Below are 72,089 nucleotides of genomic sequence, written 5' to 3'. Positions count from 1 at the left end.
GAATGCTTGTTGTCGAATGGCCATTAACATATACCCCAACAAAAAGCACTTACTGCAGACAAAACCAGTCAATGCTTTTGTTAGGGTTGCTGTTGTGGCATGTAGGTACATGTAGAGTCTCATTAAAAAGTGGTTGCTGTAAATCAATGCAGAATTAGACTCTAAATTAGCAGCACTTCCTGTGCCTAATAAAATAAAGGTGCTCAAGTTGAAGTAGAATTCAGCATGTTCAAGAGGAGAGCCCAGTGGCAAAACACAGTTCTGGCTAACCCAAAGAAAAGCACTTATTCTTCCAGTAAAAAATGTATGCTTCCATTTAAGGTAACTTTAATGTGGAGCTAGGAGAAAAATCATGTTCAGAAAAGCACCACAGAATGCTTGTTGTCAAATGGCCATTAACAGATACCTCAACAAAGAGCACTTACTGCAGACAAAACCAGTCAATGCTTTTGTTAGGGTAGCTATTGTGACATGCAGGTACACATAAAAAATTAGTAGCTGTAATTCAATAGAGAATCTATTCATGCTGTAGGAAAAAGTAGTGTGTGATTAGGTAGAAATAAAGCAGGTAACACAAGAAAGCAGTTCATGTAGTCTTTCTTGGTACGCAAGAGCAGAGCCTAGTGGCAAAACACAGTTATGGCTACCCCAAAGAGAAGCACTTATTCTTCCAGTAAAAAATGTATGCTTCCATTTAAGGGAACTTTAATGTGAAGCTAGGAGAAAAATCATGTTCAGAAAAGCACCACAGAATGCTTGTTGTCGAATGGCCATTAACAGATACCTCAACAAAGAGCACTTACTGCAGACAAAACCAGTCAATGCTTTTGTTAGGGTAGCTATTTTGACATGTAGGTACACATAAAAAATTAGTAGCTGTAATTCAATAGAGAATCTATTCATGCTGTAGGAAAAAGTAGTGTGTGATTAGGTAGAAATAAAGCAGGTAACACAAGAAAGCAGTTCATGTAGTCTTTCTTGGTACGCAAGAGCAGAGCCTAGTGGCAAAACACAGTTATGGCTACCCCAAAGAGAAGCACTTATTCTTCCAGCAAAAAATGTATGCTTCCATTTAAGGTAACTTTAATGTGAAGCTAGGAGAAAAATCATGTTCAGAAAAGCGCCACAGAATGCTTGTTGTCGAATGGCCATTAACAGATACCCCAACAAAAAGCACTTACTGCAGACAAAACCAGTCAATGCTTTTGTTTGGGTTGCTGTTGTGACGTGTAGGTACATGTAGACTCATTATAAAGTAGGTTCTGTAATTCAATGCAGAATCATGCTCCAACTTAATAGCACTTTCTGTAGTGTGATAAAAGAATGGTGCTCAAGTTGAAGTAGAATCCAGCATGTTCAAGAGCAGAGCCCAGTTGCAAAACACAGTTCTGGCTAACCCAAAGAGAAGCACTTATTCTTCCAGCAATAAATGTATGCTTCCATTTAAGGTAACTTTAATGTGGAGCTAGGAGAAAAACAATGTTCAGAAAAGCGCCACAGAATGCTTGTTGTCGAATGGCCATTAACAGATACCTCAACAAAAAGCACTTACTGCAAAAAGAAACCAGTCAATGCTTTTGTTAGGGTTGCTGTTGTGGCTTGTAGGTACATGTAGAGTCTCATTAAAAAGTGGTTGCTGTAAATCAATGCAGAAATAGACTCTAAATTAACAGCACTTCCTGTGCCTAATAAAATAAAGGTGCTCAAGTTGAAGTAGAATTCAGCATTTTCAAGAGCAGAGCCTAGTGGCAAAACACAGTTATGGCTACCCCAAAGAAAAGCACTTATTAGCTATGGATTTAAATAACATTTTAGTTTTAAGTTGTGGCATGTAGGTAGATGTACAGTCTGACTAAAAAGTAGCTGCTGTAAATCAATGCAGAATTAGACCCTAAATTAACAGCACTTCCTGTACCTGATAAAATAAAGGTGCTCAAGTTGAAGTAGAATTCAGCATGTTCAAGAGGAGAGCCCAGTGGCAAAACACAGTTCTGGCTAACCCAAAGAAAAGCACTTATTCTTCCAGTAAAAAATGTATGCTTCCATTTAAGGTAACTTTAATGTGGAGCTAGGAGAAAAATCATGTTCAGAAAAGCACCACAGAATGCTTGTTGTCAAATGGCCATTAACAGATACCTCAACAAAGAGCACTTACTGCAGACAAAACCAGTCAATGCTTTTGTTAGGGTAGCTATTGTGACATGCAGGTACACATAAAAAATTAGTAGCTGTAATTCAATAGAGAATCTATTCATGCTGTAGGAAAAAGTAGTGTGTGATTAGGTAGAAATAAAGCAGGTAACACAAGAAAGCAGTTCATGTAGTCTTTCTTGGTACGCAAGAGCAGAGCCTAGTGGCAAAACACAGTTATGGCTACCCCAAAGAAAAGCACTTATTAGCTATGGATTTAAATAACACTTTAGTTTTAAGTTGTGGCATGTAGGTAGATGTACAGTCTGACTAAAAAGTAGCTGCTGTAAATCAATGCAGATTTAGACCCTAAATTAACAGCACTTCCTGTACCTGATAAAATAAAGGTGCTCAAGTTGAAGTAGAATTCAGGATGTTCAAGAGCAGAGCCTAGTGGCAAAACACAGTTCTGGCTACCCCAAAGAAAAGCACTTATTAGCTATAGATTTAAATAACGCTTTAGTTGTAAGTAATCTTTCAATTGCCAAAAAAAAGGATAATACTGACAATCAGGTGATTTTAAGCCGCTAAAGTCACGTCAAACTACCCCAACAAGTAGCACTTACTGCATTATATATACAAGTCAATGCTAGTGTTCGGGTACTAATTGTGACAGGTTTGGTAGGGAAAAGACCACAGTTGGAGTTCTCTGGTAAAGACTACTTACTGGTTTGGTCGAGAACGGGCCACAGTCGTAGAACTCTGGTAAATACGACTTATTGCTTTCTCCACAATGCCCATCTTTACTGGAGCCCATTCATTTAGTTGGTAGTCCTCCAAGGGGAGAAAAAAAATAATTGTCGCCGGGTGGCCATTAACAGCTACCACAACAAAAGCACTTACTGCAAACAAAATGGATCAATTATTTTGTTAGGGTTGCTATTGTGACATGCAGCTACACATAAAAAGTATTTGCTGTAATTCAATAGAGAATCTATTCATGCTGTATGAAAAAGCAGTGTGTGATTAGGTAGAAATAAAGCACCTAACTCATGAAAGCAGTTTATGTAGTCTTTCTTGTTATTCAAGAGCAGAGCCAAGTTGCAAAACACAGTTAAGGTACCCCAAAGAGAAGCACTTATTCTTCCAGCAAAAAATGAATGCTTCCATTTAAGTTAACTTTAATGTGAAGCTAGGAGAAAAACCATGTTCAGAAAAGCGCCACAGAAATGCTTGTTGTCGAATGGCCATTAACAGATACCCCAACAAAAAGCACTTACTGCAAAAAGAAACCAGTCAATGCTTTTGTTAGGGTTGCTGTTGTGGCATGTAGGTACACATAAAAAATTAGTAGCTGTAATTCAATAGAGAATCTATTCATGCTGTATGAAAAAGTAGTGTGTGATTAGGTAGAAATAAAGCAGGTAACACAAGAAACCAGTTCATGTAGTCTTTCTTGGTACGCAAGAGCAGAGCCTAGTGGCAAAACACAGTTCTGGCTACCCCAAAGAGAAGCACTTATTAGCTATAGATTTAAATAACGCTTTAGTTGTAAGTAATCTTTCAATTGCCAAAAAAAAGGATAATACTGACAATCAGGTGATTTTAAGCCGCTAAAGTCACGTCAAACTACCCCAACAAGTAGCACTTACTGCATTATATATACAAGTCAATGCTAGTGTTCAGGTACTAATTGTGACAGGTTTGGTAGGGAAAAGACCACAGTTGGAGTTCTCTGGTAAAGACTACTTACTGGTTTGGTCGAGAAAAGGCCACAGTCGTAGAGCTCTGGTAAATATGACTTATTGCTTTCTCCACAATGCCCATCTTTACTGGAGCCCATTCATTTAGTTGGTAGTCCTCCAAGGAGAAAAAAAATAGTTGTCGTCGGGTGGCCATTAACAGCTACCACAACAAAAGCACTTACTGCAAACAAAATTGATCAATTATTTTGTTAGGGTTGCTATTGTGACATGCAGGTACACATAAAAAGTATTTGCTGTAATTCAATAGAGAATCTATTCATGCTGTATGAAAAAGCAGTGTGTGATTAGGTAGAAATAAAGCACCTAACTCGTGAAAGCAGTTTATGTAGTCTTTCTTGTTATTCAAGAGCAGAGCCAAGTTGCAAAACACAGTTATGGCTACCCCAAAGAGAAGCACTTATTCTTCCAGCAAAAAATGTATGCTTCCATTTAAGGTAACTTTAATGTGAAGCTAGGAGAAAAATCATGTTCAGAAAAGCGCCACAGAATGCTTGTTGTCGAATGGCCATTAACAGATACCCCAACAAAAAGCACTTACTGCAGACAAAACCAGTCAATGCTTTTGTTCGGGTTGCTGTTGTGACGTGTAGGTACATGTAGACTCATTATAAAGTAGGTTCTGTAATTCAATGCAGAATCATACTCCAACTTAATAGCACTTTCTGTAGTGTGATAAAAGAAAGGTGCTCAAGTTGAAGTAGAATTCAGCATGTTCAAGAGCAGAGCCCAGTGGCAAAACACAGTTCTGGCTAACCCAAAGAGAAGCACTTATTCTTCCAGTAAAAAATGTATGCTTCCATTTAAGGGAACTTTAATGTGAAGCTAGGAGAAAAATCATGTTCAGAAAAGCACCACAGAATGCTTGTTGTCGAATGGCCATTAACAGATACCTCAACAAAGAGCACTTACTGCAGACAAAACCAGTCAATGCTTTTGTTAGGGTAGCTATTTTGACATGTAGGTACACATAAAAAATTAGTAGCTGTAATTCAATAGAGAATCTATTCATGCTGTAGGAAAAAGTAGTGTGTGATTAGGTAGAAATAAAGCAGGTAACACAAGAAAGCAGTTCATGTAGTCTTTCTTGGTACGCAAGAGCAGAGCCTAGTGGCAAAACACAGTTATGGCTACCCCAAAGAGAAGCACTTATTCTTCCAGCAAAAAAATGTATGCTTCCATTTAAGGTAACTTTAATGTGAAGCTAGGAGAAAAATCATGTTCAGAAAAGCGCCACAGAATGCTTGTTGTCGAATGGCCATTAACAGATACCCCAACAAAAAGCACTTACTGCAGACAAAACCAGTCAATGCTTTTGTTTGGGTTGCTGTTGTGACGTGTAGGTACATGTAGACTCATTATAAAGTAGGTTCTGTAACTCAATGCAGAATCATACTCCAACTTAATAGCACTTTCTGTAGTGTGATAAAAGAATGGTGCTCAAGTTGAAGTAGAATTCAGCATGTTCAAGAGCAGAGCCCAGTTGCAAAACACAGTTCTGGCTAACCCAAAGAGAAGCACTTATTCTTCCAGCAATAAATGTATGCTTCCATTTAAGGTAACTTTAATGTGGAGCTAGGAGAAAAACAATGTTCAGAAAAGCACCACAGAATGCTTGTTGTCGAATGGCCATTAACATATACCCCAACAAAAAGCACTTACTGCAGACAAAACCAGTCAATGCTTTTGTTAGGGTTGCTGTTGTGGCATGTAGGTACATGTAGAGTCTCATTAAAAAGTGGTTGCTGTAAATCAATGCAGAATTAGACTCTAAATTAGCAGCACTTCCTGTGCCTAATAAAATAAAGGTGCTCAAGTTGAAGTAGAATTCAGCATGTTCAAGAGGAGAGCCCAGTGGCAAAACACAGTTCTGGCTAACCCAAAGAAAAGCACTTATTCTTCCAGTAAAAAATGTATGCTTCCATTTAAGGTAACTTTAATGTGGAGCTAGGAGAAAAATCATGTTCAGAAAAGCACCACAGAATGCTTGTTGTCAAATGGCCATTAACAGATACCTCAACAAAGAGCACTTACTGCAGACAAAACCAGTCAATGCTTTTGTTAGGGTAGCTATTGTGACATGCAGGTACACATAAAAAATTAGTAGCTGTAATTCAATAGAGAATCTATTCATGCTGTAGGAAAAAGTAGTGTGTGATTAGGTAGAAATAAAGCAGGTAACACAAGAAAGCAGTTCATGTAGTCTTTCTTGGTACGCAAGAGCAGAGCCTAGTGGCAAAACACAGTTATGGCTACCCCAAAGAGAAGCACTTATTCTTCCAGTAAAAAATGTATGCTTCCATTTAAGGGAACTTTAATGTGAAGCTAGGAGAAAAATCATGTTCAGAAAAGCACCACAGAATGCTTGTTGTCGAATGGCCATTAACAGATACCTCAACAAAGAGCACTTACTGCAGACAAAACCAGTCAATGCTTTTGTTAGGGTAGCTATTTTGACATGTAGGTACACATAAAAAATTAGTAGCTGTAATTCAATAGAGAATCTATTCATGCTGTAGGAAAAAGTAGTGTGTGATTAGGTAGAAATAAAGCAGGTAACACAAGAAAGCAGTTCATGTAGTCTTTCTTGGTACGCAAGAGCAGAGCCTAGTGGCAAAACACAGTTATGGCTACCCCAAAGAGAAGCACTTATTCTTCCAGCAAAAAATGTATGCTTCCATTTAAGGTAACTTTAATGTGAAGCTAGGAGAAAAATCATGTTCAGAAAAGCGCCACAGAATGCTTGTTGTCGAATGGCCATTAACAGATACCCCAACAAAAAGCACTTACTGCAGACAAAACCAGTCAATGCTTTTGTTTGGGTTGCTGTTGTGACGTGTAGGTACATGTAGACTCATTATAAAGTAGGTTCTGTAATTCAATGCAGAATCATGCTCCAACTTAATAGCACTTTCTGTAGTGTGATAAAAGAATGGTGCTCAAGTTGAAGTAGAATCCAGCATGTTCAAGAGGAGAGCCCAGTGGCAAAACACAGTTCTGGCTAACCCAAAGAAAAGCACTTATTCTTCCAGTAAAAAATGTATGCTTCCATTTAAGGTAACTTTAATGTGGAGCTAGGAGAAAAATCATGTTCAGAAAAGCACCACAGAATGCTTGTTGTCAAATGGCCATTAACAGATACCTCAACAAAGAGCACTTACTGCAGACAAAACCAGTCAATGCTTTTGTTAGGGTAGCTATTGTGACATGCAGGTACACATAAAAAATTAGTAGCTGTAATTCAATAGAGAATCTATTCATGCTGTAGGAAAAAGTAGTGTGTGATTAGGTAGAAATAAAGCAGGTAACACAAGAAAGCAGTTCATGTAGTCTTTCTTGGTACGCAAGAGCAGAGCCTAGTGGCAAAACACAGTTATGGCTACCCCAAAGAAAAGCACTTATTAGCTATGGATTTAAATAACACTTTAGTTTTAAGTTGTGGCATGTAGGTAGATGTACAGTCTGACTAAAAAGTAGCTGCTGTAAATCAATGCAGATTTAGACCCTAAATTAACAGCACTTCCTGTACCTGATAAAATAAAGGTGCTCAAGTTGAAGTAGAATTCAGGATGTTCAAGAGCAGAGCCTAGTGGCAAAACACAGTTCTGGCTACCCCAAAGAAAAGCACTTATTAGCTATAGATTTAAATAACGCTTTAGTTGTAAGTAATCTTTCAATTGCCAAAAAAAAGGATAATACTGACAATCAGGTGATTTTAAGCCGCTAAAGTCACGTCAAACTACCCCAACAAGTAGCACTTACTGCATTATATATACAAGTCAATGCTAGTGTTCGGGTACTAATTGTGACAGGTTTGGTAGGGAAAAGACCACAGTTGGAGTTCTCTGGTAAAGACTACTTACTGGTTTGGTCGAGAACGGGCCACAGTCGTAGAACTCTGGTAAATACGACTTATTGCTTTCTCCACAATGCCCATCTTTACTGGAGCCCATTCATTTAGTTGGTAGTCCTCCAAGGGGAGAAAAAAAATAATTGTCGCCGGGTGGCCATTAACAGCTACCACAACAAAAGCACTTACTGCAAACAAAATGGATCAATTATTTTGTTAGGGTTGCTATTGTGACATGCAGCTACACATAAAAAGTATTTGCTGTAATTCAATAGAGAATCTATTCATGCTGTATGAAAAAGCAGTGTGTGATTAGGTAGAAATAAAGCACCTAACTCATGAAAGCAGTTTATGTAGTCTTTCTTGTTATTCAAGAGCAGAGCCAAGTTGCAAAACACAGTTAAGGTACCCCAAAGAGAAGCACTTATTCTTCCAGCAAAAAATGAATGCTTCCATTTAAGTTAACTTTAATGTGAAGCTAGGAGAAAAACCATGTTCAGAAAAGCGCCACAGAAATGCTTGTTGTCGAATGGCCATTAACAGATACCCCAACAAAAAGCACTTACTGCAAAAAGAAACCAGTCAATGCTTTTGTTAGGGTTGCTGTTGTGGCATGTAGGTACACATAAAAAATTAGTAGCTGTAATTCAATAGAGAATCTATTCATGCTGTATGAAAAAGTAGTGTGTGATTAGGTAGAAATAAAGCAGGTAACACAAGAAACCAGTTCATGTAGTCTTTCTTGGTACGCAAGAGCAGAGCCTAGTGGCAAAACACAGTTCTGGCTACCCCAAAGAGAAGCACTTATTAGCTATAGATTTAAATAACGCTTTAGTTGTAAGTAATCTTTCAATTGCCAAAAAAAAGGATAATACTGACAATCAGGTGATTTTAAGCCGCTAAAGTCACGTCAAACTACCCCAACAAGTAGCACTTACTGCATTATATATACAAGTCAATGCTAGTGTTCAGGTACTAATTGTGACAGGTTTGGTAGGGAAAAGACCACAGTTGGAGTTCTCTGGTAAAGACTACTTACTGGTTTGGTCGAGAAAAGGCCACAGTCGTAGAGCTCTGGTAAATATGACTTATTGCTTTCTCCACAATGCCCATCTTTACTGGAGCCCATTCATTTAGTTGGTAGTCCTCCAAGGAGAAAAAAAATAGTTGTCGTCGGGTGGCCATTAACAGCTACCACAACAAAAGCACTTACTGCAAACAAAATTGATCAATTATTTTGTTAGGGTTGCTATTGTGACATGCAGGTACACATAAAAAGTATTTGCTGTAATTCAATAGAGAATCTATTCATGCTGTATGAAAAAGCAGTGTGTGATTAGGTAGAAATAAAGCACCTAACTCGTGAAAGCAGTTTATGTAGTCTTTCTTGTTATTCAAGAGCAGAGCCAAGTTGCAAAACACAGTTATGGCTACCCCAAAGAGAAGCACTTATTCTTCCAGCAAAAAATGTATGCTTCCATTTAAGGTAACTTTAATGTGAAGCTAGGAGAAAAATCATGTTCAGAAAAGCGCCACAGAATGCTTGATGTCGAATGGCCATTAACAGATACCCCAACAAAAAGCACTTACTGCAGACAAAACCAGTCAATGCTTTTGTTCGGGTTGCTGTTGTGACGTGTAGGTACATGTAGACTCATTATAAAGTAGGTTCTGTAATTCAATGCAGAATCATACTCCAACTTAATAGCACTTTCTGTAGTGTGATAAAAGAAAGGTGCTCAAGTTGAAGTAGAATTCAGCATGTTCAAGAGCAGAGCCCAGTGGCAAAACACAGTTCTGGCTAACCCAAAGAGAAGCACTTATTCTTCCAGTAAAAAATGTATGCTTCCATTTAAGGGAACTTTAATGTGAAGCTAGGAGAAAAATCATGTTCAGAAAAGCACCACAGAATGCTTGTTGTCGAATGGCCATTAACAGATACCTCAACAAAGAGCACTTACTGCAGACAAAACCAGTCAATGCTTTTGTTAGGGTAGCTATTTTGACATGTAGGTACACATAAAAAATTAGTAGCTGTAATTCAATAGAGAATCTATTCATGCTGTAGGAAAAAGTAGTGTGTGATTAGGTAGAAATAAAGCAGGTAACACAAGAAAGCAGTTCATGTAGTCTTTCTTGGTACGCAAGAGCAGAGCCTAGTGGCAAAACACAGTTATGGCTACCCCAAAGAGAAGCACTTATTCTTCCAGCAAAAAAATGTATGCTTCCATTTAAGGTAACTTTAATGTGAAGCTAGGAGAAAAATCATGTTCAGAAAAGCGCCACAGAATGCTTGTTGTCGAATGGCCATTAACAGATACCCCAACAAAAAGCACTTACTGCAGACAAAACCAGTCAATGCTTTTGTTTGGGTTGCTGTTGTGACGTGTAGGTACATGTAGACTCATTATAAAGTAGGTTCTGTAACTCAATGCAGAATCATACTCCAACTTAATAGCACTTTCTGTAGTGTGATAAAAGAATGGTGCTCAAGTTGAAGTAGAATTCAGCATGTTCAAGAGCAGAGCCCAGTTGCAAAACACAGTTCTGGCTAACCCAAAGAGAAGCACTTATTCTTCCAGCAATAAATGTATGCTTCCATTTAAGGTAACTTTAATGTGGAGCTAGGAGAAAAACAATGTTCAGAAAAGCACCACAGAATGCTTGTTGTCGAATGGCCATTAACATATACCCCAACAAAAAGCACTTACTGCAGACAAAACCAGTCAATGCTTTTGTTAGGGTTGCTGTTGTGGCATGTAGGTACATGTAGAGTCTCATTAAAAAGTGGTTGCTGTAAATCAATGCAGAATTAGACTCTAAATTAGCAGCACTTCCTGTGCCTAATAAAATAAAGGTGCTCAAGTTGAAGTAGAATTCAGCATGTTCAAGAGGAGAGCCCAGTGGCAAAACACAGTTCTGGCTAACCCAAAGAAAAGCACTTATTCTTCCAGTAAAAAATGTATGCTTCCATTTAAGGTAACTTTAATGTGGAGCTAGGAGAAAAATCATGTTCAGAAAAGCACCACAGAATGCTTGTTGTCAAATGGCCATTAACAGATACCTCAACAAAGAGCACTTACTGCAGACAAAACCAGTCAATGCTTTTGTTAGGGTAGCTATTGTGACATGCAGGTACACATAAAAAATTAGTAGCTGTAATTCAATAGAGAATCTATTCATGCTGTAGGAAAAAGTAGTGTGTGATTAGGTAGAAATAAAGCAGGTAACACAAGAAAGCAGTTCATGTAGTCTTTCTTGGTACGCAAGAGCAGAGCCTAGTGGCAAAACACAGTTATGGCTACCCCAAAGAGAAGCACTTATTCTTCCAGTAAAAAATGTATGCTTCCATTTAAGGGAACTTTAATGTGAAGCTAGGAGAAAAATCATGTTCAGAAAAGCACCACAGAATGCTTGTTGTCGAATGGCCATTAACAGATACCTCAACAAAGAGCACTTACTGCAGACAAAACCAGTCAATGCTTTTGTTAGGGTAGCTATTTTGACATGTAGGTACACATAAAAAATTAGTAGCTGTAATTCAATAGAGAATCTATTCATGCTGTAGGAAAAAGTAGTGTGTGATTAGGTAGAAATAAAGCAGGTAACACAAGAAAGCAGTTCATGTAGTCTTTCTTGGTACGCAAGAGCAGAGCCTAGTGGCAAAACACAGTTATGGCTACCCCAAAGAGAAGCACTTATTCTTCCAGCAAAAAATGTATGCTTCCATTTAAGGTAACTTTAATGTGAAGCTAGGAGAAAAATCATGTTCAGAAAAGCGCCACAGAATGCTTGTTGTCGAATGGCCATTAACAGATACCCCAACAAAAAGCACTTACTGCAGACAAAACCAGTCAATGCTTTTGTTTGGGTTGCTGTTGTGACGTGTAGGTACATGTAGACTCATTATAAAGTAGGTTCTGTAATTCAATGCAGAATCATGCTCCAACTTAATAGCACTTTCTGTAGTGTGATAAAAGAATGGTGCTCAAGTTGAAGTAGAATCCAGCATGTTCAAGAGCAGAGCCCAGTTGCAAAACACAGTTCTGGCTAACCCAAAGAGAAGCACTTATTCTTCCAGCAATAAATGTATGCTTCCATTTAAGGTAACTTTAATGTGGAGCTAGGAGAAAAACAATGTTCAGAAAAGCGCCACAGAATGCTTGTTGTCGAATGGCCATTAACAGATACCTCAACAAAAAGCACTTACTGCAAAAAGAAACCAGTCAATGCTTTTGTTAGGGTTGCTGTTGTGGCTTGTAGGTACATGTAGAGTCTCATTAAAAAGTGGTTGCTGTAAATCAATGCAGAAATAGACTCTAAATTAACAGCACTTCCTGTGCCTAATAAAATAAAGGTGCTCAAGTTGAAGTAGAATTCAGCATTTTCAAGAGCAGAGCCTAGTGGCAAAACACAGTTATGGCTACCCCAAAGAAAAGCACTTATTAGCTATGGATTTAAATAACATTTTAGTTTTAAGTTGTGGCATGTAGGTAGATGTACAGTCTGACTAAAAAGTAGCTGCTGTAAATCAATGCAGAATTAGACCCTAAATTAACAGCACTTCCTGTACCTGATAAAATAAAGGTGCTCAAGTTGAAGTAGAATTCAGCATGTTCAAGAGGAGAGCCCAGTGGCAAAACACAGTTCTGGCTAACCCAAAGAAAAGCACTTATTCTTCCAGTAAAAAATGTATGCTTCCATTTAAGGTAACTTTAATGTGGAGCTAGGAGAAAAATCATGTTCAGAAAAGCACCACAGAATGCTTGTTGTCAAATGGCCATTAACAGATACCTCAACAAAGAGCACTTACTGCAGACAAAACCAGTCAATGCTTTTGTTAGGGTAGCTATTGTGACATGCAGGTACACATAAAAAATTAGTAGCTGTAATTCAATAGAGAATCTATTCATGCTGTAGGAAAAAGTAGTGTGTGATTAGGTAGAAATAAAGCAGGTAACACAAGAAAGCAGTTCATGTAGTCTTTCTTGGTACGCAAGAGCAGAGCCTAGTGGCAAAACACAGTTATGGCTACCCCAAAGAAAAGCACTTATTAGCTATGGATTTAAATAACACTTTAGTTTTAAGTTGTGGCATGTAGGTAGATGTACAGTCTGACTAAAAAGTAGCTGCTGTAAATCAATGCAGATTTAGACCCTAAATTAACAGCACTTCCTGTACCTGATAAAATAAAGGTGCTCAAGTTGAAGTAGAATTCAGGATGTTCAAGAGCAGAGCCTAGTGGCAAAACACAGTTCTGGCTACCCCAAAGAAAAGCACTTATTAGCTATAGATTTAAATAACGCTTTAGTTGTAAGTAATCTTTCAATTGCCAAAAAAAAGGATAATACTGACAATCAGGTGATTTTAAGCCGCTAAAGTCACGTCAAACTACCCCAACAAGTAGCACTTACTGCATTATATATACAAGTCAATGCTAGTGTTCGGGTACTAATTGTGACAGGTTTGGTAGGGAAAAGACCACAGTTGGAGTTCTCTGGTAAAGACTACTTACTGGTTTGGTCGAGAACGGGCCACAGTCGTAGAACTCTGGTAAATACGACTTATTGCTTTCTCCACAATGCCCATCTTTACTGGAGCCCATTCATTTAGTTGGTAGTCCTCCAAGGGGAGAAAAAAAATAATTGTCGCCGGGTGGCCATTAACAGCTACCACAACAAAAGCACTTACTGCAAACAAAATGGATCAATTATTTTGTTAGGGTTGCTATTGTGACATGCAGCTACACATAAAAAGTATTTGCTGTAATTCAATAGAGAATCTATTCATGCTGTATGAAAAAGCAGTGTGTGATTAGGTAGAAATAAAGCACCTAACTCATGAAAGCAGTTTATGTAGTCTTTCTTGTTATTCAAGAGCAGAGCCAAGTTGCAAAACACAGTTAAGGTACCCCAAAGAGAAGCACTTATTCTTCCAGCAAAAAATGAATGCTTCCATTTAAGTTAACTTTAATGTGAAGCTAGGAGAAAAACCATGTTCAGAAAAGCGCCACAGAAATGCTTGTTGTCGAATGGCCATTAACAGATACCCCAACAAAAAGCACTTACTGCAAAAAGAAACCAGTCAATGCTTTTGTTAGGGTTGCTGTTGTGGCATGTAGGTACACATAAAAAATTAGTAGCTGTAATTCAATAGAGAATCTATTCATGCTGTATGAAAAAGTAGTGTGTGATTAGGTAGAAATAAAGCAGGTAACACAAGAAACCAGTTCATGTAGTCTTTCTTGGTACGCAAGAGCAGAGCCTAGTGGCAAAACACAGTTCTGGCTACCCCAAAGAGAAGCACTTATTAGCTATAGATTTAAATAACGCTTTAGTTGTAAGTAATCTTTCAATTGCCAAAAAAAAGGATAATACTGACAATCAGGTGATTTTAAGCCGCTAAAGTCACGTCAAACTACCCCAACAAGTAGCACTTACTGCATTATATATACAAGTCAATGCTAGTGTTCAGGTACTAATTGTGACAGGTTTGGTAGGGAAAAGACCACAGTTGGAGTTCTCTGGTAAAGACTACTTACTGGTTTGGTCGAGAAAAGGCCACAGTCGTAGAGCTCTGGTAAATATGACTTATTGCTTTCTCCACAATGCCCATCTTTACTGGAGCCCATTCATTTAGTTGGTAGTCCTCCAAGGAGAAAAAAAATAGTTGTCGTCGGGTGGCCATTAACAGCTACCACAACAAAAGCACTTACTGCAAACAAAATTGATCAATTATTTTGTTAGGGTTGCTATTGTGACATGCAGGTACACATAAAAAGTATTTGCTGTAATTCAATAGAGAATCTATTCATGCTGTATGAAAAAGCAGTGTGTGATTAGGTAGAAATAAAGCACCTAACTCGTGAAAGCAGTTTATGTAGTCTTTCTTGTTATTCAAGAGCAGAGCCAAGTTGCAAAACACAGTTATGGCTACCCCAAAGAGAAGCACTTATTCTTCCAGCAAAAAATGTATGCTTCCATTTAAGGTAACTTTAATGTGAAGCTAGGAGAAAAATCATGTTCAGAAAAGCGCCACAGAATGCTTGTTGTCGAATGGCCATTAACAGATACCCCAACAAAAAGCACTTACTGCAGACAAAACCAGTCAATGCTTTTGTTCGGGTTGCTGTTGTGACGTGTAGGTACATGTAGACTCATTATAAAGTAGGTTCTGTAATTCAATGCAGAATCATACTCCAACTTAATAGCACTTTCTGTAGTGTGATTAAAGAAAGGTGCTCAAGTTGAAGTAGAATTCAGCATGTTCAAGAGCAGAGCCCAGTGGCAAAACACAGTTCTGGCTAACCCAAAGAGAAGCACTTATTCTTCCAGTAAAAAATGTATGCTTCCATTTAAGGGAACTTTAATGTGAAGCTAGGAGAAAAATCATGTTCAGAAAAGCACCACAGAATGCTTGTTGTCGAATGGCCATTAACAGATACCTCAACAAAGAGCACTTACTGCAGACAAAACCAGTCAATGCTTTTGTTAGGGTAGCTATTTTGACATGTAGGTACACATAAAAAATTAGTAGCTGTAATTCAATAGAGAATCTATTCATGCTGTAGGAAAAAGTAGTGTGTGATTAGGTAGAAATAAAGCAGGTAACACAAGAAAGCAGTTCATGTAGTCTTTCTTGGTACGCAAGAGCAGAGCCTAGTGGCAAAACACAGTTATGGCTACCCCAAAGAGAAGCACTTATTCTTCCAGCAAAAAATGTATGCTTCCATTTAAGGTAACTTTAATGTGAAGCTAGGAGAAAAATCATGTTCAGAAAAGCGCCACAGAATGCTTGTTGTCGAATGGCCATTAACAGATACCCCAACAAAAAGCACTTACTGCAGACAAAACCAGTCAATGCTTTTGTTTGGGTTGCTGTTGTGACGTGTAGGTACATGTAGACTCATTATAAAGTAGGTTCTGTAACTCAATGCAGAATCATACTCCAACTTAATAGCACTTTCTGTAGTGTGATAAAAGAATGGTGCTCAAGTTGAAGTAGAATTCAGCATGTTCAAGAGCAGAGCCCAGTTGCAAAACACAGTTCTGGCTAACCCAAAGAGAAGCACTTATTCTTCCAGCAATAAATGTATGCTTCCATTTAAGGTAACTTTAATGTGGAGCTAGGAGAAAAACAATGTTCAGAAAAGCACCACAGAATGCTTGTTGTCGAATGGCCATTAACATATACCCCAACAAAAAGCACTTACTGCAGACAAAACCAGTCAATGCTTTTGTTAGGGTTGCTGTTGTGGCATGTAGGTACATGTAGAGTCTCATTAAAAAGTGGTTGCTGTAAATCAATGCAGAATTAGACTCTAAATTAACAGCACTTCCTGTGCCTAATAAAATAAAGGTGCTCAAGTTGAAGTAGAATTCAGCATGTTCAAGAGGAGAGCCCAGTGGCAAAACACAGTTCTGGCTAACCCAAAGAAAAGCACTTATTCTTCCAGTAAAAAATGTATGCTTCCATTTAAGGTAACTTTAATGTGGAGCTAGGAGAAAAATCATGTTCAGAAAAGCACCACAGAATGCTTGTTGTCAAATGGCCATTAACAGATACCTCAACAAAGAGCACTTACTGCAGACAAAACCAGTCAATGCTTTTGTTAGGGTAGCTATTGTGACATGCAGGTACACATAAAAAATTAGTAGCTGTAATTCAATAGAGAATCTATTCATGCTGTAGGAAAAAGTAGTGTGTGATTAGGTAGAAATAAAGCAGGTAACACAAGAAAGCAGTTCATGTAGTCTTTCTTGGTACGCAAGAGCAGAGCCTAGTGGCAAAACACAGTTATGGCTACCCCAAAGAAAAGCACTTATTAGCTATGGATTTAAATAACACTTTAGTTTTAAGTTTTGGCATGTAGGTAGATGTACAGTCTGACTAAAAAGTAGCTGCTGTAAATCAATGCAGAATTAGACCCTAAATTAACAGCACTTCCTGTACCTGATAAAATAAAGGTGCTCAAGTTGAAGTAGAATTCAGCATGTTCAAGAGCAGAGCCCAGTGGCAAAACACAGTTCTGGCTAACCCAAAGAAAAGCACTTATTAGCTATAGATTTAAATAACGCTTTAGTTGTAAGTAATCTTTCAATTGCCAAAAAAAGGATAATACTGACAATCAGGTGATTTTAAGCCGCTAAAGTCACGTCAAACTACCCCAACAAGTAGCACTTACTGCATTATATATACAAGTCAATGCTAGTGTTCGGGTACTAATTGTGACAGGTTTGGTAGGGAAAAGACCACAGTTGGAGTTCTCTGGTAAAGACTACTTACTGGTTTGGTCGAGAACGGGCCACAGTCGTAGAACTCTGGTAAATACGACTTATTGCTTTCTCCACAATGCCCATCTTTACTGGAGCCCATTCATTTAGTTGGTAGTCCTCCAAGGGGAGAAAAAAAATAATTGTCGCCGGGTGGCCATTAACAGCTACCACAACAAAAGCACTTACTGCAAACAAAATGGATCAATTATTTTGTTAGGGTTGCTATTGTGACATGCAGGTACACATAAAAAGTATTTGCTGTAATTCAAAAGAGAATCTATTCATGCTGTATGAAAAAGCAGTGTGTGATTAGGTAGAAATAAAGCACCTAACTCATGAAAGCAGTTTATGTAGTCTTTCTTGTTATTCAAGAGCAGAGCCAAGTTGCAAAACACAGTTAAGCTACCCCAAAGAGAAGCACTTATTCTTCCAGCAAAAAATGAATGCTTCCATTTAAGTTAACTTTAATGTGAAGCTAGGAGAAAAACCATGTTCAGAAAAGCGCCACAGAAATGCTTGTTGTCGAATGGCCATTAACAGATACCCCAACAAAAAGCACTTACTGCAAAAAGAAACCAGTCAATGCTTTTGTTAGGGTTGCTGTTGTGGCATGTAGGTACACATAAAAAATTAGTAGCTGTAATTCAATAGAGAATCTATTCATGCTGTATGAAAAAGTAGTGTGTGATTAGGTAGAAATAAAGCAGGTAACACAAGAAACCAGTTCATGTAGTCTTTCTTGGTACGCAAGAGCAGAGCCTAGTGGCAAAACACAGTTATGGCTACCCCAAAGAGAAGCACTTATTCTTCCAGCAAAAAATGAATGCTTCCATTTAAGTTAACTTTAATGTGGAGCTAGGAGAAAAATCATGTTCAGAAAAGCGCCACAGAATACTTGTTGTCGAATGGCCATTAACAGATACCTCAACAAAAAGCACTTACTGCAAAAAGAAACCAGTCAATGCTTTTGTTAGGGTTGCTGTTGTGGCATGTAGGTAGATGTACAGTCTGACTAAAAAGTAGCTGCTGTAAATCAATGCAGAATTAGACCCTAAATTAACAGCACTTCCTGTACCTGATAAAATAAAGGTGCTCAAGTTGAAGTAGAATTCAGCATGTTCAAGAGCAGAGCCCAGTGGCAAAACACAGTTCTGGCTAACCCAAAGAAAAGCACTTATTAGCTATAGATTTAAATAACGCTTTAGTTGTAAGTAATCTTTCAATTGCCAAAAAAAGGATAATACTGACAATCAGGTGATTTTAAGCCGCTAAAGTCACGTCAAACTACCCCAACAAGTAGCACTTACTGCATTATATATACAAGTCAATGCTAGTGTTCGGGTACTAATTGTGACAGGTTTGGTAGGGAAAAGACCACAGTTGGAGTTCTCTGGTAAAGACTACTTACTGGTTTGGTCGAGAAAGGGCCACAGTCGTAGAGCTCTGGTAAATACGACTTATTGCTTTCTCCACAATGCCCATCTTTACTGGAGCCCATTCATTTAGTTGGTAGTCCTCCAAGGAGAAAAAAAATAGTTGTCGTCGGGTGGCCATTAACAGCTACCACAACAAAAGCACTTACTGCAAACAAAATTGATCAATTATTTTGTTAGGGTTGCTATTGTGACATGCAGGTACACATAAAAAGTATTTGCTGTAATTCAATAGAGAATCTATTCATGCTGTATGAAAATGCAGTGTGTGATTAGGTAGAAATAAAGCAGGTAACACAAGAAAGCAGTTCATGTAGTCTTTCTTGTTATTCAAGAGCAGAGCCAAGTCGCAAAACACAGTTAAGCTACCCCAAAGAGAAGCACTTATTCTTCCAGCAAAAAATGTATGCTTCCATTTAAGGTAACTTTAATGTGGAGCTAGGAGAAAAACCATGTTCAGAAAAGCGCCACAGAATGCTTGTTGTCGAATGGCCATTAACAGATACCTCAACAAAAAGCACTTACTGCAAAAAGAAACCAGTCAATGCTTTTGTTAGGGTTGCTGTTGTGGCTTGTAGGTACATGTAGAGTCTCATTAAAAAGTGGTTGCTGTAAATCAATGCAGAAATAGACTCTAAATTAACAGCACTTCCTGTGCCTAATAAAATAAAGGTGCTCAAGTTGAAGTAGAATTCAGCATGTTCAAGAGCAGAGCCTAGTGGCAAAACACAGTTCTGGCTACCCCAAAGAAAAGCACTTATTAGCTATAGATTTAAATAACGCTTTAGTTGTAAGTAATCTTTCAATTGCCAAAAAAAAGGATAATACTGACAATCAGGTGATTTTAAGCCGCTAAAGTCACGTCAAACTACCCCAACAAGTAGCACTTACTGCATTATATATACAAGTCAATGCTAGTGTTCAGGTACTAATTGTGACAGGTTTGGTAGGGAAAAGACCACAGTTGGAGTTCTCTGGTAAAGACTACTTACTGGTTTGGTCGAGAAAAGGCCACAGTCGTAGAGCTCTGGTAAATATGACTTATTGCTTTCTCCACAATGCCCATCTTTACTGGAGCCCATTCATTTAGTTGGTAGTCCTCCAAGGAGAAAAAAAATAGTTGTCGTCGGGTGGCCATTAACAGCTACCACAACAAAAGCACTTACTGCAAACAAAATTGATCAATTATTTTGTTAGGGTTGCTATTGTGACATGCAGGTACACATAAAAAGTATTTGCTGTAATTCAATAGAGAATCTATTCATGCTGTATGAAAAAGCAGTGTGTGATTAGGTAGAAATAAAGCACCTAACTCGTGAAAGCAGTTTATGTAGTCTTTCTTGTTATTCAAGAGCAGAGCCAAGTTGCAAAACACAGTTATGGCTACCCCAAAGAGAAGCACTTATTCTTCCAGCAAAAAATGTATGCTTCCATTTAAGGTAACTTTAATGTGAAGCTAGGAGAAAAATCATGTTCAGAAAAGCGCCACAGAATGCTTGTTGTCGAATGGCCATTAACAGATACCCCAACAAAAAGCACTTACTGCAGACAAAACCAGTCAATGCTTTTGTTCGGGTTGCTGTTGTGACGTGTAGGTACATGTAGACTCATTATAAAGTAGGTTCTGTAATTCAATGCAGAATCATACTCCAACTTAATAGCACTTTCTGTAGTGTGATTAAAGAAAGGTGCTCAAGTTGAAGTAGAATTCAGCATGTTCAAGAGCAGAGCCCAGTGGCAAAACACAGTTCTGGCTAACCCAAAGAGAAGCACTTATTCTTCCAGTAAAAAATGTATGCTTCCATTTAAGGGAACTTTAATGTGAAGCTAGGAGAAAAATCATGTTCAGAAAAGCACCACAGAATGCTTGTTGTCGAATGGCCATTAACAGATACCTCAACAAAGAGCACTTACTGCAGACAAAACCAGTCAATGCTTTTGTTAGGGTAGCTATTTTGACATGTAGGTACACATAAAAAATTAGTAGCTGTAATTCAATAGAGAATCTATTCATGCTGTAGGAAAAAGTAGTGTGTGATTAGGTAGAAATAAAGCAGGTAACACAAGAAAGCAGTTCATGTAGTCTTTCTTGGTACGCAAGAGCAGAGCCTAGTGGCAAAACACAGTTATGGCTACCCCAAAGAGAAGCACTTATTCTTCCAGCAAAAAATGTATGCTTCCATTTAAGGTAACTTTAATGTGAAGCTAGGAGAAAAATCATGTTCAGAAAAGCGCCACAGAATGCTTGTTGTCGAATGGCCATTAACAGATACCCCAACAAAAAGCACTTACTGCAGACAAAACCAGTCAATGCTTTTGTTTGGGTTGCTGTTGTGACGTGTAGGTACATGTAGACTCATTATAAAGTAGGTTCTGTAACTCAATGCAGAATCATACTCCAACTTAATAGCACTTTCTGTAGTGTGATAAAAGAATGGTGCTCAAGTTGAAGTAGAATTCAGCATGTTCAAGAGCAGAGCCCAGTTGCAAAACACAGTTCTGGCTAACCCAAAGAGAAGCACTTATTCTTCCAGCAATAAATGTATGCTTCCATTTAAGGTAACTTTAATGTGGAGCTAGGAGAAAAACAATGTTCAGAAAAGCACCACAGAATGCTTGTTGTCGAATGGCCATTAACATATACCCCAACAAAAAGCACTTACTGCAGACAAAACCAGTCAATGCTTTTGTTAGGGTTGCTGTTGTGGCATGTAGGTACATGTAGAGTCTCATTAAAAAGTGGTTGCTGTAAATCAATGCAGAATTAGACTCTAAATTAACAGCACTTCCTGTGCCTAATAAAATAAAGGTGCTCAAGTTGAAGTAGAATTCAGCATGTTCAAGAGGAGAGCCCAGTGGCAAAACACAGTTCTGGCTAACCCAAAGAAAAGCACTTATTCTTCCAGTAAAAAATGTATGCTTCCATTTAAGGTAACTTTAATGTGGAGCTAGGAGAAAAATCATGTTCAGAAAAGCACCACAGAATGCTTGTTGTCAAATGGCCATTAACAGATACCTCAACAAAGAGCACTTACTGCAGACAAAACCAGTCAATGCTTTTGTTAGGGTAGCTATTGTGACATGCAGGTACACATAAAAAATTAGTAGCTGTAATTCAATAGAGAATCTATTCATGCTGTAGGAAAAAGTAGTGTGTGATTAGGTAGAAATAAAGCAGGTAACACAAGAAAGCAGTTCATGTAGTCTTTCTTGGTACGCAAGAGCAGAGCCTAGTGGCAAAACACAGTTATGGCTACCCCAAAGAAAAGCACTTATTAGCTATGGATTTAAATAACACTTTAGTTTTAAGTTTTGGCATGTAGGTAGATGTACAGTCTGACTAAAAAGTAGCTGCTGTAAATCAATGCAGAATTAGACCCTAAATTAACAGCACTTCCTGTACCTGATAAAATAAAGGTGCTCAAGTTGAAGTAGAATTCAGCATGTTCAAGAGCAGAGCCCAGTGGCAAAACACAGTTCTGGCTAACCCAAAGAAAAGCACTTATTAGCTATAGATTTAAATAACGCTTTAGTTGTAAGTAATCATTCAATTGCTAAAAAAAGGATAATACTGACAATCAGGTGATTTTAAGCCGCTAAAGTCACGTCAAACTACCCCAACAAGTAGCACTTACTGCATTATATATACAAGTCAATGCTAGTGTTCGGGTACTAATTGTGACAGGTTTGGTAGGGAAAAGACCACAGTTGGAGTTCTCTGGTAAAGACTACTTACTGGTTTGGTCGAGAACGGGCCACAGTCGTAGAACTCTGGTAAATACGACTTATTGCTTTCTCCACAATGCCCATCTTTACTGGAGCCCATTCATTTAGTTGGTAGTCCTCCAAGGGGAGAAAAAAAATAATTGTCGCCGGGTGGCCATTAACAGCTACCACAACAAAAGCACTTACTGCAAACAAAATGGATCAATTATTTTGTTAGGGTTGCTATTGTGACATGCAGGTACACATAAAAAGTATTTGCTGTAATTCAATAGAGAATCTATTCATGCTGTATGAAAAAGCAGTGTGTGATTAGGTAGAAATAAAGCACCTAACTCATGAAAGCAGTTTATGTAGTCTTTCTTGTTATTCAAGAGCAGAGCCAAGTCGCAAAACACAGTTAAGCTACCCCAAAGAGAAGCACTTATTCTTCCAGCAAAAAATGTATGCTTCCATTTAAGGTAACTTTAATGTGGAGCTAGGAGAAAAACCATGTTCAGAAAAGCGCCACAGAATGCTTGTTGTCGAATGGCCATTAACAGATACCTCAACAAAAAGCACTTACTGCAAAAAGAAACCAGTCAATGCTTTTGTTAGGGTTGCTGTTGTGGCTTGTAGGTACATGTAGAGTCTCATTAAAAAGTGGTTGCTGTAAATCAATGCAGAAATAGACTCTAAATTAACAGCACTTCCTGTGCCTAATAAAATAAAGGTGCTCAAGTTGAAGTAGAATTCAGCATGTTCAAGAGCAGAGCCTAGTGGCAAAACACAGTTCTGGCTACCCCAAAGAAAAGCACTTATTAGCTATAGATTTAAATAACGCTTTAGTTGTAAGTAATCTTTCAATTGCCAAAAAAAAGGATAATACTGACAATCAGGTGATTTTAAGCCGCTAAAGTCACGTCAAACTACCCCAACAAGTAGCACTTACTGCATTATATATACAAGTCAATGCTAGTGTTCAGGTACTAATTGTGACAGGTTTGGTAGGGAAAAGACCACAGTTGGAGTTCTCTGGTAAAGACTACTTACTGGTTTGGTCGAGAAAAGGCCACAGTCGTAGAGCTCTGGTAAATATGACTTATTGCTTTCTCCACAATGCCCATCTTTACTGGAGCCCATTCATTTAGTTGGTAGTCCTCCAAGGAGAAAAAAAATAGTTGTCGTCGGGTGGCCATTAACAGCTACCACAACAAAAGCACTTACTGCAAACAAAATTGATCAATTATTTTGTTAGGGTTGCTATTGTGACATGCAGGTACACATAAAAAGTATTTGCTGTAATTCAATAGAGAATCTATTCATGCTGTATGAAAAAGCAGTGTGTGATTAGGTAGAAATAAAGCACCTAACTCGTGAAAGCAGTTTATGTAGTCTTTCTTGTTATTCAAGAGCAGAGCCAAGTTGCAAAACACAGTTATGGCTACCCCAAAGAGAAGCACTTATTCTTCCAGCAAAAAATGTATGCTTCCATTTAAGGTAACTTTAATGTGAAGCTAGGAGAAAAATCATGTTCAGAAAAGCGCCACAGAATGCTTGTTGTCGAATGGCCATTAACAGATACCCCAACAAAAAGCACTTACTGCAGACAAAACCAGTCAATGCTTTTGTTCGGGTTGCTGTTGTGACGTGTAGGTACATGTAGACTCATTATAAAGTAGGTTCTGTAATTCAATGCAGAATCATACTCCAACTTAATAGCACTTTCTGTAGTGTGATTAAAGAAAGGTGCTCAAGTTGAAGTAGAATTCAGCATGTTCAAGAGCAGAGCCCAGTGGCAAAACACAGTTCTGGCTAACCCAAAGAGAAGCACTTATTCTTCCAGTAAAAAATGTATGCTTCCATTTAAGGGAACTTTAATGTGAAGCTAGGAGAAAAATCATGTTCAGAAAAGCACCACAGAATGCTTGTTGTCGAATGGCCATTAACAGATACCTCAACAAAGAGCACTTACTGCAGACAAAACCAGTCAATGCTTTTGTTAGGGTAGCTATTTTGACATGTAGGTACACATAAAAAATTAGTAGCTGTAATTCAATAGAGAATCTATTCATGCTGTAGGAAAAAGTAGTGTGTGATTAGGTAGAAATAAAGCAGGTAACACAAGAAAGCAGTTCATGTAGTCTTTCTTGGTACGCAAGAGCAGAGCCTAGTGGCAAAACACAGTTATGGCTACCCCAAAGAGAAGCACTTATTCTTCCAGCAAAAAATGTATGCTTCCATTTAAGGTAACTTTAATGTGAAGCTAGGAGAAAAATCATGTTCAGAAAAGCGCCACAGAATGCTTGTTGTCGAATGGCCATTAACAGATACCCCAACAAAAAGCACTTACTGCAGACAAAACCAGTCAATGCTTTTGTTTGGGTTGCTGTTGTGACGTGTAGGTACATGTAGACTCATTATAAAGTAGGTTCTGTAACTCAATGCAGAATCATACTCCAACTTAATAGCACTTTCTGTAGTGTGATAAAAGAATGGTGCTCAAGTTGAAGTAGAATTCAGCATGTTCAAGAGCAGAGCCCAGTGGCAAAACACAGTTCTGGCTAACCCAAAGAAAAGCACTTATTCTTCCAGTAAAAAATGTATGCTTCCATTTAAGGTAACTTTAATGTGGAGCTAGGAGAAAAATCATGTTCAGAAAAGCACCACAGAATGCTTGTTGTCAAATGGCCATTAACAGATACCTCAACAAAGAGCACTTACTGCAGACAAAACCAGTCAATGCTTTTGTTAGGGTAGCTATTGTGACATGCAGGTACACATAAAAAATTAGTAGCTGTAATTCAATAGAGAATCTATTCATGCTGTAGGAAAAAGTAGTGTGTGATTAGGTAGAAATAAAGCAGGTAACACAAGAAAGCAGTTCATGTAGTCTTTCTTGGTACGCAAGAGCAGAGCCTAGTGGCAAAACACAGTTATGGCTACCCCAAAGAAAAGCACTTATTAGCTATGGATTTAAATAACACTTTAGTTTTAAGTTTTGGCATGTAGGTAGATGTACAGTCTGACTAAAAAGTAGCTGCTGTAAATCAATGCAGAATTAGACCCTAAATTAACAGCACTTCCTGTACCTGATAAAATAAAGGTGCTCAAGTTGAAGTAGAATTCAGCATGTTCAAGAGCAGAGCCCAGTGGCAAAACACAGTTCTGGCTAACCCAAAGAAAAGCACTTATTAGCTATAGATTTAAATAACGCTTTAGTTGTAAGTAATCTTTCAATTGCCAAAAAAAGGATAATACTGACAATCAGGTGATTTTAAGCCGCTAAAGTCACGTCAAACTACCCCAACAAGTAGCACTTACTGCATTATATATACAAGTCAATGCTAGTGTTCGGGTACTAATTGTGACAGGTTTGGTAGGGAAAAGACCACAGTTGGAGTTCTCTGGTAAAGACTACTTACTGGTTTGGTCGAGAACGGGCCACAGTCGTAGAACTCTGGTAAATACGACTTATTGCTTTCTCCACAATGCCCATCTTTACTGGAGCCCATTCATTTAGTTGGTAGTCCTCCAAGGGGAGAAAAAAAATAATTGTCGCCGGGTGGCCATTAACAGCTACCACAACAAAAGCACTTACTGCAAACAAAATGGATCAATTATTTTGTTAGGGTTGCTATTGTGACATGCAGGTACACATAAAAAGTATTTGCTGTAATTCAATAGAGAATCTATTCATGCTGTATGAAAAAGCAGTGTGTGATTAGGTAGAAATAAAGCACCTAACTCATGAAAGCAGTTTATGTAGTCTTTCTTGTTATTCAAGAGCAGAGCCAAGTTGCAAAACACAGTTAAGCTACCCCAAAGAGAAGCACTTATTCTTCCAGCAAAAAATGAATGCTTCCATTTAAGTTAACTTTAATGTGAAGCTAGGAGAAAAACCATGTTCAGAAAAGCGCCACAGAAATGCTTGTTGTCGAATGGCCATTAACAGATACCCCAACAAAAAGCACTTACTGCAAAAAGAAACCAGTCAATGCTTTTGTTAGGGTTGCTGTTGTGGCATGTAGGTACACATAAAAAATTAGTAGCTGTAATTCAATAGAGAATCTATTCATGCTGTATGAAAAAGTAGTGTGTGATTAGGTAGAAATAAAGCAGGTAACACAAGAAACCAGTTCATGTAGTCTTTCTTGGTACGCAAGAGCAGAGCCTAGTGGCAAAACACAGTTATGGCTACCCCAAAGAGAAGCACTTATTCTTCCAGCAAAAAATGAATGCTTCCATTTAAGTTAACTTTAATGTGGAGCTAGGAGAAAAATCATGTTCAGAAAAGCGCCACAGAATACTTGTTGTCGAATGGCCATTAACAGATACCTCAACAAAAAGCACTTACTGCAAAAAGAAACCAGTCAATGCTTTTGTTAGGGTTGCTGTTGTGGCATGTAGGTAGATGTACAGTCTGACTAAAAAGTAGCTGCTGTAAATCAATGCAGAATTAGACCCTAAATTAACAGCACTTCCTGTACCTGATAAAATAAAGGTGCTCAAGTTGAAGTAGAATTCAGCATGTTCAAGAGCAGAGCCCAGTGGCAAAACACAGTTCTGGCTAACCCAAAGAAAAGCACTTATTAGCTATAGATTTAAATAACGCTTTAGTTGTAAGTAATCTTTCAATTGCCAAAAAAAGGATAATACTGACAATCAGGTGATTTTAAGCCGCTAAAGTCACGTCAAACTACCCCAACAAGTAGCACTTACTGCATTATATATACAAGTCAATGCTAGTGTTCGGGTACTAATTGTGACAGGTTTGGTAGGGAAAAGACCACAGTTGGAGTTCTCTGGTAAAGACTACTTACTGGTTTGGTCGAGAAAGGGCCACAGTCGTAGAGCTCTGGTAAATACGACTTATTGCTTTCTCCACAATGCCCATCTTTACTGGAGCCCATTCATTTATTTGGTAGTCCTCCAAGGAGAAAAAAAATAGTTGTCGTCGGGTGGCCATTAACAGCTACCACAACAAAAGCACTTACTGCAAACAAAATTGATCAATTATTTTGTTAGGGTTGCTATTGTGACATGCAGGTACACATAAAAAGTATTTGCTGTAATTCAATAGAGAATCTATTCATGCTGTATGAAAAAGCAGTGTGTGATTAGGTAGAAATAAAGCACCTAACTCATGAAAGCAGTTTATGTAGTCTTGTTATTCAAGAGCAGAGCCAAGTTGCAAAACACAGTTAAGCTACCCCAAAGAGAAGCACTTATTCTTCCAGCAAAAAATGTATGCTTCCATTTAAGGTAACTTTAATGTGGAGCTAGGAGAAAAACAATGTTCAGAAAAGCACCACAGAATGCTTGTTGTCGAATGGCCATTAACAGATACCCCAACAAAAAGCACTTACTGCAGACAAAACCAGTCAATGCTTTTGTTAGGGTTGCTGTTGTGGCATGTAGGTACATGTAGAGTCTCATTAAAAAGTGGTTGCTGTAAATCAATGCAGAATTAGACTCTAAATTAACAGCACTTCCTGTGCCTAATAAAATAAAGGTGCTCAAGTTGAAGTAGAATTCAGCATGTTCAAGAGGAGAGCCCAGTGGCAAAACACAGTTCTGGCTAACCCAAAGAAAAGCACTTATTCTTCCAGTAAAAAATGTATGCTTCCATTTAAGGTAACTTTAATGTGGAGCTAGGAGAAAAATCATGTTCAGAAAAGCACCACAGAATGCTTGTTGTCAAATGGCCATTAACAGATACCTCAACAAAGAGCACTTACTGCAGACAAAACCAGTCAATGCTTTTGTTAGGGTAGCTATTGTGACATGCAGGTACACATAAAAAATTAGTAGCTGTAATTCAATAGAGAATCTATTCATGCTGTAGGAAAAAGTAGTGTGTGATTAGGTAGAAATAAAGCAGGTAACACAAGAAAGCAGTTCATGTAGTCTTTCTTGGTACGCAAGAGCAGAGCCTAGTGGCAAAACACAGTTATGGCTACCCCAAAGAAAAGCACTTATTAGCTATGGATTTAAATAACACTTTAGTTTTAAGTTGTGGCATGTAGGTAGATGTACAGTCTGACTAAAAAGTAGCTGCTGTAAATCAATGCAGAATTAGACCCTAAATTAACAGCACTTCCTGTACCTGATAAAATAAAGGTGCTCAAGTTGAAGTAGAATTCAGGATGTTCAAGAGCAGAGCCTAGTGGCAAAACACAGTTCTGGCTACCCCAAAGAAAAGCACTTATTAGCTATAGATTTAAATAACGCTTTAGTTGTAAGTAATCTTTCAATTGCCAAAAAAAAGGATAATACTGACAATCAGGTGATTTTAAGCCGCTAAAGTCACGTCAAACTACCCCAACAAGTAGCACTTACTGCATTATATATACAAGTCAATGCTAGTGTTCGGGTACTAATTGTGACAGGTTTGGTAGGGAAAAGACCACAGTTGGAGTTCTCTGGTAAAGACTACTTACTGGTTTGGTCGAGAACGGGCCACAGTCGTAGAACTCTGGTAAATACGACTTATTGCTTTCTCCACAATGCCCATCTTTACTGGAGCCCATTCATTTAGTTGGTAGTCCTCCAAGGGGAGAAAAAAAATAATTGTCGCCGGGTGGCCATTAACAGCTACCACAACAAAAGCACTTACTGCAAACAAAATGGATCAATTATTTTGTTAGGGTTGCTATTGTGACATGCAGGTACACATAAAAAGTATTTGCTGTAATTCAATAGAGAATCTATTCATGCTGTATGAAAAAGCAGTGTGTGATTAGGTAGAAATAAAGCACCTAACTCATGAAAGCAGTTTATGTAGTCTTTCTTGTTATTCAAGAGCAGAGCCAAGTTGCAAAACACAGTTATGGCTACCCCAAAGAGAAGCACTTATTCTTCCAGCAAAAAATGAATGCTTCCATTTAAGTTAACTTTAATGTGAAGCTAGGAGAAAAACCATGTTCAGAAAAGCGCCACAGAAATGCTTGTTGTCGAATGGCCATTAACAGATACCCCAACAAAAAGCACTTACTGCAAAAAGAAGCCAGTCAATGCTTTTGTTAGGGTTGCTGTTGTGGCATGTAGGTACACATAAAAAATTAGTAGCTGTAATTCAATAGAGAATCTATTCATGCTGTATGAAAAAGTAGTGTGTGATTAGGTAGAAATAAAGCAGGTAACACAAGAAACCAGTTCATGTAGTCTTTCTTGGTACGCAAGAGCAGAGCCTAGTGGCAAAACACAGTTATGGCTACCCCAAAGAGAAGCACTTATTCTTCCAGCAAAAAATGTATGCTTCCATTTAAGTTAACTTTAATGTGGAGCTAGGAGAAAAATCATGTTCAGAAAAGCGCCACAGAATACTTGTTGTCGAATGGCCATTAACAGATACCTCAACAAAAAGCACTTACTGCAAAAAGAAACCAGTCAATGCTTTTGTTAGGGTTGCTGTTGTGGCATGTAGGTAGATGTACAGTCTGACTAAAAAGTAGCTGCTGTAAATCAATGCAGAATTAGACCCTAAATTAACAGCACTTCCTGTACCTGATAAAATAAAGGTGCTCAAGTTGAAGTAGAATTCAGCATGTTCAAGAGCAGAGCCCAGTGGCAAAACACAGTTCTGGCTAACCCAAAGAAAAGCACTTATTAGCTATAGATTTAAATAACGCTTTAGTTGTAAGTAATCTTTCAATTGCCAAAAAAAGGATAATACTGACAATCAGGTGATTTTAAGCCGCTAAAGTCACGTCAAACTACCCCAACAAGTAGCACTTACTGCATTATATATACAAGTCAATGCTAGTGTTCGGGTACTAATTGTGACAGGTTTGGTAGGGAAAAGACCACAGTTGGAGTTCTCTGGTAAAGACTACTTACTGGTTTGGTCGAGAACGGGCCACAGTCGTAGAACTCTGGTAAATACGACTTATTGCTTTCTCCACAATGCCCATCTTTACTGGAGCCCATTCATTTAGTTGGTAGTCCTCCAAGGGGAGAAAAAAAATAATTGTCGCCGGGTGGCCATTAACAGCTACCACAACAAAAGCACTTACTGCAAACAAAATGGATCAATTATTTTGTTAGGGTTGCTATTGTGACATGCAGGTACACATAAAAAGTATTTGCTGTAATTCAATAGAGAATCTATTCATGCTGTATGAAAAAAGCAGTGTGTGATTAGGTAGAAATAAAGCACCTAACTCATGAAAGCAGTTTATGTAGTCTTTCTTGTTATTCAAGAGCAGAGCCAAGTTGCAAAACACAGTTAAGCTACCCCAAAGAGAAGCACTTATTCTTCCAGCAAAAAATGAATGCTTCCATTTAAGTTAACTTTAATGTGAAGCTAGGAGAAAAACCATGTTCAGAAAAGCGCCACAGAAATGCTTGTTGTCGAATGGCCATTAACAGATACCCCAACAAAAAGCACTTACTGCAAAAAGAAACCAGTCAATGCTTTTGTTAGGGTTGCTGTTGTGGCATGTAGGTACACATAAAAAATTAGTAGCTGTAATTCAATAGAGAATCTATTCATGCTGTATGAAAAAGTAGTGTGTGATTAGGTAGAAATAAAGCAGGTAACACAAGAAACCAGTTCATGTAGTCTTTCTTGGTACGCAAGAGCAGAGCCTAGTGGCAAAACACAGTTCTGGCTAACCCAAAGAGAAGCACTTATTCTTCCAGCAAAAAATGTATGCTTCCATTTAAGGTAACTTTAATGTGAAGCTAGGAGAAAAACCATGTTCAGAAAAGCGCCACAGAATGCTTGTTGTCGAATGGCCATTAACAGATACCCCAACAAAAAGCACTTACCGCAGACAAAACCAGTCAATGCTTTTGTTCGGGTTGCTGTTGTGACGTGTAGGTACATGTAGACTCATTATAAAGTAGGTTCTGTAATTCAATGCAGAATCATACTCCAACTTAATAGCACTTTCTGTAGTGTGATAAAAGAAATGTGCTCAAGTTGAAGTAGAATTCAACATGTTCAAGAGCAGAGCCCAGTGGCAAAACACAGTTCTGGCTAACCCAAAGAGAAGCACTTATTCTTCCAGCAATAAATGTATGCTTCCATTTAAGGTAACTTTAATGTGAAGCTAGGAGAAAAATCATGTTTAGAAAAGCACCACAGAATGCTTGTTGTCGAATGGCCATTAACAGATACCTCAACAAAAAGCACTTACTGCAAAAAGAAACCAGTCAATGCTTTTGTTAGGGTAGCTATTGTGACATGCAGGTACACATAAAAAAATTTGTAGCTGTAATTCAATAGAGAATCTATTCATGCTGCATGAAAAAGTAGTGTGTGATTAGGTAGAAATAAAGCAGGTAACACAAGAAAGCAGTTCATGTAGTCTTTCTTGGTACGCAAGAGCAGAGCTTAGTGGCAAAACACAGTTATGGCTACCCCAAAGAGAAGCACCTATTCTTCCAGCAAAAAATGTATGCTTCCATTTAAGGTAACTTTAATGTGAAGCTAAGAGAAAAACTGAGCAGAGCCTAGTGGCAAAACACAGTTCTGGCTACCCCAAAGAAAAGCACTTATTAGCTATAGATTTAAATAACGCTTTAGTTGTAAGTAATCTTTCATTGTTCAGAAAAGCGCCACAGAATGCTTGTTGTCAAATGGCCATTAACAGATACCCCAACAAAAAGCACTTACTGCAGACAAAATCAGTCAATGCTTTTGTTAGGGTTGCTGTTGTGTTATGTAGGTAGATGTACAGTCTGACTAAAAAGTAGGTGCTGTAAATCAATGCAGAATTAGACCCTAAATTAACAGCACTTCCTGTACCTGATAAAATAAAGGTGCTCAAGTTGAAGTAGAATTCAGGATGTTCAAGAGCAGAGCCTAGTGGCAAAACACAGTTCTGGCTACCCCAAAGTAAAGCACTTATTAGCTATAGATTTAAATAACGCTTTAGTTGAAAGTAATCTTTCAATTGCCAAAAAAAGGATAATACTGACAATCAGGTGATTTTAAGCCGCTAAAGTCACGTCAAACTACCCCAACAAGTAGCACTTACTGCATTATATATACAAGTCAATGCTAGTGTTCAGGTACTAATTGTGACAGGTTTGGTAGGGAAAAGACCACAGTTGGAGTTCTCTGGTAAAGACTACTTACTGGTTTGGTCGAGAAAAGGCCACAGTCGTAGAGCTCTGGTAAATATGACTTATTGCTTTCTCCACAATGCCCATCTTTACTGGAGCCCATTCATTTAGTTGGTAGTCCTCCAAGGAGAAAAAAAATAGTTGTCGTCGGGTGGCTATTAACAACAGCCACCACAACAAAAGCACTCACTGCAAACAAAATTGATCAATTATTTTGTTAGGGTTGCTATTGTGACATGCAGGTACACATCAAAAGTATTTGCTGTAATTCAATAGAGAATCTATTCATGCTGTATGAAAAAGCAGTGTGTGATTAGGTAGAAATAAAGCAGGTAACGCAAGAAAGCAGTTCATGTAGTCTTTCTTGGTACACAAGAGCAGAGCCTAGTGGCAAAACACAGTTATGGCTACCCCAAAGAGAAGCACTTATTCTTCCAGCAAAAAAATGTATGCTTCCATTTAAGGTAACTTTAATGTGGAGCTAGGAGAAAAACCATGTTCAGAATAGTACCACAGAATGCTTGTTGTCGAATGGCCATTAACAGCTTCCCAAACAAAAAGCACTTACTGCAAAAAGAAACCAGTCAATGCTTTTGTTAGGGTTGCTGTTGTGACGTGTAGGTACATGTAGACTCACAATAAAGTAGGTTCTGTAATTCAATGCAGAATCATACTCCAACTTTATAGCACTTTCTGTAAGAGAAGAACTTATTAGCTATGGATTCAAATAATACTTTGGTTTGAAGTAATCTTTAATTTGGCATAAACAGGATAATACTGACTATCAGGTGATTTTAAGCCGCTAAAGTCACGTCAAACTCCCCCAACAAGTAGCACTTATTCAAGTCAATTCTAGTGTTCGCGTACCAATTGTGACTGGTTTGGTTGAGAAAAGGCCACAGTTGTAGAGCTCTGGTAAATATGACTTAAAGTTTTCTCCACGATGCCCATCTTTACTGGATCCCTTTCATTTAGTTGGTTGTCCTCCAAGGAGTCAGTCTGAAGTGATTTTCTAACCTGGGATGTGCTCATGTAAAAATTTGGGGACACCAACTGATTGCTTTGCCATTCGCAGCCCAGCCCCTTCCACAGGTATTGTGAAATAAGTGCTGCACTTCATGCTAATGTGATTAGGCAGCTTACCACAGAGAGCTTGAGCTTGATGAGTCGTCTTCCACATTGACAGCTGATTGTTGATATGAAAAAGTAGTGTATGATTAGTTATTAACAAAGATTTTAACACATGAAAGCAATTTATGTAGTCTTTGTTTGTACTCAAGAGCAGAGCCTCATGGCAAAACACATTTAATACTACCCCAAAGAGAAGCACTTATTCTTCCAGCAATAAATGTATGCTTCCATTTAAGGTAACTTTAATGTGGAGCTAGGAGAAAAATCATGTTCAGAAAAGCACCACAGAATGCTAGTTGTCGAATGGCCATTAACAGATACCCCAACAAAAAGCACTTACTGTAGACAAAACCAGTCAATGCTTTTGTTAGGGTTGCTGTTGTGACGTGTAGGTACATGTAGACTCATTATAAAGTAGGTTCTGTAATTCAATGCAGAATCATACTCCAACTTAATAGCACTTTCTGTGGCCTGATAAAAGGATTTTGCACAAGTTGAAGTAGAATTCGGCATGTTCAAGAGCAGAGCCTAGTGGCAAAACACAGTTATGGCTACCCCAAAGAAAAGCACTTATTCTTCCAGCAAAAAATATATGCTTCCATTTAAGGTAACTTTAATGTGAAGCTAGGAGAAAAACCATGTTCAGAAAAGCATCACAGAATGCTTGTTGTAGAATAGTTGCTGTAATTCAATGCAGAATCAGACCCCAACTTAATAGCGCTTTCTGTGACCTGATAGAAGAAAGGTGCTGAAGTTGAAGTAGAATTCAGCATGTTCTGGAAATTGGAGAGCTATGGAAATGACCTGTAAGTAACACAGTTATGGCTAACCCAAAGAGAAGCACTTATTAGCTATGGATTCAAATAATACTTCTGTTTGAAGTAATCTTGCAATTGTCAAAACAAGGATAATACTGACAATCAGGTGATTTTAAGCCGCTAAAGTCACGTCAAACTACCCCAACAAGTAGCACTTACTGCATTATATATACAAGTCAATGCTAGTGTTCGGGTACCAATTGTGACAGGTTTGTTAGGGAAAAAGACACAATTGGAGATCTCTGGTAAGGACTACTTACTGGTTTGGTCGAGAGAAAAGGCCACAGTCGTAGAGCTCTGGTAAATATGACTTACTGCTTACTCCATGATGCATATCTTTACTGGATCCCTTTCATTTAGTTGGTTGTCCTCCAAGGAGTCTGACTGAAGTCATTTTCTAACCTGGGATGTTCTCATTTTAAATATTCGGGGACACCAACTGATGGCTGTGCCATTCGCAGCCCAGCCCCTTCCACACCTATTGTGAAATAAGTATTGGTCTTCATGCTAATGTGAGTAGGCAGCTTACCACTGATGTGCTTGAGTTTGATTAGTCGTCTTCCACATTGTCAGCAGATTGTTGATATGAAAAAGTAGTGTGTGATTAGGTGTAAATAAAGAATTTAACACATGGATGCAGTTTATGTAGACTTTCTTGGTGCTCAAGAGCAGAGCCTCGTGGCAAAACACATTTATGTCTACCCCAAAGAGAAGCACTTATTCTTCCGGCAGAAAATGTATGCTTCCATTTAAGGTAACTTTAATGTGAAGCTAGGAGAAAAACCATGTTCAGAAAAGCACTACAGGATGCTTTTTGTCGAATGGCCATTAACAGATACCCCAACAAAATCCAATTTCTGCAGACAAAACCAGTCAATGCTTTTGTTAGGATTGATGTTGTGAAGTGTAGATACGTGTAGAGACTCATTAAAAAGTAGTTGCTGTAAATCAATGCAGAACCAGATCCTATCTTAACAGCACTTCCTGTGCCTGATAAAATAAAGGTGCTCAAGTTGAAGTAGAATTCAGCATGTTCAAGAGCAGAGCCCAGTTGCAAAACACAGTTATGGCTACCCCAAAGAGAAGCACTTATTCTTCCAGCAAAATATTTACAGTGGTTCCTCCTTTAAAAGTTGCGAGCTTACACCTCTGGACTAAGAGGTACCCAGCGTCACGGCTTCATTGCTCCAGTCCACTTCAATTTCGATGGCTGACAAAACATTATTGGGAAACAAATGTATGTAGTTATAACGTCATAACGAGTCAAGATTTTTTTTACAATTGAGAGGAATATGTTAGTTAATGTAGAGACAATTGATTGTGCATATTTTTTTGTCATAAAGTTAATTCATGAAAATCGCTATTTAGCAAGTTTTTTCCCCAGCCATATCCAATACCAGGTCTATCAAACTAATTCATTATAGCAAGCAGGGAGCAGGTTTCGAACGCTCAACATTCTAGCCCGAAGTCCAGCACGCTATCGACTGAGCACAAATATATTAATTGGGGTTGGGACCAATTGTGGCTAAAAACACTTGGTCAATTGGAATCTTTAACATGGAAAGGGAAAAAGTATTATTATTCGTTTTTTCACAAGCATAGCAGGATGGAATATTAGCTGAGCAATACACTATTCAACCGTTACAAAATAAATGTCCAACATGAGCTAGGTGTGAACCCCCTCCAATTTGCATTAAATCATTTTCAGGATTATCTAGAAAATGCAACGGAGATGCCCAATAGGTTTCTAAGAAGAGGCTATTCTCCACAATGTGTGGATGATGAAGCTCTTAATTTGGCATTGGGGAAAGCACGAGATGAATTGCTACAAAAAAGACCCGCTAAAGAACACTCTGTAATGTTCACAACTACATATACTTTGAACTCGCGAAAGGTGGGAGATGCGGTCAGGAAACACTGGCATGTTTTATATATGTGATAAATTGGTCCATGCCAACTGCCAGCCACAAAAGAAAATCAGACAGAATGTTTTTGGATTTTCACCCTCCAGACATTATTTCCCAAAGCTCTTAATGATGAAATGCCTATGTATGTTAGGTTGTAAATCTGAACATGAATTATGCCCCTCTTTCAGACTACTCTGACGTTTTTCTTACACTGTACCCAATGATTTATGAAAACTTGTTTGGTAGATCGATGTCTTCATTGTGGTTTGACAGACGTGTTTAATACGTTTCATGTACACACTTTATTTGAATATTTATGAAATGCATATTGTTATATTTGGTTGCACTTTATATGTTTTTCCTTCGCCTCCAACCCCTTTCGATGCGTGGAACGGATGTGGGTGTGGCTAGGTCTACATAAGGGTGCTAATTTAAAAAAATCACAAAAGCTTTGACGAAGGCCGTGAGGCCGATACATAAAGCTTATTAAAGATCAGTGATACTATCAAGAGCAATGTACGGGTTCCTACTTCTTTCTCCTAATCTTATCCGGCTGTTGCCATGCACCTGCAAAAAAGAAAGCTCAGGGGTGCAGAGTGCCTTTTGAATTTTGAATTTGACTTCACAAAAAACAAGAGGGCTTCATTGGAGTATATTTCTTCGGAGCCTAGACCTATATAAAATAACTTAACTGGCCGAGGTAGGCTATGAGGCTTAACAGCCTAAGAGAAGTAGGATTTTCTTTCATTAGGCCTACTTACAATTGCAACTGGTCAAACATGTAGTGTTCTACAGAAAACAATCATTTAAAGATAAAAGGTCTGCACGTTCAAACTATGACAATGTAACTAAAAAGAAAGCATTTGTAATTCCCAAACTCTAAAAGTAACTGGAAAGGTAGATACAAATTATGTATGACATAGTGGTTACAATAGAGAATGTAGCCCATCATGCAAATATTTCCTATTAGCAGGACAATAGACTTTTTATAGCCCAGCTACTGTTGTGAAAATCCCTCAACTTACAATGTATTCCATGCTTAAGTCCTCTCAAGTGTTACATTTCTAATTCAAAACAGCATTTCTTCATCAACATCTTTATGCTTTCGTTTATCTCCTTGATCTTCTTCCTTTTTGTCTGGAGCAATTTTGAGCAAATGGCTCAAGAACTACTCCGCCAAAAATAACTTTCTGCAGACAAAACCAGTCAATTCTTTTGTTAGGGTTGCTTTTGTGACGTGTAGGTACATGTAGAGACTCATTAAAAAGTAGTTGCTGTAATTCAATGCAGAATCAGACCCCAACTTAATAGCACTATTTGTAGCCTGATAAAAGAAAGGTGCTGAAGTTGAAGTAGAATTCAGCATGTTCTGGAAATTGGAGAGCTATGGAAATGACCTGTAAGTAACACAGTTATGGCTAACCCAAAGAGAAGCACTTATTAGCTATGGATTCAAATAATACTTCTGTTTGAAGTAATCTTGCAATTGCCAAAAAAGGATAATACTGACAATCAGGTGATTTTAAGCCGCTAAAGTCACGTCAAACTACCCCAACAAGTAGCACTTACTGCATTATATATACAAGTCAATGCTAGTGTTCGGGTACCAATTGTGACAGGTTTGTTAGGGAAAAAGCCACAATTGGAGATCTCTGGTAAGGACTACTTACTGGTTTGGTAGGGAAAAGGCCACATTTGGAGTTCTCTGGTAAAGATGGCTTACTGTTTTCTCCATGATGCCTATCTTTACTGGAGCCCATTCATTTAGTTCGTTGTCCTCCAAGGAGTCTGACTGAAGTTATTTTCTAACCTGGGACGTGCTCATTTTAAATATTCGGGGACACCAACTGATAGCTGTGCCATTCGCAGCCCAGCCCCTTCCACACCTATTGTGAAATAAGTATTGTTCTTCATGCTAATGTGATTAGGCAGCTTACCACAGAGGTGCTTGAGCTTGATGAGTCGTCTTCCACATTGTCAGCTGATTGTTGATATGAAAATGTAGTGTGTGATTAGTTAATAACAAAGAACTTAACACATGAAAGCAATGTATGTAGTCTTTGTTGGTACTCGAGAGCAGAGCCTCGTGGCAAAACACAGTTATGGCTACCCCAAAGAGAAGCACTTATTCTTCCAGCAAAAAATGTATGCTTCCATTTAAGGTAACTTTAATGTGAAGCTAGGAGAAAAACCATGTTCAGAAAAGCACCACAGAATGCTTGTTGTCGAATGGCCATTACCAGCTTCCCAAACAAAAGCACTTACTGCAGACAAAACCAGTCAATGCTTTTGTTAGGGTTGCTGCTGTGGCATGTAGGTATATGTAGAGACTCAATAAAAAGTAGTTTCTGTAATTCAATGCAGAATCAGACACGGACACTAACTAATAGCGCTAACACTAACTAATAGCACTTTCTGTGGCCTGATAAAATAAAGGTGCTCAAGTTGAAGTAGAATTCAGGATGTTCAAGTGCAGAGCCTAGTGGCAAAACACAGTTCTGGCTACCCCAAAGAGAAGGACCTATTAGCTATGGATTTAAATAACGCTTCTGTTGTAAGTAATCTTTCAATTGCCAAAAAAAGGATAATACTGACAATCAGGTGATTTTAAGCCGCTAAAGTCACGTCAAACTACCCCAACAAGTTGCACTTACTGCATTATATACACAAGTCAATGCTAGTGTTCGGGTACCAATTGTGACAGGTTTGGTAGGGAAAAGGCCACAATTGGGGATCTCTGGTGAAGACTATTTATTGGTTTGGTAGATAAAGGGGGGGGGCAATGCAAATAGTCTGGGTAGCCATTTGATTAGCTGTTCAGGAGTCTTATGGCTTGGGGGTAGAAGCTATTTGGAGCCTTTTGGACCTAGACTTGGTGCTCCAGTACCGCTTGCCGTACGGTAACAGAAAGAACACAGTCTTTGACTAGGGTGGCTGGAGTTTTTGACAATTTTTATGGCCTTCCTCTGACACCGCCTGGTGTAGAGGTCCTGGATGGCAGGAAGCTAGGCCCCGGTGATGTACTGGGCCATACGCATTACCCCTTGTGGTGTCTTGCGGTCGGAGGTTGAGCAGTTGCCATACCATGCATTGATGCAACCAGTCAGGATGCTCTCGATGGTGCAGCTGTAGAACCTTTTGAGGATCTGAGGACCCATGCCAAATCTTTTCAGTCTCCTGAGGTGGAATACGTTTTGTTGTGCCCTCTTCACGACTGTCTTGGTGTGCTTGGACCATGTTAGTTTGTTGGTGATGTGGACGCCAAGGAGCTCACCCTGCTCCACTACAGCCCCATCGATGAGAATGGGGGCGTGCTCGGTCCTTCTTTTCCTGTAGTCCACAATCATGTCTTGATCACGTTGAGGGAGAGGTTGTTGTCCTTGCACCACACGGTCAGGTCTCTGACGTCCTCCCTATAGACTGTCTCATCGTTGTCGGTGATCAGGCCTACCACTGTTGTGTCATCAGCAAACTTAATGATGGTGTTGGAGTCGTGCCTTGCTGTGCAGTCCTGAGTGAATAGGGAGTATTCTGGGATAATGGTGTTGATGTGAGCCATACCAGCTTTTCAAAGCATTTCACCCAACCAGAGAGATAAACCTGTTACCCGACCAGGTTTATCTCGGTGTGAGGTGTAGAAATCACGTAAATGGGTGGGGTTCAGAGTGTGACGGCGGGGCACCCGGCAGCGCTCCTCAGGCTCGTATCCTTCCCATTCCACCAGGTACTCCCAGATACGACTACGACGGCACACGTCCAGAAGCCACCGGATGGTATAGGCAGGATGGTCATCGATGAGCCGAGGGGGTGGAGGAGCTGCTGCAGGAGGAGACAGGGGATTGGAGCAGACAGATTTAATCAAGGATACATGGAAGGCAGTGTGGATCTTGCGAGAGGCTGGGAGTTTCAGGTGCACAGCAGAGGGGTTAACGACACGATCAATCTCAAAGGGACCAATGAATCGGGGAGAAGGTTTCTTGGAAGCCTCCTTCAAAGGCAAGTCCTTTGACGAGAGCCTGGAGTGTAGACTGGAGCTGAGGCACGGCGACGGTTGGCTTGGGACTGGGTCCTGGCACGGAGAAGGGCAGCCCGGGCCCTCCTCCAGGTGCGATGACAACGGCGCATGTGGTCATGGACTGAGGGAACCGCCACCTCGACCTATTGGGCGGGGGTCTGATTCTTTGATTGATAGACAGCTGAAATGTGCGCTCTCCTGTGACATTTCCTGCATTCCACATCCTTTGCTGGTCAATCTTTCCAGCTGTGGAAAGGGGATTTCCTACGTTTTCGACAAACACTTGAACTGGCTGCTGGTCCTATCTGTGATTGTTTTCTCCATGTCTGTCTCTGTTCTGCGTTCCCCTCCGTTTCTTTAGCACAGTATGGAAACGTATGTATTCCTCACACTCTTCACACTGCATAGACCTGCTGCAGCACAGTATCGCCCACAGTTTTTTTTACTGTCTCACTCTGTCTAACCTGATTTACAGCCTTGGACAAGCTGAGTATCCAACTGTAGCTTTTCAAAAAGTGATATATTTCTTATTCCCATTAGAATCCGATCTTGGAACAGTTATTCCCTGAGTGTGCCAAACTGACAGTGATCCGCTAGCTTGTGATAAAGCTCCTGTTTGCGCACATTAAACCTAGTACTCTCAAATACGTTTTGTCTCCCTACGGAATTAGTTTCAAAACTGTAGTAATGGCACTGTAGTTAAGTTTCTCTTCCTCAGTTAACGGTGAAGCATTTAATATATCCTCGGGTTCATCACCCATAGAGTAAATCAGTGTATTAACTTGAAATGCTTCATTTTTCATTTTAAGCCTGAAGCTACCCTGAACCTTTCAAAGCACCTGATCCATTTCGGCCATTTTTGAATGTCCATACAATCAAAATTCTCAGTGGGGCTAATATAAAATCTGTCAGCACTAGCCACTGGCCTGTCCATGTTTGTGTGAGCGCCCGTTGAACTTGAAGTTGCAAACCCTGAAATCCTGCCAGTTTCTTCCTCTTGCAACTTGTTGCTAGTAGTAACTTAGTCCTTGCTCATTAGCTAGCCCAAGGATGTTCTTCACTGTTTATCTCCAACACTGTGCCCTCCTTGCCTCGATACTGTCTGTCGGCCTGAATATATGATTTACTTGGTAAGTCCTTCACGTTTATGTGATTATTAAAACCACTTTTGACACCATGTAGTATTATCTAAAATAAGGAGGCACGACAAGGAGCTTCTAACTTCAGCCTGTTTTACTAGCCTAGTCTGCGCATGTAATACATATGTACAGATACCCACAAGGGCCATCCTACTACAAAAGGAAAGGGTTAACACTGAAGAGAAAAACATATCCAATCAGGATTTTTCTTTGGTGGTCTCTCAGGAGATACATCTAGCTAGCTAAGTTAGCCATTGGCTAGGCCATGAGAAGCTTCATAAAAGGCATCTGCCATTCAACTTTATTAGGGCAACATTTTGGAGTGACACTGGAATCAACCAATCACATTGTAATTGTAATGGGTGGGACAGTTTTTACAAAAACCTATGGAAACTAGCTTTTGCTAGCTTTTGTTGTAGGCTAGATTGCAGTGGCTGCAGCAGGTATTATTGAAGAGGATGTTGTTGCTCATTTGTTAGCTTCTCCTTTTCCAAGAATAACTTTCAACAACAAGTTAAGTTTCAAGTGATCATCATTTGGTGAGTGGAAGTGTATGTTTTTTTGCAGCTCACATGCTGTAATTAGCCATCTCTTTGAAAATAACTTATGTTTGTGAAACATTGTTGCATTTAAACTTTAGATCACCGGTTACTTTTTGTGCTAAACGTGAATTTTGTTTTTCAATGAGAAGTAATAGTTAAATATTTCGATCGGGAAATGCAGGAGAAGTGGGTCCTGTGTGAAGGAAAGGCGCCCTGTATGATATATCCTAGGATATATCCTATGTTTTCCTATAGATTTTTCATATTTTCAAATCTCAAAATCCCACTCTTTAAAATAAAATAAAAACAACTAAAATATTATGTTTTAGTTTCACAACAATGCTTAAACCACATCAGGAGACCATTTTTTATGTCTGGGAAAAAAGAAAAAAAAAATCTATTTTGGGAGGGTGTAGTTGCCCTTTAATTCAATTGAGCAAAACAAATGCCCTCCCCATTGATACGAGTCAGCCTTATATCATTCTGTCAGGTAGGCCTACATTGATATGCAACAGAAGGGATTAAGAAGTGAGTATAGGCAATGCACACTGAAAAAGTGGCTTTAGGGCCTATACCTGCATATATCCTCCATTACACAACTAGTTGCTGTCCTTTCAGCATCACGAGCCTGTCACACACCGAAGGCCTAGGTCCAATAGGTTCGCCACTGTGCAAACATGTCTATAATAAATATAAAGACTGCTATAATTTCCCCCTGTCTCCCCTTACTAATCGTGAGTTCCAACTGTCCAACAATTTCACCCACTCTTCCCTACCAGCAAGTCAAGGAAATTCTGAGAAAGTTTGAAGATATTTTTCAATGAAAGTAAAGGACGTTAATGTTACGCGTAAAGTAGGTATCCCCGATTTCAATAGGCGATAAGATATTAATGTTTTAAGAATGGAGTGTATATATTTGGCCTGGCGAAGCCTTTTATGCACGGACTAAATAGAAGCTGATAATTATGAGTTTTTTGCTCTGCTAGTGTCCCCTGGTCTCCGGAAGAAATTAGGAGTCCTCACTGTCGAAGACCTAGTCAAGACTGAGTAAAAATGTATCTGACGCCAAGACACTCAATATGTGGTCTCGAGACTGAGAACTGTCTTGAGTACTACAACACTGCAATTGAGATCAACTGTGCGGACGATTTTAGAGCATATTGATGGTTTAATGAGAGATCAACTGGCAACAATTTGGTGGCCATCGATGGTTGCAATTGGCTCCATATGTTTAACCCTGTGATTTTCCTGCCTTTACTGCGGTTATACCACACGTTGCAGGGCCTGATAGAACACCATATTATAAACACATAATTCAGGAATCTTTTGGAAATGTTTAGCAGTCAATTGCTCTACCACTGAGTTATATCCCCTCTATTAAACTCATAGCAAACAGATGTGTTATCGTTGTGTTTTTGGTTTTAGGCCAAGCCTACGAGATCACCACTACTATGCCAGGGCACCGACCTCCTTCCATTGAGTGTCAGTTCCCTTCAGTGGGTGTCAGTGCACGGTTTGCTTAATGACGTCATCAGGTTGTTGTGGTTAAGGGGATGAATTACACAGGGCAATGGACTAGAAGACATTTGTAGCTCAGTGGTTAGAGCATTGTTTCTTGTTGTCACGCCCTGATCTGTTTCACCTGTCTGTGCTTGTCTCCGCCCCCTACAGGTGTCGTCCATCTTCCCCATTATCCCATGTGAACTTATACCTGTGTTGTCTGTTGCCAGTTCGTTTTGTTTGTCAAGCTTACCAGCGTTTGTTCCTGTCAGCTCCTGTCTTTTCCCAGCCTCTCTTTTCCTCGCCCTCCTGGTTCGTGACCCTTGCCTGTCCTGACTCTGTACCTGCCCGCTTGAACTCTGCCTGAGCCTGTCTACCGTCCTGTACCTTTGCTCCACCTCTAGATTACTGAACTCTGCCTGTCTCTGAGCCTGCCTGCCGTCCTGCACCGTTGCTCCCACTCCGGATTATCGACCCCTGCCTGCCTTGACCTGTCGTTGCCTGCCCCGGTGGTTATAGTAAACATTGTTACTTCACACAGTCTGCACTTGGGTTTTACCTTGATTCTTGATAGCTTGTAATGTCAGGGTCGTGGGTTCGATTTCCGGAACCACCCATAAGTATGCTTGCATGACTGTAAATTGCTTTTGCTGAAAATGTCTGCTAAATTGCATATAAATCCATTGGGGTCTTCCCGCTCAAGCTTGAATCCTGCTGACAACAAAAGCATTAGCATACCCGTGTTGAATTAACATAGCAAACATACAGTGCATTCGGAAAGTATTCAGACCCCTAGATTTTTCCCCCAGATTTTGTTACATTACAGCCTTTTTCTCAAATGTGTTAAATTGTGTTTCCCCCCCCATCAGTCTACACACAATACCCTATAATGACAAAGCAAAAACGTATATTTTTTGTTTGCAAATATAAAAAGAAAATGTAAATATAACATTTACATAAGTATTCAGACCTTTTACTCAGTACTTTGTTGAATCACCTTTGGCAGCGATTACAACCTCGAGTCTTCTTGGGTATGACGCTACAAGCTTGGCACACCTGTATTTGGGGAGTTTCTCCGAATCAAATGTATTTACATCAGCCGATGTCAAAGTGCTATACAGAAACCCAGCCTAAAACCCCAAACAGCAAGCAATGTAAATGTAGAAGCACGGTGGCTAGGAAAAATTCCCTAGAAAGGCAGGAACCTGAAAGGAGCCATGCTCTGAGGGGTGGCCAGTCCTCTTCTGGCTGTGCCAGGTGGAGATTATAACAGTACATGGCCAAGATGTTCAAATGTTCATAGATGACCAGCAGGGTCAAATAATAATAATCACAGTGGTTGTAGAGGGTGCAACAGGTCAGCACCTCCGACACCTCCGATGTCAGTTGTTTTTTCATAGCCGAGCTTTCAGAGTTAGAGACAGCAGGTGCGGTAGAGAGAGATATTTGAAAACAGCATATCCGGGACAAGGTAGCACGTCTGGTGAACAGGTCAGGGTTACATAGACGCAGGCATAATAGTTGAAACTGGAGCAGCAGCATGAGCAGGTGGACTGGGAACAGCAAGTAGTCATCAGGCCAGGTAGTCCTCCGGGAGGGGAGAGAAAGAGAATTAGAGGGAGCATACTTAAATTCACACAGGACACCGGATAAGACAGGATAAATACTCCAGATATAACAGACTGACCCTAGCCCCCTAGACACATAAACTATTGCAGCATAAATACTGGAGGCTGAGACAGGAGGGGTCGGGAGACACTGCGGCCCTGTCCGACGATCCCCCCGGACAGGGCCAACCAGGCAGGATATAACCCCACCCACTTTGCCAAAGCACAGCCCCCGCACCACTAGAGGGATATCTTCAACCACCAACTTACAATCCTGAGACAAGGCCGAGTATAGCCCACAAAGATCTCCGCCACGGCACAAACCAACGGGGGGCGCCAACCCAGACAGGAAGATCACGTCAGTGACTCAACCCACTCAAGTGACGCACCCCTCCTAGGGACGGCATGAAAGAGCACCAGTAAGCCAGTGACTCAGCCCCTTTAATAGGGTTAGAGACAGAGAATCCCAGTAGAGAGAGGGGAACCGGTCAGGCAGAGACAGCAAGGGTGGTTCGTCGCTCCAGTGCCTTTCCATTCACCTTCACACCCCTGGGCCAGACTACACACAATCATAAGAACTACTGAAGAGATGAGTCTTCAATAAATACTTAAAGGTTGAGATCGAGTCTGCGTCTCTCACATGGATAGGCAGACCATTCCATAAAAATTGAGCTCTATAGGAGAAAGCCCTACCTCCAGCTGTTTGCTTATAAATTCTAGAGACAGTAAGGAGACCTGTGTCTTGGGAACGTAGTGTACGTATAGGTATGTACGGCAGGACCAAATCGGAAAAATAGGTAGAAGCAAGCCCATGTAAAACTTTGTAGGTTAGCAGTAAAACCTTGAAATCAGCCCTAGACTTAACAGGAAGCCAGTGTAGAGAGGCTAGCACTTCTCTGCAGATCCTCTCAAGCTCTGTCAGGTTTGATGGGGAGCGTCGCTGCACAGCTATTTCCAGGTCTCTCCAGAGATGTTCGATCGTGTTCAAGTCCAGGCTCTGGCTGGGTCACTCAAGGACATTTAGGCTTGTCCCAAAGCCACTCCCGTGTTGTCTTAGCTGTGTGCTAAGGGTCCTTGTCCTGTTAGAAGGTGAACCTTCGCTCCAGTCTGAGGTCCTGAGCGCTCTGAAGCAGGATGTCATCAAGGGTCTCTTTGTACTTTCCTCCATTAATAAAAAATAAAAAAAGACAATTTATTTAACCTTTATTTAACTAGGCAAGTCAGTTAATTATAACAAATTCTTATTTACAATGATGGACTACCAAAAGGCAAAAGGCCTCCTGTGGAGATGGGGGCTGGGATAAAAAAAATATATATATATATATTTAAATAAATGTAGGACAAAACACACATCACGACAAGAGAGACAACACAACACTACATAAAGAGAGACCTAAGACAACAACGTAGCAAGGCAGCAATACATGACAACACAGCATGTTAGCAACACAACATGACCACAACATGGTAGCAGCACAAAATATGGTACAAACATTATTGGGCACAGGCAACAGCACAAAGGGCAAGAAGGTAGAGACAACAATGCATCACGCAAGCAGCCACAATTGTCAGTAAGTGTCCAATGATTGAGTCTTTGAATGAAGAGATTGAGATAAAACTGTCCGGTTTAAATGTTTGTTGCAGCTCGTTCCAGTCGCTAGCTGCAGCGAACTGAAAAGTCGAGCGACCCAGGGATGTGTGTGCTTTGGGGACCTTTAACAGAATGTGACTGGCAGAACGGGTGTTTTATGTGGAGGATGAGGGCTGCAGTAGATATCTCAGATAGGGGGGAGTGAGGCCTAAGAGGGTTTTATAAATAAGCATCAAACAGTGGGTCTTGCAATGGGTATACAGAGATTACCAGTTTACAGAGGAGTATAGAGTGGAGTGATGTGTCCTATAAGGAGCATTGGTGGCAAATCTGATGGCCGAATGGTAAAGAACATCTAGCCGCTCGAGAGCACCCTTACCTGACGATCTATAAATGACGTCTCCGTAATCTATCATGGGTAGGATGATCATCTGAATCAGGGTTAGTTTGGCAGCTGGGGTGAAAGAGGAGCGATTACGATAGAGGAAACCAAGTCTAGATTTAACTTTAGCCTGCAACTTTGATATGTGCTGAGAGAAGGACAGTGTGCCATCTTGCCATACTCCCAAGTCCTTGAATGAAGTGACTACCTCAAGCTCTAAACCCTCAGAGGTAGTAAACTACAGGCTGTGGGGAGAGGGGGCATTCTTCTTACCAAACCACATTACCTTTGTTTTGGAGGTGTTCAGAACAAGGTTAAAGTTAGCAAAAGCTTGTTGAACACTAAGAAAGCTTTGTTGTTGAGCATTTAACACAAAATCCGAGGAGGAGCCAGCTGAGTATAAGACTGTATCATCTGCATATAAATGGATGAGAGAGCTTCCTACTGCCTGAGCTATGTTGTTAATGTAAATTGAGAAGTGGAGCCATCTTTCCCTCGATCCTGACTAGTCTCCCTGCCTCTGTAAATATCCCCACTGCATGATGCTGTCACCATCATGTTTCACCATAGGGATGGTGCCAGGTTTTCTCCAGATGTGACACTTGGCATTCAGGCCAAAGAGTTCAATCTTGGTTTCATCAAACCAGAGAATGATGTTTCTCATGGTCTGAGAGTCTTGTAGGTGCCTTTTGGCAAACTTCAAGCAGGCTGTCATGTGCTTTTTACTGAGGATTGGCTTCTATTTGGCCACTCTACCATAAAGGCCTGATTGGTGGAGTACTGCAGAGATGATTGTCCTTCTGGAAGGTTCTCCCATCTCCACAGAGGAACTCAGGAGCTCTGTCAGTATGACCATCGGGATCTTGGTCACCACCCTGACCAAGGCCCTTCTCCCCCGATTGCTCAGTTTAGCCGGGCAGCCAGCTCTCGGAAGAGTCTTGGTGGTTCCTAACTTATTCCATTTAAGAATGATGGAAGCCACTGTGTTCTTTGAGACCTTCAATGTTTTGGTACCCTTCCCCAGACCTGTGCCTCGACACAATCCTGTCTTGGAGCTATAAGGACAATTCCTTCGACCTCAGGTCTTGGTTTTTGCTCTGACATGCACTGTTAACTGTGGGACCTTATTTAGACAGGTGTGTGCCTTTCCAAATTATGTCAAATCCATTGAATTTACCACAGGTGGACTCCAATCAAGTTGTAGAAACATCTCAAGGATAACCTGTGGAAGCAGGATCCACCTGAGCCTCAATTTCGAGCCTGATAGCAAAGTATCTGAATAATTATGTAAATACAATTATTATTATTTTTTCTAAAGACCTGTTTTCGCTTTGTCATTATGGGGTATTGTGTGTGGATTGATGAGGAAAACATTTGATGAGGAAAACATTTATTTAATCCATTTGTGAATAAGGCTGCAACATAATACCATAAATACTTTCAGACTGCACTGTACTCTAGGTGTTATCGTTGTTTTGTTAGCTTTACTCTGTTAGGTAAGCTATAAAAAATAACTCCCAGCAATTTATTGGGTAAAACACCAACGTTTCGGTCCTCACTGGGCCTTCTTCAGGGTGTTTACTCTGTTAGGGGACGCAACGTTGAGGTCACAAAACTCTATTTTATGATAGAGGGTGCTACACTGGCTCTTACAAAGCTCATTGTTTACCAAATCATCTGAAACAATAGCTCTAGTTTATTCCTAAACCAAACCGGGAAAAGCGAGATAGACGATTGTGGCTACATCACAGACTCAGTTTGTAGTGAGCCTTCCGATCACTTTGCTCTATTGATCCACAGCACACGTTTAATGATGCTAGCCTTCGGTTGTACAGAGGAGAGCTGTGATGTGTTCTCCGCTGAGCAGTCCTGACCCTGGGCCTGTGTGTGTGTGTGTGTGTGTGTGGGGGGGGGGGGGGGGGGGGCTGTCAAGTTGTTTCTGACGGTGACTTTAGGTGGTGAAGCCATAGTCACAAAAAAATACCAGCTTAATTACCAAACTAAAGGCCAGGGATCCCTGGGCCGGAACAGATAAATTAGCAGGATTACTCTCCTGGAGTGTCACACTAATTATGGAGCAAAGACTCCTCGCCAAAAAAGATCATTAACAAATTATACTTTAGAAAGATAGTTAGGGAGAGGAAATGGAGTGACGGAGAGAGCGAGCGAGAGAGAATGAGAGAGAGAACAAGTAAGTGAACATTTCAGAGTTAAATCTGCTGGAACGATGAAATGTGACTAGCTTGAGTGAGATTTCTAATCAGTTTGCGACTGAGCAGGCCAGGTTTGCCTATGTTGGCATATATCTGTTTATGTTTATGTGTGTGTCTGTGCACAAATGGGAGAGGCTAAGCTTGTGGTTTGAGGCACAATAACAAAGGTATAAACATGGGAGGTGTGTGTGTAGTGCAGATCTGAAATGGAGTGTATCGTAGCCAGTCATCCATCCGGCTGTTTGTTGTCGCTGCTGCCTACTGTGTGTGTGTGTGCTGCCTGCTCAACCATGCTAATTAAATGCCTCTCTTGCGCACCACATCTCCTCTGCAGTGGCAGCACTACAGGCAGACAGACAAACACAGAGCAGACATAGGGGAGCTATAGCACTCCTTAAAACACAGATGGGGGGGGGGGACAACTCTGTGTTCTAGAACGTTTAGATGTATGGGTTGCACATGCATTGTTGTCTTGCATTATAGACTTACCGTTCTGTGTTGCACAACAATGTTCATCCACAGACTATGCACCCTGCACTTTTTTTCCTAGAACTGCACATTGATCTTTGCACTACCTTCTGTGCTCTGCCACGGACCGACATATATATTTCCCCCATTGAACATCATTCTGTAAAACAGTTTTATTTTCATATATCTTTACATGCATACGTTATAATGTATGGTGTTTATAGTGTAGTCTGTCGTTTTTAGCCTCAGTCTTCATAGTGTACACTATGTGGGTTGTGTAAATTCGGTCCATATACCCTGTTTATTGTCTCTCTATATTCTGTTTATTGTCGCAGCACCATTTCACAAAGTCAAATTCCTGAACATGCAAATGTATTTGCCGAAAAAGGTGATTCTGAGTCTAACAAATGCCAGTGTTTTTGTTTGGATATACAGGGAAATTGATTTGAAAAACATTGGATGTATTTTCCCCCTGTATCCCAGCTCTGTCTGGATGGCCTGTTGTTCACTCATGTCTTGGTCTGTTTTCTAGCCCCTGGTCTTATTGGTTGCAGAACTCTGCGTGTCGGTGTTGGGCTTTTTGCTTATTGTGAGTAAGAATTCACTCCTCATCCTTTGAAGAACAGTAAGGTCAACGTTAGTTCAACGTCTAAAGCAAAATAAATTGTTCATACTCCACTTGTTTGTCAGTTGTTTTTTATTCAGAGAGTTCGTTTTCGAAAGAGAGAGAGAGTAAAGGTAACTGCTAGTGACAGACGGAGCAGGCTACACGGCGGGGTACAATCACAGCGCTGTGGTTCCTGAGAGCGGAGCGTAGCAAAGTGTTAATCCGGGACATTTACCTCCACGCCGTTTCAATACTTCTGATGTGATCTGCATGTACATGCTCTCCCATGTCAATTACACAACACACACACAGGCCCTCCCTCGGCCCTGCACACATGTCGACTTACAACACCACACCGTAGAGTCATGCCAGGACAAGACCCTTACTGGGTAAATTATGTTTGAATCAATGCTGTTTTCATTTCAACTTAAACATGAAATGTGATGACGTAGAATCAACGTGGAAAACTGATTAGATTTGAAAAGTCAGCAACGTAAGGGAATTTAGTCTTTTTTTCACCCAACTTTTAACCTAAATCCAATGACATGGTGGCTTTTTCTTCTTCTTTTGTTGAATTCACATTAGTTGACACCTCAACCAAATGTAAATCAAAACTAGACATTGATCTGACGTCTGTGCCCAGTGAGACCTCTCTTCTTACTCACTTCCCCCTAAACAAAGAAATAATTAACTCAACTTAACATGCGAGATGTGCTGTTGCCTGCAGTGTGGGTTTCGATGGGGTTTAAATAGGTGTAAATGCGGTTTCAGTGTTCAAACAATACACTCCCAATACACACTCACAAGTCTAGGGGCTCTGGGTGGAAAGCTTTCAGAGACGGTATGGTTATTTCATTATGATAATCCATTTTATAGTTCCACAAGGATTTAAAAAAAGAAATAGATACAGACTGAAACCATGCTCTTGCCATAAAATGACCCTCCATACACTAATACATCAAGTAACACTTAAAGTAATTCAACATGACTCATGTTCTCCATAGTAATGACCGAGACAGTAAACTAATAGGATGTAGAAGAGCCTGTACTGTATACCTCCCAGGCTTCCTCTGGCATATTACATCAAATAAAATGTTATTTGTCACATGCACCGAATGCAACAGGTTTAGAATTTACCGTGAAATACTTACTTACTAGCCCTTTCCCAAAAAAGTGATACTTCTTTTTTTTTTGTATATAGTAACACAATAGAGTAACAATAATGAGTGGACACCTGCTCGTCGAACATCTCATTCCAAAATCATGTGCATTAATATTGAGTTGGTCCCCCTTTTGCTGCTACCCTCTCTCCTGGACAGGCTTCCACTAGATGTTGGAACATTGCTGCGAGGACTTGCTTCCATTCAGCCACAAGAGCATTAGTGAGATCGGGTGCTGATGTTGGGCGATTAGGCCTGGCTCGCAGTCGGCGTTCCAATTCATCCCAAAGGTGTTTGATGGGGATGAGGCCAGGGCCTCTGTGCAGGCCAGTCAAGTTCTTCCACACCGATCTTGACAAACCATTTCTGTATGGACCTCGCTTTGTGAACGGGGGAATTGTCATGCTGAAACAGGAAAGGGCCTTCCCCAAACTGTTGCCACAAAGTCGGAAGTACAGAATCGTCTAGAATGTCATTGTATGCTGTAGCGTTAAGATTTCCCTTCACTGGAACTAAGGGGTCTATCGCGAACCATGAAAAACAGCCCCAGACCATTAGTCCTTCTCCACCAAACTTTACAGTGGGCACTATACATTCGAGCAGGTAGCGTTCTCCTGGCATCCGCCAAACCCAGATTCGTCTGTCAGACTGCCAGATGGTGAAGTGTGATTCATCACTCCAGAGAACACATTTCCAATGCTACAGAGTCCAATGGCAGCGAGGTTTACACCACTCCAGCCGACACTTGGCATTGCGCATGGTGATCTTAGGCTTGTGTGCGGCTGCTCGGCCAAGGAATCCCATTTCATGAAGCTCCCGACAAACAGTTCTTGTGCTGACAGTTCTTGTACAGATACTTAGTAGTAGGTACCAACACAACAGATTATCAGTCATCCTCCCAAAACAGCCAGTCTTCCATGTCAGTATCCCTGTATTCCCATCCGGAGTGCCATACGACTGACAGATTGTGCCCACTATGTTCCCACTGACCTGCCATGCTCCTGGAGGGGCCTGGGTTCTGGCTCTAGCATCGTTTTCCTTGAAGACACAGCACCGCTCTGTTCTTCACTGGTGCATTCTAACAAGTGGCAGTGTTTTGTTTGGATATACATTGTAATGGAAATATATATAATGTTTATGACATTTTATTTGAAAAACATTAGACATTGGATGTATTTTCCTCTTGTATCCCAGCTCTGTCTGGATGGCCTGTTGTTCACAGGCTTTCTCTGAGTGCTATGACTCATGTCTTGGTCTGTTTTCTAGCCCCTGGTCTTATTGGTTGCAGAACTCTGAGTGCCGTTATAGGGCTTTGTTCTTACTGCGAGCAAGAATTCACTCGAAGGACAGAGTCTGTAAGGTCAATGTTAGTTCAACGTCTAAAGCAAAAACGAATTGTTCACATTGGGCTTATTGTTTCTCAGTTCTTGTGGTCTTCAGAGGAGAGCAAGAAAAGTAAGCTCGAGAGTTAGGCATGGATTCAATCAGTTTGAGCTTAAACCAGCGTTAACCAGCGCTGGCCGAAATCCGCAGAGCAGAGGTGTAACCGTGGTATGAGCGGACATGTCAGTGAGCGGTCGCGCTTGTATGTCCCAAACCACTCCTTTCGTTATTAGCACTGCTTCGTCAGAAGTCCAAAACGGTGCTAGAAAGTGTAGGCTCTGTTGATGTTGCTGTTGTTGTCGGGTTAATGCATGTTTTCATTTGGATGGGGGGGATTTATGCCTCTCAGTCTAATTCGAGTGTTTGAACTTCTAATTTGAGTGTTTGAACTTCCAACGTGGCGGATCGGAGTTGGGTTTAGTTTCGTTGCATCCAATGGCAGTGTCCGTGATAAGCGAACGCTGCTTGTGGATTTGACAGCTCAGACGCAGTTCCACCTCCGACACCACCTAAACAACGCGATGTCAACGTCAATGTGATTGAATCTAGCCCTTAGTTTTCAAAGGAGGGAGAGAGTGAGTGAAAGAGGAAGTGAGATCAGTACAGACAGAGTTAGAGAGAGAGTGAGGGTTACTGCTAGTGACAGACTGGGCAGGCTACACTGCGGGGGGTACGGCCTTAGCGCTCTGGTTCCTGAGAGCGTAGAGGAGTGTTCGTCCAGATGTTTATCTCCATGCCGTTTCAACCCTTCTGATGTGATCTGCATGTACACCCTCTCCCATGTCAATTATACAACACATACGCAGGCCACGCCGCCTCAATTGGCCCTGCACACATGTCGACTGTGATTTACATCTCGATCTGCATGCGCAGCGTGAGAGGGAAACACACGTACACTCACACACACACACACACACACATACATACACACTCACACACGTCCTGCTCTGACTTACAACACCGCACCGTAGGAACTTGAGCCAGGACAAAAACCCTCTTCTTACTCACTTCCCCGTAAACAAACAAACAGAATGAACTCAACATAACATACGCGATGTGCTGTTGCCTGGAGCGTGGAGGTTTAAATGAGGTTTCAGTGTTCAAACAATCCCCCATACACTCCCACTACACACCCACTCTGTACAGTCTATCTAGGGGCCTTGGGCAGAGAGCGTTCAGAGACAGTATGGTTATTGAATTACCATGGCATTTCCATTTTATAGTTCCACAATGACTTAAAAAAAAATCAATACAGACAGAAAACATGCTCTTGCCATAAAATGGCCCACCATACACTACTTCATCAAGTAACACTTAAAGCAATTAAAAATGACTCATGTTCTCCATAGTAATGACTGTAACGACTGAGACGGTAAACTAATAGGATATAGAAGAGCCTGTACTGTATACCTCCCCAGGCTTCCTCTGGCATATTTCATATTACAGGCCTTCTGGTTAGTACAGTTTTATACCATTCTGTTGAGGATTGTTTTTTGTTGTTGTCTGGAATCCTTTTCTTTAAAGGAAGGAACTTGACGTGTAAGGTTTATCGAACAGCTCTTGGTGTGTGATGATCATATGGGGGGGAAGTCATACTGTCATAGTCTGAGGTGTCATACTGAGAGAGACTTGTTCTGTTGTAGGTCTGCTCTGAATACATATACTTAGTAGTAGGTACCAACACAACAGATTATCAGTCATCCTCCCAAAACAGCAAGTCTTCCATGTCAGTATCCCTGCACTCTTGAGTGCCAGACCATCTATCCCCTCCATGGCTATTGTTCTCCAGTGTCAATGGCCTGGGCCAGAGTCTCCATGAGTGGAGCAGTGTTGAGTTAGCGTGTTGGTGAGTGACAGATTGTGCCCACTCTATTCCCCCTTGACCTGCTATTCTGGAGGGCCCTGGGTTCTGGATCTAGCACAGTGTTCCTGGAAGGGACAGCACAGCTCTGTTCTTCACTGGTGCAGCCAGGGAGCCAGCAAGGTGAGAAAGAGGCCACAGACACAGGTGCACCACATGGCCCAGAGGGACACAGAGGGGGGCTGTGTGTGTCTCTTTGGCAGGGATTGTGTGTGTGTGTGTGTGTGTGTGTGTGTGTGTGTGTGTGTGTGTGTGTGTGTGTGTGTGTGTGTGTGTGTGTGTGTGTGTGTGTGTGTGTGTGTGTGTAGCAGATGGGGATGTGGGAAACTCACTCCTCAGCTTGAAGTGTCCCCACTTGCGCCGCTGAATAGCTAGGTTTTCACGTGGCGAGAATGGTAAGACACTATGCAGGAGGGTGGTCACATGTGCCAGCAAGGCAGAGGTCCTAAATTCGAGCCTCAGTTTGAGCCGAATCAGGAGGAAGTGGTACTCGCTAAGCAAAATCAAATCAAATTTTATTGGTCACATACACATGGTTAGCAGATGTCAATGCGAGTGTAGCGAAATGCTTGTGCTTCTAGTTCGACAATGCAGTAATAACCAACGAGTAATCTAACCTAACGATTCCACAACTACTACCTTATACACACAAGTGTAAAGGGATAAAGAATATGTACATAAAGATATATGAATGAGTGATGGTACAGAACGGCATAGGCAAGATGCAGTAGATGGTATCGAGTACAGTATATACATATGACATGAGTAATGTAGGGTATGTAAACATAAAAGTGCATATTTTAAAGTGGCTAATGATACATGTATTACATAAAGATGGCAAGATGCAGTAGATGATATAGAGTACAGTGTCACGTCCTGACCATAGTTCTTATGTGTTTTGCTTGTTTTAGTGTTGGTCAGGACGTGAGCTGGGTGGGCATTCTATGTTGTGTGTCTAGTTTGTCTGTTTCTGTGTTCGGCCTAATATGCTTCTCAATCAGAGGCAGCTGTCAATCGTTGTCCCTGATTGAGAATCATATATAGGTGGCTTGTTTTGTGTTGGGATTTTGTGGGTGGTTGTTTCCTGTCTCTGTGTTTTGTCTGCACCAGAAAGGACGAAGAGGAGGAAGGCTGCCGTTACAGAACCACCCACCCATCTCGGACCAAGCAGCGTGGCTACGGGCAGCAGCAGCAGCGGCCCACTACACAGGACTCCTGGACATGGGAGGAAATTCTGGAGGGAAAAGGACACTGGGCTCACATTGGAGAATATCGCCGCTCTCGTGAAGAGATGGAGGCAGCTAAAGCCCAGGAGCGGTGGTATGAGGAGGCAGCACGGAAGCGTGGCTGGAAGCCCGAGAAGAAATCCCCAAAATTTCTTGGGGGGGGCTAAAGGGTAGTGTGGCGAAGTCAGGTAGGAGACCTGCGCCCACTTCCCATGCTTACCGTGGAGAGCGGGAGTACGGGCAGACACCGTGTTATGCGGAAGAGCGCACGGTGTCTCCTGTACGTGTGCTTAGCCCGGTGCATTCCAGCTCCACGTATCGGCCGGGCTAGAGTGAGCATTGAGCCAGGTGCCATGAAGCCGGCTCAACGCGTCTGGTCTCCAGTGCGTCTCCTCGGGCCGGCATACATGGCACCAGCCTTACGCATGGTGTCCCCGGTACGCCAACACAGCCCAGTGCGGGTTATTCCACCTCCCCGCACTGGTCGGGCTACGGGGAGCATTCAACCAGGTAAGGTTGGGCAGGCTCGGTGCTCAAGGGAGCCAGTACGCCTGCACGGTCCGGTATATCCGGCGCCACCTTCCCGCCCCAGCCCAGTACCACCAGTGCCTACACATGCACCAGGCTTCCAGTGCGTCTCCAGAGCCCTGTTCCTCCTCCACGCACTCTCCCTGTGGTGCGTGTCTCCAGCCCAGTACCACCAGTTCCGGTACCACGCACCAGGCCTATAGTGCGCCTCGAGAGTCTAGTGTGCCCTGTTCCTGCTCCCCGCACTAGCCTTGAGGTGCGTGTCTTCAGTCCGGTACCACCAGTTCCGGCACCACGCACCAGGCCTACTGTGCGCCTCAGCGGGTCAGAGTCGGCTGCCTGCCCAGCGCCGTCTGAGCTGCCTGCCTGCCCAGCGCCGTCTGTGCTGCCTGCCTGCCCAGCGCCATCTGAGCCATCCGTCTGCCCAGCGCCATCTGAGCCATCCGTCTGCCCAGTGCCATTTGAGCCATCCGTCTGCCCAGCGCCATCTGAACCATCCGTCTGCCCAGCGCCGTCTGAGCCGCCCGTCTGCCCGAGCCGTCAGAGCCGCCCGTCTGTCCCGAGCCGTCAGAGCCGCCCGTCTGTCCTGAGCCGTCAGAGCCGCCCGTCAGTCAGGAGCTGCCAGAGCCGCCTGCCAGTCATGAGCTGCCCTCCAGTCATGAGCTGTCCTCCAGTCATGAGCTGTCCTCCAGTCACGAGCTGTCCTCCAGTCATGAGCTGCCCTCCAGTCATGAGCTGCCCTCCAGTCATGAGCTCCCTTCCAGTCATGATCTGCCCTCCAGTCATGAGCTGCCACTCAGTCCGGACCTGCCCCTCAGTCCAGAGCTGCCATTAGTCCGGAGCTGCCGTTCAGTCCAGAGCTGCCTCTCTGTCTGGAGCTGCCCTTCAGTCCTGAGATACCTCTCTGTCCTGAGCTACCTCTCTGTCCTGAGCTACCTCTCTATCCTGAGCTACCTCTCTGTCCTGAGCCACATCTCTGTCCTGAGCTACCTCTCTGTCCTGAGCTGTCTCCTCAATGTAGTGGGGACCTTGGTGAGGATTCCTAGGCCAAGGTCGGGGGCGAGGGTCGCCACTCAAAGGACGCTAAGGAGGGGGACAAAGACAATGGTGGAGTGGTGGCCTCGTCCTGCGCCAGAGCCGCCACCGCGGACAGATGCCCACCCAGACCCTCCCCTTGAGTTTTAGGGGTGTGTTCGGAGTCCGCACCTCAGGAGGGGGGTACTGTCACGTCCTGACCATAGTTCTTATGTGTTTTGCTTGTTTTAGTGTTGGTCAGGACGTGAGCTGGGTGGACATTCTATGTTGTGTGTCTAGTTTGTCTGTTTCTGTGTTCGGACTAATATGGTTCTCAATCAGAGGCAGCTGTCAATCGTTGTCCCTGATTGAGAATCATATATAGGTGGCTTGTTTTGTGTTGGGATTTTGTGGGTGGTTGTTTCCTGTGTCAGTGTTTGTGCCACATGGGACTGTGACGGTTAGTTTGTTTGTTATTTTGTATAGTGTCTTGTTTTCGTGTATATTAAATCATGGAAACTTACCACGCTGCACATTGGTCCTCCGATCCTTCTCGCCTCTCCTCGTCCGAGGAGGAGGAAGAGCTAGACTGCCGTTACATACAGTATATACATATACATTATATTAAGTGACATTGTTTAAAGTGGCTAGTGATACATTTTTGATCAATTTCCATCAATTTTCATTATTAAAGTGAGCTGGAGTTGAGTCAGTATGTTGGCAGCAGCCACTCAATGTTAGTGGTGGCTGTTTAACAGTCTGATGGCCTTGAGATAGAAGCTGTTTTTCAGTCTCTCGGTCCCTGCTTTGATGCACCTGTACTGACCTCGCCTTCTGGATGATAGCGGGGTGAACAGGCAGTGGCTCGGGTGGTGTGACGTCCGTTACACTTGCGTGTGAAAATGTTCAGCTGCCATGGTCATGTTGTGGGCAGCCAAGATGCAATGTCCCAAATAATGTGTAAAATATACCTGTCTTTTAAAATAGGCTCTATCTGTGTCATGCATGCTCACACAGGCAAACAGTCCTCATAGCAAAGGTGAATTGTTCCATAGAAGATTGGTCTCTCCTGGGGCCTCCCCCTGTGACGTGTGCAGCTTCGTCAAGCTGAGCCCCAAGGCAGCCCCAGATGCTCATGGGAAATGTCAAGGCTCGTTAACCCTCCAGAGAGGTACTGATGAGGGCACGTCTCAGAGAGAGAGAGAGGGAGGTAGGGATGGGTGGATGTAGGGATGGAGAGATATATGGTAGGATAGATGGATGAAGGGATGGGGGAATGCAGGTAAAGAGCTGTTGAGTGAATCAGAGCATGCTGCATCCTCAGAGAGAGAGAGAGAGAGAGAGAGAGAGAGAGAGAGAGGGCAAAAAGGGTGAAATTAGATAGGGACAGAGATCTATGTCTGGGGAACTGTAACTAATAACTTGTATCCTTACACCTGACTAAACAGCATGTTGTGTGGAAAAGGGAGAAGAGGAGAGCGACAAGGAGACATGGTGAAGATGAGGGGAGTTGTTGAGGGAATTGGATCGTCTTGTATCTTTACACCGGGAAAACAGAAATGGAAACACAAGTAGCTACACAGACAGAGCGGGAAAGAGAAACTCTCCTTGAAACTTGTAATGTTAACTTTTTGCTTATTATCTATTTCACTTGCTTTGGCAATGTAAACATATGTTTCCCATGCAAATAAAGTCCTTTGAATTTAATTGAATTCATAGAGAGAGAGACAGGGAGTGTTCATGCTTGTTTGACGTTTGAGAGACAGTCCTCTCAGTGATAGCTTTCCTAAGCTGTGACCCTCTGGCTGTTTGCAATGAAAGGTTAGCGGTTAGCGTGTTAGCATCACCTCTTCCTCGATGCTCCTTCATGTGTTTCTAAAGACTGGTTTACACCTTCTGTCTCTTCCTTCCATCTGACTGGTAATCTCAGGCTTACAAACCCCCCTCCAGTCACACGCACGCACACACACACGCACGCACGCACGCACGCACGCACACACACACACACACACACGCACACACACACGCACACACACACATGCACACAGATCTGCACCCACAGTAAATCCTTTATAATCCTGATTACGTTGTAAACACTCCCACTCCCAGTTGGGCTCTTTGACATTTATGTGTGGAAAAGTATGTGAAATGTCAGAATAATAGTGGAGAGAATGATTTATTTCAGCTTTTATTCATCACATTCCCAGTGGGTCATAACTTTACATACACTCAATTAGTTTTGGGTAGCCTTCCACAAGCTTCCCACAATAAGTTGGGTGAATTTTGGGACATTCCCCCTGACAGAGCTGGTGTAACTGAGTCAGGTTTGTAGGCCCCCATGCTTGCACACGCTTTTGCAATTCTGCCCACAAATGTTCTATAGGATTGTGGTCAGGGCTTTGTGATGACCACTCCAATACCTTGACTTTGTTGTCCTTAAGCCATTTTGCCACAACTTTGGAAGTATGCTTGGGGTCATTGTCCATTTGGAAGACCCATTTGCGACCAAGCTTTAACTTCCTGACTGACGTCTTGAGATGTTGTTTCAATATATCCACATAATTTTCCTCCCTCATGATGCCATCTATTTTGTGAAGTGGACCAGTCCCTCCTGCAGCAAAGCAGCAAAGCACACATGATGCTGCCACCCCCGTGCTTCACGGTTGGGATGGTGTTCTTCAGCTTGCAAGCATCCTCCCTTTTCCTCCAAACGATGGTCATTATGGCCAAACAGTTATATTTTTGTTTCATCAGACCAGAGGGCATTTCTCCAAAAATCTTTGTCCCCATGTGCAGTTGCAAACCGTAGTCTGGCTTTTGTATGGCTGCTTTGGAGCAGTGGCTTCTTCCTTGCTGAGCGGCCTTTCAGGTTATGTCGATATAGGACTCGTTTTACTGTGGATATAGATACTTTTGAACCTGTTTCCTCCAGCATCTTCACAAGGTCCTTTGCTGTTGTTCTGAGATTGATTTGTACTTTTCGCACCAAACTAGGAGACAGAACGTGTATCCTTCCTGAGTGGTATGACAACTGCGTGGTCCCATGGTGTTTCTACTTTTGTACAATTGTTTGTACAGATGAACGTGGTACCTTCAGGCATTTGGAAATTCCTCCCAAAGATGAACCAGACATGTGGAGGTCTGAGGTGTTGGCTGATTTACTTTGATTTTCCCATGATGTCAAGCAAAGAGGCACTGAGTTTGAAGGTAGGCGTGGAAATACATCCACAGGTACACCTCCAATTGACTCAAATGATGTCAATTAGCCTATCAGAAGCTTCTAAAGCCATGACATAATTTTCTGGAATTTTCCAAGCTGTTTAAAGGCACAGTCAAATTAGTGTATGTAAACTTCTGACCCACTGGAATTGTGATACAATGAATTATAAGTGAAATAATCTGTCTGTAAACAATCGTTGGAAAAATGACTTGTGTCATGCACAAAGTAGATGTCTTAACCGACTTGTCAAAACTATAGTTTGTTAACAAGAAATTTGTGGAGTGGTTGAAAAACAAGTTTTAATGGCTCCAACCTAAGTGTATGTAAACTTCCGACTTCAACTGTAGAATATGTGTTAATAAGTGGTTCAGAGTGAACCTGTCCAAACAACTGGACTGAGGTGTTCCTCACGTTCCTCCTGTTTGGTGAGCAGGGAGGGATGTGTCTGTCCTTCCATATGGGTGTACATGGCTCTGGATGTGTCCCAAATGGCACCCTGTTCCCTATATAGGTCGAAGTTGTAAATGAGAACTTGTTCTCAACTGGACTACCTGGTTAAATAAAGGTGAAATAAAAAATAAAATAAAAATATGTGGCCCATAGGCCTCTGGCCAAAAGTAGTGCACTTTAAAGGGAATAGGGTGCCATCTGGGACGCACACTCTGTCACGTTGTGGTTTGTCAGGCGAGGAGCACTTATCCATCACAGGAAACACTGCTCATGGAGACAGGAGAGCTGTAGAGGTGACAGCACAAACGAGTGTCAGCTTGCTGCCTCTCTTTCCACTACAGTTATCTGATTCCATCCCATAACCGTGAACGGTTTAGCTAGCTATCGCCCCACATTTACTCATAAATAGGCACACACAGACACACCAGGGAGGCTAGTTTCATCTGACCACAGAACAGTAGGTATTCAGGGAGGATGGAATCCTTATAGGGTCGTCACAAAACCCATGCCCTCTAGAACATTGAAGCTATCCCTATGTGTTGTGTTGTTATCACTAGAAAGCTGTTACTGTTTGGACTAGAAATACAGGCTGCTCCTCCGGAGCCAGATGGAACAGAACTCTGTGTACGTGTTTGACCTGCAGATAGACTATCTATTGTTGGGTGGTTCTAGACAATAGATTCTATATGTAATTGGGTAACACTTCACTTTATGACATGGTCATAAACATTTCATAATGTGTCATAACAGCTGACATAACTTGTCATAACCATAACCTGTCATAATCCTAACGCTGTCATGACAGATATATTTACACCTGTTGTGGCATATTTTGCATGATTTATGGCTGGTTATGACATCTACATAAAAGTGTCAAAACCCATAAAACCTACCACACAAGGCAAACCATTCCATTACACCATAGCCTGCTTGTCAACAGTATGTTTGTGTTATATAACATTTTCTGAAATTGACCATATTAAATTATCATTGTAATTGCGGACAAATTGATATCAGACACGCACCTACCCAAATGGAGTGTTGCTGATGACTGGGATGAATGCAGGAGCTGTCACGACCTGACCTTAGAGAGCCTTTATATGTCTCTATTTTGGTGTGATTTGGGTGGGCACTCTATGTTCTTTATTTCTAGGATTTGTATTTCTTTGTTTCTGGCCGAGTGTGGTTCCCAATCAGAGGCAGCTGTCTATCGTTGTCTCTGATTGGGGATCATACTTAGGCAGCCCTTCTCCCTCCTTCTGTGTGGGATCTTGTTCTTTGTTTGTGTGCAGGTAGTTTGCACATCGAAGCTGTTCGGTCGTTGTATTCTTTATTGTTTTGTCCTTTCAAAGTTTCACTTCGTTATTAAATTATGTGGAACTCAAAGAACGCTGCGCCTTGGTCTCTTCCTTCCGACGACACCCGTTACAGGAGCAGATTTCAGGAGCAAGACAAGACACCCTCTTTTTGAGTGATGACTGACAGAAGGGCATGTACTTGATAGGCCTATCTGGCTTTTTGATTATGATGGTCATAATCCTTCTTGACAGCATCATCAAGTGTATTTTCATGGTCCAAGTAAAGTGACACAGGATGGTCATAATTCTTCATGACAGTGTCCTAAAGTGTATTTCATGCAAGTTATTTAAAATATGAAGAAAAAAATGACAGTAAAGAACTCATCACAACAACAACAAAAGGGGTTAAGAAACATACTTTCAAATGAAAGGAAACATCTTGTCAGGGAAAATAAATGTGGGTTTTGACACTTCTGTTGGTGTCATAATCAGCCATAAAATAATGCAATATACAGTGCATTTGGAAAGTATACAGACCCTTTCCCCTTTTTACATTACAGATTTATTCTAATATGGATTAAATACCTTTCCCCCTCACCAATCTACACACATACCCCATAATTTTTTTTATTTTTTTTATTTTACCGTTATTTTACCAGGTAAGTTGACTGAGAACACGTTCTCATTTGCAGCAACGACCTGGGGAATAGTTACAGGGGAGAGGAGGGGGATGAATGAGCCAATTGTAAACTGGGGATTATTAGGTGACCATGATGGTTTGAGGGCCAGATTGGGAATTTAGCCAGGACACCGGGGTTAACACTCCTACTCTTACGATAAGTGCCATGGGATCTTTAATGACCTCAGAGAGTCAGGACACCCATTTAACGTCCCATCCGAAAGACGGCACCCTACACAGGGCAGTGTCCCCAATCACTGCCCTGGGGCATTGGGATATTTTTTTAGACCAGAGGAAAGAGTGCCTCCTACTGGCCCTCCAACACCACTAATGACAAAGCCAATACAGGTTTTTAGACATTTTTGCAAATATATTAAAAATAAAAAACTGAAATACCTAAGTATTCAGACCCTTTACTATGAGACTCGCAAATAGAGCTCAGGTGCATCCTGTTTCCATTGATCATCCTTGAGATGTGTCTACAACTTAATTGGAGTCCACCTGTGGTAAATTAAATAGATTGGACATGATTTGAAAAGGCACACACCTGTTTATATAAGGTCCCACAGTTGACAGTGCAAAAACCAAGCCATGAGGTCGGAGGAATTGTCCGTAGAGCTCCGTATACAGGATTGTGGGAAGGGTACCAAAAAATGCCTGCAGCATTGCAGGTCCCCAAGAACACAGTGACCTCCATCATTCTTATTAGAAAAAGTTTGTAACCACCAAGACTCTTCCTAGAACTGTTCGCCCGTCCAAACTGAGCAATCGGGGGAGAAGGGCCTTGGTCAGGGTGGTGACCAAGATCCCGATGGTCACTCTGACAGAGCTCCAGAGTTCCTCTGTGGAGATGGGAGAACTTTCCAGAAGGACAACCATCTATGCAGCACTCCACCAATCAGGCCTTTAAGGTAGAGTGGCCAGACGGAAGCCAATCCTCAGTAAAAGGCACATGACAGTCCACCTGGAGTTTGCCTAAAGTCAGGATCGAGGAAAATGCAGGAGTGGTTTCGGGACAAGTTTCTGAATGTCCTTGAGTGGCCCAGCCAGAGCCCGGACTTGAACCCGATTGAACATCTCTGGAGAGACCTGAAAATAGCTTTGCAGTGACGCTCCCCATCCAACCTGACAGAGCTTGAGAGGATCTGCAGAGAAGAATGGGAGAAACTCCCCAAATACAGGTGTGCCAAGCTGGGTACTGTCATACCCAAGAAGACTCAAGTCTGTAATCTCTGCCAAAGGTTCTTCAACAAAGTACTGAGTAAAGGGTCTGTAAATGTAATATTTCAGTTTTTTTATACATTTGCAAAAAATTCAACAAAACAGTTTTTGCTTTGTCATTTATGGGGTATTGTCTGTAGATTGATGAGGGGGGAAAAAATATTCAATCCATTTTAGAAATAGGCTGTAATGTAACAAATTGTGGAAAAAGTCAAGGGGTCTTGTCACGGCCGTCGAATGAAGAGGACCAAAGCGCAGCGTGGTCAGCGTACATATTCCTTTAATTTAGAAATGACGCCGACAAAAACAATAAACAATACAAAACAACCGTGAAGCTTAAGGGCTATGTGCCACAAACAAAGTTAACTTCCCACACAGAAAGGGGGGAAAAGGGCTACCTAAGTATGGTTCCCAATCAGAGACAACTCTCCCTGATTGAGAACCATACCCGGCAAAAACATAGAAATACAAAATCATAGAAAACAAAAGCATAGAATGCCCACCCCAAATCACACCCTGATAGAGACAAAAAAATGCTCTCTAAGGTCAGGGCGTGACAGGTCTGAATACTTACCAAATGCACTGTATGCACACAATGAATTTAGAAACAATCTGGACACTAGGGGCTTTATAAAATCCCTTAGTGGGAATGCACATGCAGCAGCTACTCTTCCTGGGAACCACATGATTATACTGTAAACTGTGTGTGTGTGTGTGTGTGTGTGTGTGTGTGTGTGTGTGTGTGTGTGTGTGTGTGTGTGTGTGTGTGTGTGTGTGTGTGTGTGTGTAATGGGTGGCGTGTTGTAACTGTAACACACCATTTATTATGGATAGGTGATTATTAGAGAGTAGGCCTATGTAAATGGCTGAAAAAAATAGAGGAAGGGAGAGCAAGAGTGTGTGTGAGTGAAAGAGAAAGACAGAGATTATGATCCTGACCACAATTGTATCCTATTTGTTCCCCCCCTTCTCTCTCTTTCTCGCTCTCTCTCTGCCCCTGTTACGCTGTTCCTCTAGGTCAGTGAAATCGAGGGAAGTGATGTGGAGAGTCAGGGCTCAGCAGCATAGGGCAGGGAAGAAGAGGAGTTGGAGATGATTGGAGGGATGGAGATGTGGAGCGAGGAGGGAGGAGGGATGAGCGGAGTGAGAGAGAGAGAGGAAGAAGAGAGTAGAGAGGAGCGTGGCGGGAGAGGAACATGGAGAGGAAGAGGACCATGGAGAGGTAGAGGAGGAGGAAGAGGAAGAGCGCACCAGAGAGGGGAGTCTATGTCTATGTAACTCAGGCAGTTGTTGTTGCCATCCTGTACATGTCCCGTAGGTGTGATGTTCGGATGTACCGATCCTGTGCAGATGTTGTTACACGTGGTCTGCCACTGCAAGGACGATCAGCTGTCCGTCCTGTCTCCCTGTAGCGCTGTCTTAGGTATCTCACAGTATGGACATTGCAATTTATTGCCCTGGCCACATCTGCAGTCCTCATGCCTTCTTGCAGCATGCCTAAGGCACGTTCACGCAGAAGAGCAGGGACCCTGGGCATCTTTCTTTTGGTGTTTTCCAGAGTCAGTAGAAAGGCCTCTTTAGTGTCCTAAGTTTTCATAACTGTGACCTTAATTGCGTACCGTCTGTAAGATGTTAGTGTCTTAATGACCCTTCCACAGGTGCATGTTCATTAATTGTTTATGGTTCTTTGAACAAGCATGGGTGTAACGGCTTTCTTCCTGGGATGAAGGAGAGGACCAAAATGCAGAGCAGTTAGTGTTCAACATGTTTAATTTAACAATAAACAGTGAACATTAACAAATAACAAAATAACAAAACGTGAAAGCCGAGACAGTCCTATCTGGTGCAGAACACAAACACAGAGACAGGAAACAACCACCCACAAACGCCAACACAAAACAAGCCACCTTTATATGATTCTCAATCAGGGACAACGATTGACAGCTGTCTCTGATTGAGAACCATATTAGGCTGAACACAGAAACAGACGAACTAGACACACAACATAGAATTCCCACCCAGCTCACGTCCTGACCAACACTAAACAAGCAAAACACATAGGAACTCTGGTCAGGACGTTACAGTACCCCCCCCTGAGGTGCGGACTCCGAACGCACCCCTAAAACTCAAGGGGAGGGTCTGGGTGGGCATCTGTTCGCGGTGGCGGCTCCGGCGGTGGACGAGGACACCACTCCACCACTGTCTTTGTCCCCCTCCTTAGCGTCCTTTGAGTGGCGACCCTCGCCCACAACCTTGGCCTGAGAATCCTCCCCAAGGCCCCCACATGATTTAGGAGGTAGCTCAGGACAGAGAGGTAGCTCAGGACAGAGAGGTAGCTCAGAACAGAGGGGCAACTCAGGACGAATGGCAGCTCCGGACTGAGTGACAGCTCCGGACTGAGTGGCAGCTCCGGACTGAGTGGCAGCTCCGGACTGGAGGGCAGCTCCGGACCGGAGGGCAGCTCATGACCGGAGGGCAGCTCATGACCGGAGGGCAGCTCATGACTGGAGGGCAGCTCATGACTGGAGGGCAGCTCATGACTGGAGGGCAGCTCATGACTGGAGGGCAGCTCATGACTGTAGGGCAGCTCATGACTGTAGGGCAGCTCATGACTGTAGGGCAACTCATGACTGGAGTGCAGCTCATGACTGGAGTGCAGCTCATGACTGGAGTGCAGCTCATGACTGGAATGACTGGAAGGCAGCTCCTGACTGGCTTGCGGCTCTGGCAGCTCTTGACTGGCTGGCGGCTCTGGCGGCTCCTGACTGGCTGGCGGCTCTGGCGGCTCCTGACTGACGGGCGGCTCTTGCGGCTCCTGACTGACGGGCGGCTCTTGCGGCTCCTGACTGGCGGACGGCTCTAATGGCTCGGGCTCAGACGGGCGGCTCAGACGGCGCTGGGCAGACGGATGGCTCAGACGGCGCTGGGCAGACGGATGGCTCAGACGGCGCTGGGCAGACGGATGGCTCAGACGGCGCTGGGCAGACGGATGGCTCAGACGGCGCTGGGCAGACGGATGGCTCAGACGGCGCTGGGCAGACGGATGGCTCAGATGGCGCTGGGCAGACGGATGGCTCAGACGGCGCTGGGCAGGCAAGCATTGCAAGCGGCGTTGAGCAGACGAGCAGTGCAGGCGGCGTTGGACAGACGACCGACTCTGACCTGCTGAGGCGCACAGTAGGCCTGGTGCGTGGTGCCTGAACTGGTGGTACCGGACTGGAGACACGCACCTTAAGGCTAGTGCGGGGAACAGGAACAGGGCACACTGGACTCTCGAGGCGCACTATAGGCCTGGTGCGTGGTACCGGAACTGGTGGTACCGGGCTGAGGGCACGCACCTCAGGGCGAGTGCGGGGAGAAGGAACAGTGCGTACAGGGCTCTGGAGACGCACTGGAAGCCTGGTGCGTGGTGTAGGCACTGGTGGTACTGGGCTGGGGCCACGCACCATAAGGTGAGTGTGGGGTGCTGGAACTGGAGGAAATGGGCTTCGGCGGGAAGGTGGCGCCGGATATTCCGGACCGTGCAGGCGTACTGGCTCCCTTGAGCACTGAGCCTGCCCAACCTTACCTGGTTGAATGGTCCCCGTAGCCCTGCCAGTGTGGGGAGGTGGAATAGCCCGCACTGGGCTATGCTGGCGAAACGGGGACACCATTTGTAAGGCTGGTGCCATGTACACTGGCCCGAGGAGACGTACTGGAGGCCAGATATGTTGAGCCGGCTTAATGGCACTTGGCTCAATGCTCACTCTAGCCCGGCTAGTGCGGGTGGAATAACCCGCACCGGGCTAAGCACACGTACATGAGACTCCGTGCGTTCTTCCGCACAACATGGTCTCTGCCCGTACTCTCGCTCTCCACGGTAAGCCCGGGAAGTTGGCGCAGGTCTCCTACCTGACTTCGCCACACTCCCCTTTATCGCCCCCCCCCCCCCCCAATACATTTTTGGGTGAGCCTCTCGGGCTTCCAGCCGCTCTGCCTTGCTAGCGCCTCATAATGCCGCCTCTCCGCTTTAGATGCCTCCAGCTCCGCTTTGAGGCGGCGACACTCCTCTGGCTCTGCCCAGGGTCCTTCTCCGTCCAGAATCTCCTCCCATGTCCATTCCTCCTTGTACCACTGCTGCTGTCGCTGCTGCCCGTCTCCACGCTGCTTGGTCCGGGCTTGGTGGGTGGTTCTGTAACGGCTTTCTTCCTGGGATGAAGGAGAGGACCAAAATGCAGAGCAGTTAGTGTTCAACATGTTTAATTTAACAATAAACAGTGAACATTAACAAATAACAAAATAACAAAACGTGAAAGCCGAGACAGTCCTATCTGGTGCAGAACACAAACACAGAGACAGGAAACAACCACCCACAAACCCCAACACAAAACAAGCCACCTTTATATGATTCTCAATCAGGGACAACGATTGACAGCTGTCTCTGATTGAGAACCATATTAGGCTGAACACAGAAACAGACGAACTAGACACACAACATAGAATTCCCACCCAGCTCACGTCCTGACCAACACTAAACAAGCAAAACACATAAGAACTCTGGTCAGGACGTTACAATGGGAAACAGTGTTTAAACCCTTTACAATGAAGATCTTTGAAGTTATTTTGATTTTTACAAATTATCTTTGAACGATAGGGTCCTGAAAAAGGCATGTTTCTTTTTTTGCTGAGTTTACGTTGTAAACTTTAATACATAGGCAAGGTTGTAGCAACCTCATGATGGGTAAAGGGAAAATTTGGGTATCATGTAGTAGCCGAAACCTATCGCTGTTACATTGAACTGGGTGAATTGAATATGAATGAGAGTTATCCAATATGCTGTAATAGAAATAAGGCCATGCTCATGAAAAAAATTGTCCTCCCTCATCTTATACGCCACTGATCTGTATATATTTTTTTTCTAGCTGTGTTCTATTCATGTGTCATGTGTGATGTGCAGAGACTGTAAGGTGACTTGGGGGACTGGTTGTGATGCAAATGCAATTTCCCACCTGCTGTCATGTATGAATAGAAATGGAAGATGGGGTAAAGGGATCTGTGTGAGTGATGTGGTGTGGGAGTGGGTGGGTGTGGGTGTGGGTGTGGGTGTGGGTGTGTGTGTGTGTGTGTGTGTGTGTGTGTGTGTGTGTGTGTGTGTGTGTGTGTGTGTGTGTGTGTGTGTGTGTGTGTGTGTGTGTGTGTGTGTGTGTGTGCGTGCGTACATGCGTCAGTGTATGGATGGGGCAGCTGGGCCTGCTTGTAACTCATTCTTATTCAGATGGCGAAATTGTGGATCTTGGGACGATCTGCACCTGCAATCACACAGCCATCATCATACGTTTTGAATCCTGATACGTTTTCTAACGTGGAACTACCAAACAGCCCCTGGCTTATGTAGTCGTGTCTCTCCTGTTGTGGCTAAACTTTTGATTGGAATACAGAAAGCACTGCAGTACTCCTAATAATACACATAATGAATGCAAGCCTCAAGGTGCTTACACCTAAAAACATAGACTAGAACGAACACAAGTTCCCAAACGTTTCTTAGCTCCATAACACAGTGAAAAAAGAGAGCAGGGGGGTAGAGGTAGAAAGATGAGGGGAACAGCTCAGTGTATGCAAGGACAGTGTTGATAAATGATTGTAATGCATTATGCCTCAATCTACTACTTCATTATTCTACCTGTCTGACACGTTGTTGCATCATTTATGTTCTGTTGTTGCCGTGGCTCCTAGGGTAAGTAGATGGGAGGAGGAGGGGAGGAAGGGGATAGGGAGGAGGATGGAGTAGGGAAGAGGGAGGATAAGGGAGAAGAGGGCAGGGTGAGGAGGGGAAAGGGGTGTGAGGCTCCGGGGAAGATGTGTACAAGGGGTAAACTGTGCTCGTGCATATATTAGTTCTATGTAATCATGACTGTCAGTGGTTGTCTCATTGAGATAGAGGACCCTAGATGGATATAACACATTTTAGCATGGACATTGCCATTGAGGGCTTCCACCATTTTAAAGTAGTCAACGGGGTGGGGATTCCAATGGGTTGGGAGCGAGCAGACAATGATCAGAGCATTGTAGTCTTTTTCAAATTGGGTTGCCTAAGCTTATGCCGGACATACACTACACAATTTCGCCACAGATTTTCAAGGTTTTGCTGTCCCAGATGAATTTTCATCATTGGGGTGAAATCCTATGAACTTGGGCTGGGATCAGTACGTCGGGACTCGCGTAGTTTGAGTGGATCAAGGACGCACCGATGATGGCTGTTCTGTTTTCCAGACCCATGTCGGATGTCCCTATCTTTTTATTTTTGGATATGTCTGACATTCTGGTTGTGCATCTTCTAGTATGAGCACTGCTACAACGTGACTCCAGCCACCCTAGTCATGGACTGTTCTCTCTGCTACCGCTGGGCAAGCGGTACTAGAGGGCCAAGTCTTGGTAAACAGATTCTATCCCCAAGCCATAAGACTCCTGAACATCTAATCAAATGGCTAGCCAGACTATTTGCATTGCCCCCCCCCTCCCCCCCACCCTTTTACGCTACTCTCTGTTATTATCTATGCATAGTCACTTTAATAACTCTACCTACATGTACATATTACCTCAACTACCTCGACTAACCGGTGCCCCCTCCCATTGACTCTGTACCGGTACCCCCTGTATATAGCCTCGCTATTGTTATTTTACTGCTGCTCTTTAATTATTTGTTACTTTTATTTATTTATTTTATTCAGGTATTTTTCTTAGCACTGCATTGTTGGTTAAGGGCTTGTAAGTAAGCGTTTCACTGTATTCGGCAAGTGACAAATACATTTTTTTTTCATTGGGCAAGGACTGCTGCCAATAGCCAATGAGCATTCAGCATGTGAGACCCAAACAATGATGGCGAAGAGGAAAGCAACAACAACACTCACCTGTGTGGATCGATGTGATGGAAGACAGATTGTTGGAGCTGTGGATAGAATCCAACAGCCTTTTCAATGGGGGAGTTCTTAATTGTTTATGTTAATTATTACGTTCTAGAAGGGTCCAGACCCTTTTTCAATGGGTGAGTTCTTAATTGTTCATGTTATATGGCATGCTCTAGAAGGGTCCAGACACTTTTTTATGATTTGGCTTGTTTTTGAGAAACTTACCCCAGCTGTGATTCACTTCCTCATTGCTAGTGGTGCAGTATTAGGCCACCCAAAATACATTACATTTTTTTAATAAAATAAAAATAAGGTCATTTTAGAAACGGACACGCTCTCAGTATAGTGATGTAGGTCTTTGGACATTGTACACATTAAATTGTGTCATTCTGAACATTTTACAACATTACAATCCAGGGCTGAGCGCTGGGACAGGACAGCCCACACTCCGACATCCGAAGCATCAGCCTCCACCACAAATGTCAGGATGTCAGGATGAACCAATATGGGAGCAGTTTTGAAGCGGTGCTTGAGGTCCCTGTAACGCCCGGTCAGCAGCTGGGAACCATGTGAATGGAACCTTGGGAGAGGTGAGTGCAGACCGGGTGGAAGCCAGAATAAAGTGGCAATAGAAGATGGAAAATCCCAGGAAACGTTGCAGCTGCACTCTGGACATAGGCTGGAGCCAATCCACCACTGCTCTCACCTTCCCGGGATCCATCTGTACATTCCCTGCAGCGATGAGACGAAAACGAACCGGTTAAACATGTCGAGGAGAACGTCATTAACCAAGGCCTGGAACACAGCAAGGGCATTGGTAAGTCCAAATGGCATGACCAGGTATTCGTAGTGGCCGCTGGCCGTGTTGAAGGCAGTCTACCACTCATCCCCTTCCTGTGTCTGCACCAGATGGTTGGTGTTCCACAGGTCCAACTTGGAGAAAACAAAGGCCCCCTGGAGCGTCTTGAAGGCCGATGCGATAAGTGATAGCGGGTAGCGGTTCTTCACCGTGATG

This window comes from Salvelinus fontinalis, chromosome 2 (assembly GCF_029448725.1).
Source record: "Salvelinus fontinalis isolate EN_2023a chromosome 2, ASM2944872v1, whole genome shotgun sequence".
Taxonomy (NCBI): Eukaryota; Metazoa; Chordata; class Actinopteri; order Salmoniformes; family Salmonidae; genus Salvelinus; species Salvelinus fontinalis.
Note: the sequence above shows the minus strand (reverse complement) of the source record.